Genomic DNA, 72,089 nt, shown 5'->3' with positions numbered 1-72,089 from the left:
TTTGGTGATAGGAAATCTAGCTAAAGGATGCATTGGAATAGCTAACCAAGGTGTGCGATGTGTGCAAGATGTTGACCAAGGATGAACTAACATGAAAGCCGAATAGATACAATGGTACTAAGCTAAAGAGGATGTACAAGCTGACGGACCAAGATATGTTACAAATGTACAAGTTTGTTCATGTTTTGTTTTTTGTGAGATGGAAATGTTTGTGAAGGATGGGATGTCTATAATAGTTGATAGGTGGATAGGTAGATGGTTTGCGAAAAGCTTAAGGAAAATGGGATTCTTTGTGTGCATGTGATAGGATACAAGCTAGGATACAAGATTATTTACAAGCTGGAATATGGTACAAGCTTTGGACAAGATTCGAATATAGACAAGGTATGGTACAAGATTTATAAGGTATAATACAAGATTTGGTACAAGATTTACAAGCTGAGGTTCAAGATTTACAAGCTGTACAGTAGGTATTTACAAGCTCCATCAGATTTTGGATATTTGGTTGGAACACCAAGGGAACAAGCAGGTATTTTATGGGATGGTGAATGGATGGATGAGGGATATGATAGTGATAGATAATGGATGATTCTTAGTACACAAGGTGCCTGAATTACCAGGTTTTCACCAAAGTACCTATCCAAGGCGCCTGAATTGCCAAGTTTTCACCATTGGACACTTATTTCTCTTTACTATTTTTTTGTATTTTTCAAAAGCTGGGTATACCAAGGATCTTCAAGCATAGAACTTCTTGAGATGAATGATGTTAGTAGGATCATTCAAGAGTTCTCTTTCCGGTGTAGATAGTTGATAGGCTCCAGAGCCAAAGGAAGTAGTGACAACATAAGGACCAAGCCACGTAGGTTAAAACTTGCCTTTCTTTTCTCGATCTGCTTGGACTTTCATGTTTTCTTTGAGGACCATGTCACCTGGCTGAAAGTGTCATGGAAGCACCTTCTTGTTGAAATTCCTTTTGAGATGAGTTTGATAGACTGTGAGATGATCATAGGCTTGTTGTCGCTTCTCATCTAAGAGATCTAGCTGGGTGAGTCGAGCTACTCTATATTCTTCATCTGATATTTGCCCTCACAAAGATATCCGTAGTGAGGGAAGTTCAACTTCTATAGGTAATACCACTTCGACACCATAGACTAGGGAGTATGGAGTTGTGCATGTGGATGTATGGAAGGAATTTCGATAGGCCCATAGAGTCGGATTTATTTGTAGGTACCAATCGCGGCCGGAATCATTGACAACTTTCTTTAGGATTTTGAGGAGGGTTTTGTTAGTTGCCTCTGCCTGGCCGTTACCTTGTGGGAAATATGGGCTAGAAAAGCGGTGATGGATGCAGAGGGAAGTGCATAATTCTTCCATGTTGAGATTTTCAAAGTTACCTCTGTGGTCAGTGAAGATGGTGGATGGGATGTCGAAGCGGCAAACAATGTGTTACAAGATGAACTTGGAGACCTGAACTCCTGTAGCTGAGACTAGGGGGACTGCTTCCACCCACTTAGTGAAATAGTTTGTAGTTGTTATTATCCATTTATGTCCATCAGATGAGAGGGGTGTGATAGTTCCAACTAGATCAAGGCCCCAACAAGCGAAAGGCCAAGGTGGTGCAATAGGCTGTAGATCTTGTGATGGAGCGTGCACAAGATTTTCATGTTGTTGACATGGGAGACACTTTCTGACAAAGTCACAGGAGTCTTCTTCAATGGTAGGCCAATAGTAGCCTGCTCTAAGGATTTTTCGTGCTAGGACAATACCACTTGTGTGGGCACCGCAAAGTCGAGAGTGTACTTCTTTTAACGCCATTGCGGCCTCGTTTTCATCTAAACATCGAGAGAGAGTATCGTGATAACCCCGACGATATAGGGTATTGGCTATGATAACATAGCGAGATGATTTTCGGATGAGGTTCTGGCGTTGGGTACGTGTGAGGTGAGGGGATATGATACCATCGTTAAGGTAAGCGTGAATTTCATGGTACCAAGGGGATTGGGGACCAACAAAGATACAAACACGATTTGAATCCTCATTCGCATAGGCAGGTGTGAGGAGCTGCTCGACTAAAAACTCATACTGCATAGCTTCTTGGGGAATTTCCAAGAGCGAGCCGATAGTGGCCATGGCATCTGTTGCCTTATTCTACATTCGTGGCACTTGTGTAAACTGAAGCTTTGTAAAATGCTGGGTCAGTTAATCAACTAGCTCTTTGTAGGGTAATAGCTTTTCATCTTTGGTTTGATATTCATTTAGGACTTGCTTGATGATGAGTTGAGAATCACCAAAGACTTGTAACTCAGTGATATTCCATTCTGCAGCTATCTTTAATCTTGCTACAAGAGCTTCATATTCTGCTATATTGTTGGTGCTAGGGAATTGTAGCTTGAAGGCTTTTGGAATGTAATCTCCTTGAGGTGTAGCCAACAATATTCTTGCCCCTGATCCATGAGAGGTGTATGAGCCATCAAAATAAAGTTTCCATGGGGGTTGTTCTTCAATTAGACAGATATGCTCATCTGGAAATTCTGTGATCAAAGGACATGCATCTATTAGAGGTGCATCAGCTAGGTGATCTGTTATAGCTTGCCCTTTGATTGCCTTTCTGTCCACATACTGGATGTCAAACTCACTTAATAGCATAACCCATTTTGCTAGCCGTCCTGTGAGTGCTGTTCTAGAGAGCATATACTTGAGAGGATCAATTTTGGAGACTAGTTGGATGGTATGACTTAGCATGTAGTGGCAAAGCTTTTGAGTTGAGAAAACAACTGCCAAACAAGCTTTTTCCATAGGAGTATAATTGAGTTCATAACCAACTAGGGTTCTACTGATATAGTAGATGGCTCTTTCTCTGTCGTAGTCATCAAGCTGTGCTAGAAGTGCCCCTCGAGCAGTAGGTGTTGCTGATATGTATAAGATCAAGGGACGACCAGGAACTAGTGGAACCAAGATAGGGGGATTGGTGAGATACTGCTTGAGCTGATCGAAGTTGCGCTGACATAAAGGATCCCACTTGAAGTTCTCATCCTTCCTTAGTAAATGTGAAAATGGTGTACACTTATCTGCAAGCTAGGAGATGAAGCGCCGAATGGATTGGAGCTTTCCTTGAAGAGAGAGAAGCTGTCGCAGTGTCTGGGGAGGAGGCATGTCTAAGATAGCCTTGACCTTCTTGGGCTCGATCTCTATACCTCGTTTAGAGACTATGAAGCCTAGAAGCTTGCCAAATGTGACCCCAAAGACACACTTCTTGGGATTCAGCATGAGATGATATTGGGCTAACCTATCAAAGACTTTCTCCAGGTCAGCGAGATGATCCATGAAGGTGTGATATTTGACTAGGATATCGTCCACATAATCTTCCAAAATGCTATGGATAAGATCATGGAAAATGGTTGTCATTGCTCTTTGATAGGTAGCCCCAGCATTCTTTAGGCCAAAAGGCATCATGGTGTAGCAAAAGGTTCCCCAGGGGGTAGTGAATGTTGTCTTATGCTGATCCTCTTCTGCAATCTTGATTTGATTATACCCATAAAATCCATCCATAAGGGACAGAATTTCATGTCCAACTGTAAGATCTACAATCATATCTATGTTGGGCAAGGGAAAATCATCCTTTGGACAAGCTTTGTTAAGATCTTTGAAATCAGTGCAGATTCTAATGTCACCAGAAGGCTTAGTGACAGGGACCATGTTGGATATCCACTCTGAGTAGTCGATAGGTCGGATAACCTTAGAAGCTAACATTCTTTCTAATTCAGCTTTGACCAGTAATGCCACCTTGGGGTGCATTTTTCTAAGCTTTTGTCTGACGGGCTTGATCTTTGGGTCAACTGCAAGATGGTGAACTACAAGCTTTGGATCCAATCCCGGCATGTCCTGATATGACCATGCAAATCGGCCAATATTCTCTCTTAACACCTCAAAGAGGAGGCCGGCTTGGTCTTGTGATAGGAATGCAGCAATGTGAACAAGTCTAGGGATCTCTAAAGAACTGATGTTGACTTCTCTAGTATCCTCTATTAGAATAGATGACACCTCTGGACGATTATCTTGAGGAGGCAATACTAAATCCTCATGTTCTTCTTGTGGCTCTGGATTTTCTTGCTGAGGGGCTTTCTTCGTTGCATGAGCTAGTCCTGGTTTCACCTTAGTTCCAGTTTTGGGTGCATCGGAACTAGGTTGGGGATTTTCTCCAAAATACCCCTTGGGATCTAGCTTATAGATATAGGCAGAATCTGGCTTTGTCTTCTTGTGAGGTGTTTCAGCTCCCATGAATCTTAGAAGCGCTTCCCCTGATGTGAATTCATCAATGTGTATGACGCTTGGTTGGTCCCAATCTATGAGTTGTGGATGAGCGAGTGGTAGGTCAATGAGATGGATGGATAGTTCTCGAAGAACAGAGTCTCCTAGGAAGATTTGGTCTGGGATATCATCGTAGGCTCTCTTTTCAACTTCCTCAGGAATGTCTTCGATTTCAACAAGGTTGCGATGGATGTTCGAAAAAGCATGACCGTTCTCGTTGGTGCCCCCAGTTGTGGGTATGCCAAAGCCAAGACCTGACTTTGTTTCCCACTTATGCGCTTTGATGGGACATTGCATGCCCCTTTCTTCTGGTCCTAGTCCACCACCTTGATAGTTCCATTTTTTAGTGATGAGCTTATGTTCTTGGGGATACTTCTGGCTGAAGTGATCAAGGCGTGCTTGATTTCTTGGAGGTGCATCCTTATGTAACCAATTGTTGATATCTGGAGTGAGCTCTTCATGAAGAGGGGTTTTTGAGGACACAAAGGTGGTTGGGCCAAACTGTTTGTATCGAGGAGGTGGAATCTCCCTAGATTTGTGATATGTCGGCCGTCCATGGGTATGTGGATCAAGTGGGATTGCTCTGACAACAAATGCATTTGATAGACTATATTCTCCACAGCCTTTGTTGTTGATCTTTACGGTAGACAGGGTGGAGGCAAGGATGGTTTCTGCGTCATTACAAGTGTGGGATGAGCTGGCAATGGTTGTGCCGATGTCTATTCCAAGGCAATGGTTTGTATATGAAGCTTCAACCGCATTGTAGTAAGCAAAGGGTTTTGGATCGGCATGGATGGTCACCTCAGTGCCCTGATGCAAAAATTTGATGCACTGATGGTAGGTGGATGGAACGGCCTTCATAGCATGAATCCATGGGCGACTGAGGAGGATGTTAAATGGTAGGTTTAGATCAAAAACATGGCAAACTGTCTCTTGGATGACCAGCCCAACCTTGATTGGTAGCAAAATAGTTCCTTCTGTGGTTCTTTCCAAGTTGTCATAAGCTTTGATGGTGATAACTTCACTGATCATATCTACCTCGGTATACCTAGCTTGTTTTATGAATTTTAGGGTGCAAATATTCAAGGCTGATCCATTATCTATCATTACTCTTTTCACAAAAAAATTGGATACCATGATGGCTATGCGAAGCGGAAGGGTGTGATCTAGCTCAACTGCAGGTATGTCGGTGGGTTTGAATGATAGGGCACATGAGGAGGATAGGTGTCCAAGAAGATTATGAAAATCAGTAGCATTGATATCAGAAGGGACACGAGATTCTATGAGAGCACTATCAAGGATGTATTTGTACACAGGACTAGTACGGAGAAGGTCTAAAATGGAGATTTGGGCTGGCATGTTCCCAAGGTGTTCCAAGATATTGTACCGGCTTTTTGATGGACCTAATGGGGCTGATGAAACTGGTGGGCCTACAATGTTAAATCGCGCTCTTCGAGTGGTAACTGCACACTCATTGTCTGGTCCTCGGATATTGATAACATTGATAGAAGGCTCTTTCTTAGATATAAAACCTATAAGGCTACCATAGTCTATATAGGATGAAGTGTGGTCATTGTTCTTCCCATGCTATTGGTTTGGCTAGCGATTGTTGGTGTTGTTTTGGATAGGTGCTTTTCCAAGATTTTGGTTGTTGTGTGGAGGAAAAGCATTTTGATAAATCTGTAAGCCTGCATTGGGAGAGGTTTAGGCACCAACAGTGATTTCTTTTCGATCAATGAGGTCCTGCACATAATCTTTCAGTTTCATGCATCTGAGGGTGGTGTGACCATTTACCCTATGGAACTTGCAATACTCATTGTCCTTGTACCATGCAGCTTTGGATTGGCTTGGATCAATTTGCTGGGTAGGAGGAAATTTGATGAGGTTTTCCTTAGCCAATTTCTCAAAAATGACATCCAATGGCTCACCAAGGGGCGTATAGTTTCTAGGTGTAGGTTGGAATCTGGGTTTTTGCCTTGCAGCTACATTGATGGCATTAGCTTGATTGTTAGACCATTGAAAGTTGGGTCTTGTGTTGTGGTTTTGATAGCTTTGGTTATTCCCGTTGATGGTAATTGATAGCTTGTTGGTTGTTTGGTTGATATGGTGGGTTAGATTGGTTTTGAGAAGGACCAACAATATTCACATGTCTGGTGTCAGTAACCCCATCTGTTGCAACATGCTTGTTTTTGTTCCAATACCTAGACTTGTCATTGGAATGTGATTGATTTTGGTTGGCCTCTTTGTGAATCTTGACCACACCATCTTTAATGAGTCCTTGCTCAAGCATCATTCCTTTCTCTTTGATATCCTTATAGGTCTGCAGACAGTTCATAGTCATGTGGTGAGCCAAACTGGGATGGGCATTATCAATAAACATTTTCACCACATGGCATTCTGGCAAGGTGCAGGATATGCGGGTGGTAAGGGTTTGCCATCTTTGTAGGTATTCGGCAAGGCTTTCTCCACCTTTTTGCTTGGTGTGGACAAGATCAACTATTGATAGCTCTGTTTCAACAAGATGGGCATATTGGGATACAAATGCCTCAGATAATTCAGAAAAGTTTTTAATTGTGCCATAGGGGATTCTATAAAACCATTCAAGAGTTGGTCCAACCAAGATTTTGGGAAAAAGGCACAAGAGGAAGACATCATTGTATGCCACGTCCTAGCAGTGCATGTAAAATTCTTTGATATGTGTGACAGGGTCTCCTTTTCCTCTGAATTTGTCAAATTTGGGTACCTCAAAGTGTTTGGGAAATGGTGTCATGGTAATGGCTCTGTCAAAAGGGTAAGGACACACATTCTCAAACTTGAATGTCTTCGGATCATTCCCTTCTTGGATGCCTTTCAGAGCTATCTTCATTTGCTCCCATTCTGAATTGATAGGTGATGGCTAGGGTGCCCCCAATGTAGGAGTGCCTTGCGGTAGGTATGCGCTAGATGGGGCCACTGAATATGGATGGTTGTGAGAGATTTGCTGATAGGGATTGTACATTGTTTGGGCAGCTACATGGTGGATGACGAGTTGCTCAGAGGGAGGTGGCGCATATTGCTACATGTACTGCGAGGCTTGCTGTTGATATGGGATTTGAGGTTGGGATTGAGGAACATAAGCTGGTTGTGGGATAAATGGATTGCTTTGTGGGGGTAAGGTATAAGATGGTTGTGAGGCTTGGGGAAAGGATCGGGGGGCTTGTGGGGTTTGACCAATATATGTGGGTTGTGCCCCCATTTGGGATGGTATCTGCAAATAATTGGTGGTTGGCTGGGGTGGTGGATTACCTCCCAGGAGTGGCATTGAAAAGTAGTTGGTAATAGGGGGTAATGGATTAGTTAGTGGTGGAGGTGGTGGGAATTGAAAGCTTGGGAATGGAATTGATGGGGTTTGATAGCTTTGGGGCTGGATTTGGAAGCTTGGTAGAATGGTGGCAGGAGCTGGGGTCACTTGCGAGCTTGGCAAAAAATTGGCAGTAGCTTGTGGGATTTGATAGCTTTGTGGAGTGAGGGTAGTAGCTTGTGGATTTGTGGCTAATGGTATTGAGCTCCCAAGACCTAATGGAAATGATGGGATTGTGCTTTGGGCTGTGGTGAACAAGCTGAGGGTGATGAAAGGTTGATTACTTGGCCCCATGGGTGGCATCCCTGTTGTATGTTGGCCAAAGATGCTAGCACTGATTTGGGAGATGGGTGGATTGGGAAGGCTAGGTTGGGGAGCAGCAGCAACAATAGTGAAGGGGGTGAATGGTAAGGTGTTTTGGGTAAAGGGGGTTTGGAGCGGAGAGGTATGAACCAAGGATGGAGTGGTGGTGGCTGGGTTGGCTTGCGGCATGGAGATTTCAACTTGGGTGGATGATGGTATGTTTGGGTCTGTTGGATCATATGGATTGTTTGGAGGCTCTTCTTTTGGCATATATTGAGGATAATTTGGATCATAAGAGCCTATGGGTGGTGGCAGCTACCCAAACAATGGGTGAGATGGATCTAATAATGGAGGGGGTCTTCCAAAGTCAAAGGTTCCTACATTGTCCCTTCGAAAATTAGCCATGATTGTCTCTTTGTTCTTGTCTATAATGGCGTTTACCAATACTGCATTTCCTGGTTGGTTCATGAAAGCTTCAATGTCAGTAGGTGATGGCATAGCTTTCTCTGGGCTGAAGGATGGCTGAGTGCTCAAGGGGGGTGATGTTGTTCGATCCAAATGATAGGGCTCCATTGTTTCTTTCTTCTTGGCTAAGCGAGTGACGGGTGGCATGAAGATGCAGAATGTTCCTAGGGATGAGATGCAACAAATGCTGGTGGATGCAAAAGGGGGGAAGGCTTTTCTATGCAAATGATTTCCTGGGTTGAGGCAAAGCTATATGACAAAACCTAAGGAGGATTGGGTTGGGGATTCTAACTTCAAAGATATGTTGCCAAAGCACAAAAGGTCTGCTTTCTTATGTGCAAGCTTGGTGGTGATTGTGTCAACTTAAGGGTAGACTGATGATCCTTTAGAAAGAACACGAGATTGACCACTTGTGGATCCCAACCTTTAGCTCAAGGTGATGAGGGATAACAAGTGACAAAGCTAGATTACCCTAGACAAAGCTCTGTCAAAGGGATAACCTTGGTGAGATTGGTGGATTTGGAAGATTTTAGGAATGGCAAACTTTTGGCAAGGTGACAACAAATTTCGAAGGCTTGGATGTGCAGATTTTGGATTGCTGGCTAGATGGTTTGGTTCTAAATGAGATGGATGAGCTAATAATGCTTACAGGGATAACCTAAGATGGCTGGCTTTTCTACAAAGATGACTCTAAAGTGAAGCTTATCCAAGAAGATGTGGAGAAACAAGGGTGTCTAATCATAGAAATCATGCCTAGTTGGTAAGGCATAAGCAGGATTAACTCCCGGATGTTGGCTAAATTTGATGATGCGCTCTAACCAGGCCTCTTGAAGTACTTTTTCGGTAGCTTTGTCCTCTGCTTTGTAGAGTTTGGCGATTTGTGGGCTTGGTGTTATTTCTTTTCTCTTGGCTGAAAGTTCTTGGTATGCTAGAGATGGCTTGAGTTTGACCTTGTGAAACTTCTGTTTGGGTTTGGGTTGTTCTGACATAAATTCCTGAATTTTCTTGGCTTTGAGAGATCTCAGTTGTTTTGCTTCAACTTGTTGAACTTCTAAAATAGGCAGTGACTACGCTAAGTGTGCCCTAAGCTGGATTGACCAAGTTTGGCAAACATTTATTCAATAAATAAAATAAAATCAAGCAATAGATAGGAACACCCAGATAGAAGTTTGTGGTTCTCAGAATGTGATACTTGCGCCGAGGAGTGTGTATGTTCTACAAATGTTTCGGTTAGTCACTTCAAACACATTAACATCCTAGATGGTTGTCTGCAAGGCTGATAGTTGGTTTAACTAGGGAGTCCTCGATATACGCAAGGTACATGAGGCCCAAATTTGTAGATGAGACCAAAAAGATGTCACACAGCCGAGAGGAGCGGTTCCCACTTCTCCTCTTTCACTTCTCAAGGGTATAAAGTTCCTTGAGGCTTAGCCCGAATGAAAAAATCTTGATCCCAAGAGAGGTGTCTTTCGATTCACCTCCTGATTCTTATACTCCGTCAGAATGCTGGAGTTGAGGTCGTCCAAGGGGTGATGAAATCTCAAGCAGGCCTCCTAAAAAGAAACAAGGTTTTGGATCCTAATCTTATGCACCCAAGATGGCCTCGAAAGACGACAAGGGGAGAGAAGACTTGGATGACCTTGGGCTAAAAAACACGCTTGTTCTTTTACCAACTGACTCTTATGTGTGCTAATCTAGACTTTGCAAGCACTCATGTTTAAGAGACAATGTTCAATTCCAACTTGAAGTGCCAACAAAAGTAAATCGATCGAAGAATGCAAACAATAAGAAGAGTTAGGGTCAACAAAAGCAAACTCGCACACCCGGAGGCCCTCCATGTCAAGTATCGATTAATTTTCTTTAAGGCATTCAAGATTGAGTGTGAGTTTGTTTTAAGCCAAAAACAAAAGTGTGTGAGATTCGATTTCAAGCGTGCGCCCGAAGGCTCTCCACGTCAGTTGTTGTTCAATTTTAGTGCCCAAACTTGAAGTGTGATCGATTTAATCTAGAGTTTTGGTCATTTAAGAATTTTGATAAAGTTAAAGCAAACGTTCAAAGACCAAGTGAGTTAGTTAGATTGTGGAACATTTAACACCTTTTTCAAGTAAACCCATCCCCATAAATGGCGCTGAGATTGCAACCAATGGTTGAATTGATGGGTGATTAGAAAAGAGGTGAGTCCAAGGAACTACTCAAATTGATTTTTGCAAATTTGTATTTAACTTAACAAAGTTTCTTAAATGTCCAAAAATCAAACTTTACCTAAATTGCATGTGGAAAAGAGATTTGTTTTGTTCAATTTTAGAAGCTCCAAATGAAGTGTTTGATATTGCAATGGTTAATTGATCCTTGGCATTCAAGATTGGATTTGTTGTTTTAAGCATGCATTCCAAGGAAAATTGATTTTAATCCATGGCATTCAAGAGTGTGTTTTGAGCAACATTCATTCAATGGAAAATGTGTTTAACCATTCAAGTTCATTTTAGCAACATGCATTCAAAGACAAATGGTTAAACATTCAAGTTCATTTTTTAGCAACATGAGAACCTGCAAGAAACATGGTTAGTGGTTCCATATGTGCTACAACCTACAATGAGACAAAAAAAAACAATTTAGTTAATTACCCAAAATCTTCAAAAATGAGAGCTTAACTATGGGAAAAAAAAATTTAACTCTTTTTGCTGTTTTTCCTATGCGAGTCAAATTTTGATTTATACTCTTTTTTTTTTTTTTTTAAACTACAAAGTGCAAAAATAAAGATTTTAAAATAGAAGTGCAACAGAGACAGGCGAAGACGACAGTTCATCAGGCGCAAACGCCAAACTGCAGAGACACTAATTTGCCGAGATGACAAAGGAAGAGCTGGAGATGACAGATTAAGTTGGCGGTAGCGAAGATGACAGTTCAGGTTGCAGAGATGACAGAGTAGCCGATGGAGGCGTTGATCTGCAGAGACAACAGTCCAGGATGCGTAGACGATAGTCGAAGACGCCAAACTGTGCAAACGACAATTTGGTTGCTGAGACGACAGTTTGCAGGCACAGACGCCAAACTGCGGAGATGACACTGCACAAAAAAAAAAACTGAAAAATGCAGATTTTTTCTAGAATTTTTTTTTAAAAATTTATTTTTTTCGGATTTTTGAGGGTATTTCTTCTTCCCAAGTGCGTTCTTTAACCTACAAAAATAAGCAAAACACCCTACAACCCACTCAAACAACAAAAAACATTAGATTGTTAGAAAAAACAACATATAGATCGAAATAGATGATTAAATGACCCATAGTGGGGTCCCACCGGGGGTGCCAAAATGTAGAACAAGATTTTAGTGTGCAAGGAACATTAGCAATAAGAGAAACATTCACAAACCAAAACTAAATTTACATATATGTTTAGACAAAGAAAAGCAAAACAAAAAGTGCAAACCTCAGAAGAGAAAACACTCCATGCTTTCTTGATTCTGTAGATGTGTCCTTTTGATGTGGATGTATGCTCAAGATGCTCAAAAGCTGCTTCAATGGAGGTGGGTAATGGCAAATTGGTAGCTTTGTGAGCTCTCAATTTGGCATTATAAGGGTAAGATTGATGGCTTTGGTTCTCAAAATAGCATGGTAACTTTAGCTCAAAGATTGTTGATGAAATGGCTTGGGATGGGATTCAATTTATAGGCCAAGGGGTAGAGTGTTGGGTGATGCGACGCGCTACCCTGCCCACAGGTGGTTAATTATGTGGTGTTCCATGTTCACTAACAGTCATGGCTTTTGGTGCAACGGCAAATGGGCCCAACAATTGGTATCAGAGCCTGGTTTTGGCCTGGTCATGGGTTCAAATCTTCCCGGTGCCTTCCCAACCTGCGTAAGCACCTGGTATGCGCGTCGAGGGGGAGATTGTTGGGTGATGCGACGCGCTCCCCTGCCCACAGGTGGTTAATTATGTGGTGTTCCATGTTCACTAACAGTCATGGCTTTTGGTGCAACGGCAAATGGGCCCTACATAGAGGGATGGAGGGCTTAGATGCAAGGATGGGGAGATGGTTAAGGAGGGCTAAGATGCACTCAAAGGGGAGCACATGGATTGTGCTTGTTTAGCACCAATGGGAAGGTGACACTTGTCACAAGGAGGATGAGTGTGAGAGGGTAGGGTAAAGGGTTGGTTAAAGGCATGATGAGTGGGGTTGAGTATGTAAGAGAGATGTAAGAGGAATGAGTGTGGAAGAGGGAAGAGTGTGGAAGATGGATGTAAGAGTCATGAGTGGGCTTGTAAGAGTCTTTTATGGTTTGTAAGAGCACTCATGACTTGGTGGTTGAGATTTTTGAGGGGAGACTTTGGTTTGGTTTAGGAAAGTCTTAAACTTGTTTAGGGAATGTGACAACATTAGGGGGTGGATTAGGCTTGGGCTTAGGATTAGATTAGGGATGTTAGAGATGTGCAAGTGGATGGCATTAATGAGAGTGGGTGAGTTAGTGGCTAAGCTAGTTTAGTATGGGTGGATGGGGTGGATTAGGCTAAATGGAGGATTAGGGATAGGTTAGGGGTTTTTGGATTTGAGGATTTTATTTATCAAATAGATTTATTTAATAAATGGGGATTTTTAGAATTAGATAGAAGAATAGGATTTAATTGATAAATGATAGGTTATTTGATTTATCAATTAGGACTATAGATGATTAATTAAATTAATCAACTAGGGGATGACAAAGGATTGATTAAATAGAAATTTAATTAATGATGCCTTTTTAGATAACTAAATAGGATTACTAAAATAGTGTAATCAAATTTAGGTGTCTACACATATATACATATACATATACATACATATATACATATATACATATATGTTTGTGTGTGTGCATGCGCGCGCTTGGGGGAGCTTTGCCCCTAGTTTTTACAAATTTTCACTAGAAAATTGTCAATCTTAGTCAAGAATTTACGTTTTCCCTTCAGTAAATATATTCTTCTTATGGACTCTTTTTTGTGTTTTTTTTCCCTCATTTGTCAGCTTTGAACTATATCTTCATAGTTTCCTTTAAATTCTATTGTTTTCCTTCAATATCCTCAGTTTTTTTGATAACTTCAGATTTTTTGCTTGTCCTTATCACATTCTCTCTTTTTTAATGGTGATTTATGACTTATCTTCAACCTTAATAACACAACACCAGAGAGTCAAAATTTTGCTTGCATTTATAATGGCTTTTATCAAAATATTTGAGGAGACACATATAGAATAATATCCACACCATTATTCTGCATTTTTGAGTTTGCAAAATAATGGTCTTTGGATAATATAGATTCTCTGTATCTAAATTTTGCCAAGATATGAAATGGGAAAAACTGATCCAAGAATCGATTACTAAGTTGATAAAGACTATTTGTATGTGATTCGATTTGGAAATCAATTTAAGACTTGAATGCAATATTTTTTAAGTTTTATATATATCTACTTTTTATGGGAACAGAAGTATATAGGAAAAGTTACTATCGAGTTTTTTTCAAGATATGGTTTTTGAGATGAATATTGATCGGTTTCAACATATTATGTCATCTAAGTTTCCATAGATGATATTGGCTTTGAATTCCCTATTTGGTTATTTAAAAACATATTCAAATCAATTTAATATGATACTTCAAAAGAATTGGCACCAAATGTATGTCTAACCCATGATTATAATTTGTTGATTGTCAACAATCTTGAAGAAGAATTAATTATGTTGCTTAATGGGAGAAATTGGTATTAGATGAATGAATTGGATAAGTTATTCTCCTATTGGAATATTATAGAGTACTAGTTGGATTGCTTTTTGTTGCATCGACCATTTTGTGGGTTTAAATAACAGAGATAGTCAAAGATGACCAATTTATTTGGTGAGACAAATCAAACCTACAATTATTAAACCACAACATTATATCTCACATTGACTTGTTAGTTGGTTTGATATTACTATCCTGATAGCAATATCAAAATTTGACTTGATGTGGAAATCATCTCCTACTTATCATTTGTTAGTTGTTATTTTGAAAGATAAGAATCTTTCCAATAATGAAATCTAACAGATACCACTTGCTCATTTTAAAGGAAAAAGTGATTATTGAACTCTATTTTCTCATCATGTATGACTATCATAGTGAGCTATTGCTTGATCATGGCAATGTTAGTGAGCCTTTGTCTTAGTGTTTAATCATTGTCCTAAGTATATTCGCCACATTCTCATTACATGTGTTCGTCCATATTTGATCGATTGTTCTTTCTTTAATAGATATATTTGTTTGTGATATTTATTTCTTCCTTTCAACACATTTTATTCATCTCCCTAATTGTAGTAGCACCCTTTCGACATACATTGTCACTACTTTTTTGATCCCTATAGCATCATGTCTTTGCATTGGTTGTCCTTTTGAGTAATTTATATCTTTGTGTATTTTCATTAATGTTACTATCATTTAAATCCTTTTTTTTTTATCATAGCAACAACACATGACTACTCTTTTGGTAGAGTCTTTTGCTGTCTTGAAATAAACTGTAAGATAGACATTCATATTCCATGCTATTTCCTCATTAATACTATATTTATGTTCATTATTTTTCAATATTTTTTTCCTATAAAATAAATCACTCCTATCGACTTCATCATTGCACATACAAAAATGTGCAACTTCTAATTTTTTTTTTAAATATCACTATATCCTATCATATCTCCCAATTTTAATATTTCAGATCTTATTAAGAACTCAAAAAAATTACTTCATAATAGAAATTACACAAACGTGCTTTTAGCCAGAGAGACACTTTCCTCTCCATCCTAATTCCGCATGCCGACTGATGACTAAGTAGGTAACAACAGCGCTGTAAATCTGCCTCAACTAATATCTCCACGCGCTCTTTATTTCTCTTTGCAAACTGGCGATTGTATTGCCCCATCTTTTTCATTTGCCAAAACCAAGCTTTTGTTTTCTTACTTCTTTAAATACCACTCTCCATTAAATCATTTCATCATACCATCTAACTCAATTTCATCAAGTTTGCCCTCTGTTTTGCTGAAGAGATGTCTCAACCTCAGCCGCTCACCATCGATTTCTTGGGAATCGCAAGTTATCAGAATGAAATCCCCAAATTGGATTCCGCCATGGATTGCCCCCAACAATCTCTGCACAGTCGATGTAAGTTATCTTGATTCAATCTACCACATTTTCCTGACATGATTTATAATAAAATTGTTCGTTTAATCCCGATATTGTTTGGCTTTAATATATGCAGCAACACAGTCATGCCTGGGCAAAATAAAACCCCATATGTTGCGCCAACTGATCTCTCGCGGATGTTTCAGCGATTCAGAAAATATTCACAGAGAAGATCAGATTGGGGTTTGCGAAGGAATTAAGACCTTGGATCTGTTTCCGCAGCATCCGCTAGGGTTTCAATCCAATGGTGAAAAGCAAGAATCCCAATCAACTTTGTTGGACTCACAAACTGAAACTTGTGAAGCTGTTAGAACAAATCCCAGGCAAATTGTTTCAAATTCGGAAGTATTGACAGAAGGGCTTAAGTATTCATTTTTGGAATGATTCCTGGAATGGTCAAATTCCACTTTCTAAGAGTGGAATATCATTGAATGTTATACAAGTTGCTGAGCTTCACTGGGGATCCCAATTTTATCATTATGTGGAATATGTCTGTGAATTTTCAAAGAAAATAGTTTGGAAGGATCCCACTAAACTAACTCTATCACCGCAAGAAATCATTCGATTTCAAAATATTTTGAATTCAAGGCAAATCTTTTTTTTAAGCCCAGGATCGAATTTTTTGGGCTCCAGCTAATGATGGAAATTATTTAGTGAAAGAGGGATACAAAATTTTAAATCAGAATGGTCTGAATTAACCTACTTTTAGAGCTTTTTCATTTTGTTGGAATTCGGTTGTTCTTCCTAAAGCAGGTTGTTTCTCATGGCTAGCACTTAAACACAGGATTTTAACTAGTGACTGATTGAATAGACTACATATTGTTGCTCCTTTTAAATGTGTTCTTTGTGAGGAACAAGAAGAAACTGTGGATCACCCGTTTGTTACATGTTCATTTGCTTATCAATGTTGGTGCTTCATTTTGAGTAAACTTAATTACCTTACTCCTTTGCCAAACAATCTTTGGGACCTCTTTCAAGCCTGGCCACTTCTTTATCAAAAAGCATTGTTTGCAAATCTCTGGAAATGCATACCAGCCCTGGTAGTTTGAGCTATTTGGTGGGAATGTAATAAGCGTATTTTCACAAAGGAATCCCTATCACTAGACATTGTTTTGACTAGTATTGAAAAATCAATCTCGAAAGTGACTACTCCAGTCTTATAGTGATTAAATTCAACCCGATAGTGACCCATTGAGATTCCCAAATTGTCCAACAAAGGAAACAATTATTCATACCAAATGGGTGGAAAATTAGCCACTCACCCCCATATCTCTTACCTAGAGAGAACTTTTGGAGATCCCCTTCATATGGTTTTTGGAAGTTGAACTTTGATGAAACTTCTAGAGGAAATCCAAGTCTATCGGGTTTTGGAACTTGTATTAGAAATCCATCTGGTCAAGTTGTGGCTATCACAGTTTCTCCTTTGCCCATTGATACTAATAACATAGCGGAGGCTCATGCCCTTTTAGCCAGGCTTATTTTAGCTAAACAAGGTTGTTTCCATAGGTTACATATAGAAGGGGATTCTTCAGTTATTATTGATGCTTGTATCCATAGGCACATCATTTCTTGGAAGCTAAAATATGTTCTCAACCAAATTTGGAGACTTCTTGATGAATGTTTGGATATTTCCATTTCGCATACTTATCGAGAAGGGAATAAAGTGGCAGTTTTTTTATCAATTTTGGGTTGTGATGGGGTTACTACCTCTACTTTCCATCATTTACCTTTTATTGAGAAATACAAGGTTTTACAAATTTTTATTCAAGATGATTTGGAAGCCTCTATCCGCTCGGCAGCTGAAATTTATACTTCAGGTGCCGAGTAGATGTCGAGTCCAACAAGAAGGAAATTGATGCTGAGTAATGCAATTTAATATCAGATGCAGAGAAAGTCTTTAGGTGTCGAGCTGAGCAAGTTATTTTCTTGTGCCGATTAAGCTATGATCTAGTGTTGAGCAAAGTAGAATTTTATCAGGTGCCGAGTTGGTCAGTTCTCATGATTGTTGAGTTCAACATAAAAGTTATTGAAGTGGAGTATCTCCGATAAGTATCAGATGCCTACGTCCAAGTGTCGTGTGAAGTAGAATTGTATTAGGCGCCAATTTGTCCAGAATTCATAGTTGATCCTGTCCAGTTTGAATGTGATATAAGCCGATTGAAAATTAACAAGTGCCAAGATTATTTGATATTCTTTAGGTGCTGAGTGAAAAATAACAGGTGTCGAGTTAAGGTGTTGATTCTGTTCTAGGTTGAATGAGTTCTATGCCGAGTGAAAAATATTAGGTGCCGAGAATATTTGTTATCCTTCAGGTGTCGAGTTAAGGTGTCGTGAAAGTCTTTAGGTGCCGAACTAAACTAGTTATATTCTAGTGCTGAGTAAGCTATGTTTTGGCACCTAGAAAAGCAGAATTATATCAGGTGTCGAGTTGGTCAGTACACATAGTTAGTTGTTGGGTTCAACAAGATGATGCTGAGAATATTTGATATCCTGCAAGTGCCGAGTTACGGTGCTGAATTTAGCAGTATTGTTTCAGGCTCCGTGCAGATTACTTGGTTGTCGAGTTCAATAAGATGGTAATTGTAGAGGAGTAATGATGATTCAGGTGCCAAGTGAAGCAGAATGGTATCAGATGCCGAGTTTTGTTTTCGTGTTTAGAAGGATTATTTAATGTGTCGAGCAGAGTAGTTTTTTAGTAGTGGAGTAATGATGATTCAGGTGCCGAGTGTAGCAGAATGGTCTCAGATGCCGAGTTTAGAAGGATTGTCTAATGTGCCAAGCAGAGTAGTTTTTAGTTGCCGAGTCAAGGTCTTTAGTGATTAGGTGCCGAGTTGCCTGGAAATAGAGTATGACTCAAAGCTCATTAATGTTGTATGATGTTATCAGAAGAATTTATGATAACATGACATGCATAGTATATTTTGAGTGTTTCATATCTGATTATTCTCTGACGGCATTTAATTTTTGTTTCTGTGTTTTGATTTCCTCATGTGGCTAAATTCGAGTCATTAAAATGCATCGTCATTAGTACTTTTTCCAAGATCTTCTAAGGATGTTTTTTGTGCGAGCATAGATGGCTTATATCAAGTTGCACGGTGTAATTTATTGCTTGAGGTATCACATCTTCAATTGCTCATATATGCAAGAGTTCAATTCTGTGTTCTGTGCTCATGTTTGTTACAAGATGAGTTGTGGGTGGAATATCACTCTGCCTTGTGAAATGTGTCAAAAACAACATTCTGTCATCTTACCAAAGAATTTTCATATATACTTGCCATCAGCTTTGGAGGAAACTATGTTACCGAGCACTATTTCAGATGAGGTGTTGGTTCAAATGTTTCTAATTTATTCACTCACAGTTCGAAGAGCTATTCGACATATCATTGGTGAAGAGTTTTTATCTCCTTCGACACTTCTATTTTTCTACCCATCTTAGCTCATTTCAATTTTCCTTTCCAATGCTATGGATCTCCTGTAGTCTCCTGAAATGCTTCAAGCCTTGGCCCATAAGGTAATCCGGCCTCATTTTCTGGTTGATAACAAATTGATTTTGGTTTTGCAAAAGTATGACTTATGGAATGGAGCGGCATTAGCTAGTGGTTTGTTCTCACATTATCAATTCCTACATAATCATGAATTCTTTGTTTTTTTTGAGGCGCTTAAGCATGCTATAGATACTGGCAATTTCAGTTATTTAAAACATGCTCTGCCACCTGAATCAAAATTAATGGGTGTTCATTTGGTGGAAGGAATAAAGCTAGTGGATCAGGCTATGATTGACTTGCAGAAGGAATCTAATGCGTCCAATTCCAAGGATATGAATGTAGCTTTTGTGCAGTCGATTGAACATAATTTTTGGGATTTAATTGATCAGGTTAACTTGGATTTGGACTGGATTCATGGTTCTTCAGAGTTATGTTCTGGCTGGGGACCTATTCCTAGTGGGCCTGGGTCAATTGAAGGTGGTTTTGTCTCTGATTGGGAAGATTTTTAAGTTAAGTGCTAATTGCTAGGATAAGTTTTCCCTGAAGTTAGTGATTGGAATAGTCCAAAAAAAATCAATGTCAAGGCACTATCTAGTTCGCCGTTGGGTGGTAGTTGATACACCACTTGTAATTATTTTCTTAAACTATTAAAACCTATGTATATATTAGGGATGATGCTGGGTTTTCTTCACTGATTCTTTCCTAGTTGACTTCGTTGAATCAGTTTTAATAAAATAGTATAGTGGCTTGCCACTTTTGCCTAAAAAATAAATAAGTTTGTTATTCATTTTTTATAAACAAATATTTATCTATAATTCTATTTGTTCATACAGTAAACAGTCATTGTTTCAATTTTTTTTTAAACTTTTAGTTGATTACACAATGAAATATTTCTTTTGAACTTTATTGTGCACACGTATAGCATAGTGACATATATTATTGTTGATCGACAGATTTGTATTGAAAGCTGACATATTTGCTGAGATATTTTCTATGTTAAGCATCGATTAGTATTAACATTTAATGTAGTTTTCAATCCACATTGAATGTGCATTAGCCATTGGGATTTTGAATTACAAAAAGTCTAGAATCTGGAACATTCATATAATGTACACAATATTCTTTCTTCTTAGCATATCTCCTAAGTGAAGTTGCAGAGCAATGTGTGAAGCTTTGAGTATTATGTTACCTCCATTTTTGTAACAAATATCAAGGTAAGAAATTGTCTCATTTCAATTTATGCCCTTTTTTCCCTCATCTTCTTCTTAATATATTTTCTAATTTGTGCAAGCATTGTTCATTATTTTGTACATAGTATTTTTTAAAAAAAATTATTAGCTAGTTTAGATTTTCTCTATAGTTTTCCCTCTAAAATATTTGGGATTACAAAACCAGACTGTGATTTGGTTACCAAGTGTTGTGAGGGAAGCCAAAAAAATAAAAGCATTATTATCGTCACCAGCAATTATGAGAGAATTGTATAGATGTCGTAATATTCATGACCCTCAATACTGACATCTTCATCCTCCTTATTGGCATGTTTTACATTTGAAATTATCTTGCAGATAAGTTATATGTCTTTTCCCTTTGTTCTTTTGGGCTTGCCCTCCTTCTAGTTGGATTCTCTCAAGAGTTACGCAAAAAACATTGTTTAAACTTCACTAGGAGTTTTACTAAGAAGCACAAAATTAATATACATTCATAGTCAGTAAAATGCATGTTTGTGAAGGAGCTAAATCATTTTGGTAAGATGGCTCGCTCATTGAGTTTTCAGAAAATGAACAATTATCTAGAGGTATTGAAGTAAGTAATAAGAACAAAGTGCAATCAAAAGATTTAACAAGAGCCTTTTCCTTTCATAACTATATGTCCTAAGCCAAAATTTAGATGGAATAAGATAACCACTTTCCTTTCAATCATGTTCTTTAATCTAAGGAAATTAGAACCATCTTGGAGGACTATCATCATAGTTCATCTTCTTAGCTAGCTCACACCTTACCACTTCACAAAAAAATCCTTCTTTTTGACACTCAAATAGTTTTTCTTTTAAAATATAATTGTTTATGTAGATGTGAAATGCTTTAAGAGTTATGAGCACACTATTTTGTATTACAAATGACCACAACATTCATGATTGGGGTGTGCTTTGAAACAAGAAAAAACAACATGGGAATACATGACCATCGTCATTGTTATGTTTTTTGATCTACAATCATCAAATGACAAAAAAACGAAGAGTCAACATACTAGGAAAAACAGTGAATAACATATCTTTCAACATGTTTTACTTTCATTTTATATAGTTGTTAGGCTGATTTTGATTTTATACATGTCATCTGTTGAATTGAATGCTTGCAAAATTCACAAGCATTAACAATCATACACTTGTTAACACTGACTTGTAAATTTCCAATTTCAATTCTACCAAGTTGTAACTAATTTATATGAGGAAAGCCACAATCTTGTAGCTCTCCATTTTTGGGCAAGCAACCCCAATTTCTGCTTTTTTCTCTCATGAATTCAACCATTAATCTCATTCTAGTGCACAACATCAAAAAATAAAACTGATATTGTCTGATTAAACACTCCACCTATTGCACACACAAATTGTTTTGGCAAAAATAAGAGTAGCAACACATGATTTAAACAAATATCATACATACAAATTGAAATTGAATGAATTATTAATGTCTACAAGTAATCACACAAAATAATGAAACTAAATTAAAAAGCTATTATATCAAATCTAGAAACAAAAATTAAAAACTATAAAAACTAACATCACCGAAGATTATATCTATTGCATATCTATATCAAATCATTATTATTAGAATTTTATATTGTGACATTCATTCATGCTATTTTTTTTCCTTTTTAGTAGTCCTTGCCTCCATCTTCTAGCAATTCCACAAAAAATTGGTTGTCCAAGACCTGCCAAATGTCCATGAGGCATTGCTTCCCTGCGTCTATTGTACTTGTAGCTGCAAACAAAGGGAGTATCTCCAACTTGATATTATGACTGAGATCACCTTCAACACAATGCTCTTCTAGAGGTATTTTCAACTTGTTTTTTCTCCACTAAATTTAAGAGTTTGTTTGGTTTCTATCTTTTCAGTTTATCAAGTTATATCATTTTTACAAGCATATGTAATTTTGACCAAAAATTTTTAGGTTAGGACAATGAAAAGTCATGGTGGAATTGTTTTCATTGTAGAATATTTTCTCGACATTTTTTATGAGCATTATAATATTAGACATTTCTAATGAACATTATTATATATATTATTATTACTTTTTCTTATATTACTATTGGTAGGAATTAGACACTCTGCATCCTTGTTATCATGGAATTAATTATACAATAAAGTTTGATATAGCAATGTAAATATATTAATAAAGCCTCAGCATGCAAATTCATTAGCTCATAATTTTTAATAAATATCTTGCAAATGAGTTAGTTAATAAATCATACTCATATAGTTACTTGTATATTCAATTTTTAGTAAAGGTTTATTTAACTTAGACCTTCCATAAAGATTAAGGTAAAAGTAGGGCTGACAATGACAATGGTAAAAATGGATAGAGTTTGTTATTATTAAATTTTATTAGACCATAATATTTCTATAGTTGTTACTTCAATCCTTCATAAAACAAACAAAGTGATTTTTGATTAATTAGATTCTTGAGTTAGAGACAAGCTTTTTTTAACATTTGAAAAGAAAATATTGGTTTCACTTTAAAGTTATCTAACACCCTACCGAATTGATTTGACTTAGAAAATGAATTTTATCTAATTGAGAGATTATATTTTGACAATATTGATTCAAAGATATTTTAAATATTTTGACAAATTCTTCAAAAAAAGAGATTTGATATCCCATTGAAAATTATGCAAATGATACAATTTTACTCCAAACTACACCAGAAAAAGTATCTATATATATATATATATATATATATATATATATATATATATATATATATATTGCCAAGCTGATTTCAATTTTATACAGGTATTTTCTGAATTGAATGCTTGCAAAATTCACAAGCATTTAACAATCATACACTTGATAACACTGACTTGTAAATTTCTAATTTCAATTTCACCAAGTTTTACTTAATTTATACGAGGAAAGCTCCAATCTTGCAGTTCTTTGTTTTTGGGCAAACAACCTCAATTTTTGAATTTTTCTCTCATAGATTCAACCATTAATCTCATTCTAATGCACAACATCAAAACAAAAAAATGGTATTGTCTGATTAAACACTCTACCTATCACACACACAAATTGTTTTGGCAAAAATAAGAGTAGTAGCACATGATTTTCAAACAAATATCATACATACAAACTAAAATTGAATGAATTATTAATGTCTACAAGTAATCACACAAAATAATGAAACTAAATTAAAAATTTATTACATCAAATCTAGAAACAAAAATAAAAACTATAAAAACTAGCATTGCCAAAGATTATATCTATTGCACATCTATACGAAATAATATTTGAAAAATCTAAACTATCAAAGTTGATATCAAATAATTATTATTAGAAGTTTTTGTTATGGTATTCATTCATGCTATTTTCCTTTCTTTTTCCTTTTAGTACTCATTGCCTCTAGCTTCTCACAGTTCCACCAAAAATTGGTTGTCCAAGACCCGCCAAATGTCCCTAAGATGTTGCTTCCCTGTGTCTATTGTACTTGTAGCTACAAATGGAGGGAGTATCTCCAACTTGACATTATGACTAAGATCACCCTCGACACAATGCTCTTTTATATGTGTTTTCAGCTTGTTTTTTCTCCACTAAATTTAAGAGTTTGTTTAGTTTCTATCTTTTTGGTTAATCAAGTTATACCATTTTTTCAAGCATATGTAATTTTGACCAAAAGTTTTAGGTTAGGAGAATAAAAAGTCATGGTGAAATTTTTTCCACTAAAGAATATTTTTCTGACATTTTTTATGAGCATTATTATATTAGACATTTCTAATGAACGTTAGTATATATATTATTATTTTTTCTTATATTACTATTGGCGCTATGCATCCTTGTTGTCTTGGAATTAATGATCCAATAAAGTTTGATATAGCAATGTAAATATATTAAAGAAGCCTTAACATGCAAATTCATTAGCTTTTATTTTTCAATAAATAACTCGAAAATGAGTTAGTTAATAAATCGTACTCATATGGTTACTTGTATTTTCAATTTTTAGTGAAGGTCTTTTCAACTTAGACCTTCCATAAAACTTAAAGTAAAAGTAGGGTCGACAATGATAGTGGTAAAAATGGATAGAGTTTTTTATTATTCAAGTTTATTAAACCATAATCTTTTTATAAGTGTTACTTCAATCTTGTATAAAATGAAAAAAGTAAATTTTCATTGATTAGATTGTTGAGTTAGAGACAAGATTTTTTTAGCATTTGAAAAGAAAATATCATTTATCACTTTAAAGTGATTTGACGTCCTATTGATTTTGATTTGATTTAGAAAATGAATTTTATCTAATTGAAAAATATTGTGTTTTGACAATATCTGATTCAAAGATATTATAAATATTTTGACAAATTCTTCAATATAAAAGATTTGATATCCCATTGAAAATTATGTAAATGATACAATTTTACTCTAAACTACCCCAGAAAAAGTAAAAAACTTATTTATGACCAATAACGTACACTATATATATATATATATATATATATATATATATATATATATATATATATATATATATTATATTTGTGTGTGTGTGCGCGTGTGTGGGGGAGCTTTGCCCCTAGTTTTTACAAATTTTCACTAGAAAATTGTCAATCTTAGTCAAGAATTTACGTTTTCCCTTCAGTAAATATATTCTTCTTATGGACTCTTTTCTGTGTTTTTTTTTCCCTCATTTGTTAGCTTTGAACTATATCTTCATAGTTTCCTTTAAATTCTATTGTTTCCCTTCAATATCCTCAGTTTTTTTGATAACTTCAGATTTTTTGCTTGTTCTTATCACATTCTCTCTTTTTTAATGGTGATCTATGACTTATCTTCAACCTTAATAACTCAACACCAGAGAGTCAAAATTTTGCTTGCATTTATAATGACTTTTATCAAAATATTTGAGGAGACACATATAGAATAATATCCACATCATTATTCTACATTTTTGAGTTTGCAAAATAATGGTCTTTGGATAATATAGATTCTCTGTATCTAAATTTTGCCAAGATATGAAATGGGAAAAACCGATCCAAGAATCGATTACTAAGTTGATAAAGACTATTTGTATGTGATTCGATTTGGAAATCAATTTAAGACTTGAATGCAATATTTTTTAAGTTTTACATATATCTACTTTTTATGGGAACAGAAGTATATAGGAAAAGTTACTATCGAGTTTTTTTCAAGATATGGTTTTTGAGATGAATATTGATCGGTTTCAACATATTATGTCATCTAAGTTTCCATAGATGATATCAACTTTGAATTCCCTATTTGGTTATTTAAAAACATGTTCAAATTAATTTAGTATGATACTTCAAAAGAATTGGCACCAAATGTATGTCTAACCCATGATTATAATTTGTTGATTATCAACAATCTTGAAGAAGAATTAATTATGAAGATGCGCATTCTGGATTCGATTGTGTGCCATTTTTTTGCATCAACGTTTCGAATCACACTCTGTGATTCATCATTAGGATATGAATAGCTGGAGGAGAAAAAATGATGAGTTGCAGACCATAGTAGAATATAAGAGGGAGAGCCTAGGTGGGAGGAGGAGATGGAGAGCCTAGGAATGATGACACTAATGTTTGTTGGCCCCATGGCCTTGACAAGCTAGAAGAATTCCACGCCCATATTAATAACCTGGTCCATTGCATCTCTTTTACTAAAGAGATTGAAGTTGACAATCAACTTCCTTTCCTCGACATTCTTCTCATCAAGCGGTCGGATGGGTCACTAGCTCATAAGGTTTATCGCAAATCGACTCATACAGATCGTTATCTTCATGCTTTCTCCCATCACCACCCCAGCCAAAAAGTGGGTATCCTCAAAAATCTGGCCATGCGAGCTTATCGCATATGTGATGAGGATCACCTTAATGATGAGTTGGCACACCTTCGCCAAGTCTTCATTTGGAATGGGTACAGTAACAAGAAAATCTCCAAATCTTTCAACCTAGCCAAGTCTCGCTTTCTCTCCTTATCTAAACCTCCCCTCAGTCCTTTTGTCCCTAGTGCGTCCCTTCCTTTCATCGGGGGCATTTCCCACAAAATCTCTACGATTCTTCTAAAAAGAGGCATTCGTTGCTCTTTCAAGCCTTGTCAAATTTCGAGAAATCATTACCCCCCTCTCAAGGACCGGAGAGACATCTTTCTAGACTCGGGGGTCTATAAGATCGCTTGCTCTTGCGGTGCCCCCTACATAGGGGAAACTGGTCGCTCATTTATTACTAGAATCAAAGAGCATAGCGCTGACATTAACCATGAGCGAACCCTTAAATCTACCCTCGCGGAGCACTCCCTCACAACTAAACATCATATTTGTCTTGAGAACACTCAGGTGCTCTCTCGAGAAGATGATTTTTTCAAAAGAAAGCTCAGGGAGGCAATAGAAATACACAATCACCCTTCCAAGCTTAATCGTGATGACGGTTGGCGCATCAGTGCTTCTTGGCATCCTCTTCTTGCTAAACTTCAATAGCCTTCCCCCCCTTCTCCCGACCGTGGTGCCTCTTCCTTTTTGTGTTTTCCATTTTCCTCTTTGGCTTTGGGGTTTTTGCTCTTTCGCTTGTTTCCTTTTTCGCTTTTGTTTGGGTTTAGTGGTGAACCCTCCCCCTCCTTCTTTCCCTCTTTGTTTTATTTTCTTATCTGCAACCTACGTCTCATTTACTGTCATTTCTTCGTTCCCCTCCCACACACTTGCACTTATCTTCTGTTTCACTTCCCTCTTTTATTCTTTCGTTCTTTTGTTATTCCTCCCTTCTTCTTCTTTTTTTTTTTTTTTTTTTTTAATTTTGTATTTATTTATTATTATTATTATTATTATTATTATTATTATTATTTTTAAATTTTATTTTATTTTATTTTATTTTTTTATTTAAGTCTTTTTGATATTGCCTTCCCTTTTATTATTTTTTCTCCTTCTTTTTTCATTTCCTCTTTAGATTATTTATTTTAAACACATTACTTATACATTTAATATAGCAAAATTTTACATTAAAAATTGTTATGACCTTGTCTCTTTGTTCTCCGTGTCCATCTCCTCCTCCCACCTAGGCTCTCCCTCTTATATTCTACTGTGGTCTGCAACTCATCATTTTTTCTCCTCCAGCTATTCATATCCTGATGATGAATCACAGAGTGTGATTCGAAACGTTGATGCAAAAAAATGGCACACAATCGAATCCAGAATGCGCATCTTCATACTTTATCTGATTGTGGAAATCTATTCTTGTCTAAGAATTAATTATGTTGCTTAATGGGAGAAATTGGTATTAGATGAATGAATTGGATAAGTTATTCTCCTATTGGAATATTATAGAGTACTAGTTGGATTGCTTTTTGTTGCATCGACCATTTTGTGGGTTTAAATAGTAGAGATAGTCAAAGATGACCAATTTATTTCGTGAGACAAATCAAACCTACAATTATTAAACCACATCATTATATCTCACACTGACTTGTTAGTTGGTTTGATATTACTATCCTAATAGCAATATCAAAATTTGACTTGATGTGGAAATCATCTCCTACTTATCATTTGTTAGTTGTTATTTTGAAAGATAAGGATCTTTCCAATAATGAAATCTAAAAGATACCACTTGCTCATTTTAAAGGAAAAAGTGATTATTGAACTCTATTTTCTCATCATGTATGACTATCATAGTGAGCTATTGCTTGATCGTGGCAATGTTAGTGAGCCTTTGTCTTAGTGTTTAATCATTGTCCTAAGTGTATTTGCCACATTCTCATTACATGTGTTTGTCCATATTTGATCGGTTGTTCTTTCTTTAATAGATATATTTGTTTGTGATATTTATTTGTTCCTTTCAACACATTTTATTCATCTCCCTAATTGTAGTAGCACCCTTTCAACATAAATTGTCACTACTTTTTTGATCCCTATAGCATCATGTCTTTGCATTGGTTGTCCTTTTGAGTAATTTGTATCTTTGTATATTTTCATTAATGTTACTATCATTTAAATCCTTTTTTTTATCATAGCAAGAACACATGACTACTCTTTTGGTAGAGCCTTTTGCTGTCTTGAAATAAATTGTAAGATCGACATTCATATTCCACGCTATTGCCTCATTAATACTATATTTATGCTCATTATTTTTCAATAATTTTTCCCTATAAAATAAATCACTCCTGTCTACTTCATCACATCACGTACAAAAATGTGCAACTTCTAATTATTTTTAAAAAATAACACTATATCCTATCATATCTCTCAATTTTAATATTTCAGATCTTATTGAGAATTCAAAATTTACTTCATAATATAAATTACGCAAACGTGTTTTTAGCCACAAAGACACGTTCCCCATGCGGACTGATGACGAAGTAGGTAACAACAGCGCTGTAAATCTGCCTCTACTAGTATCTCCACGCGCTCTTTATTTCTCTCTGCAAACTGGCTATTGTATTGCCCCATCTTTTTCATTAGCCAAAACCAAGCTTTTGTTTTCTTACTTCTTTAAATACCACTCTCCATTGAATCATGTCATCATACCATCTAACTCAATCTCATCAACTTTGCCCTCTGTTTTGCTGAAGAGATGTCTCAACCTCAGCCGCTCACCATCGATTTCTTGGGAATCGCAAGTTATCAGAATGAAATCCCCAAATTGGATTCCGCCATGGATTACCCCCAACAATCTCTGCACAGTCGATGTAAGTTATCTTGATTCGATCTACCACATTTTCCTGACATGATTTATAATAAAACTGTTCGTTTAATCCCGATATTGTTTGGCTTTAATATATGCAGCAATACAGTCATGCCTGGGCAAAATAAAACCCCATATGTTGCGCCAACTGATCTCTCGCGGATGTTTCAGCGATTCAGAAAATATTCACAGAGAAGATCAGATTGGGGTTTGCGAAGGAATTAAGACCTTGGATCTGTTTCCGCAGCATCCGCTAGGGTTTCAATCCAATGGTGAAAAGCAAGAATCCCAATCAACTTTGTTGGACTCACAAACTGAAACTTGTGAAGCTGTTAGAACAAATCCCAGGCAAATTGTTTCAAATTCGGAAGTATTGGCAGAAGGGGGAAAGCAAAGCCACGCTGTTGAGACATCAAATTTCAGTAAGTTTTCCGCCCAAATTTGTGATATTTGACAAAGGGGGAAAAACAATCTTAGAGTAATTTAACGACGGATTGATTTTGCTATGCAGATCTTCCGATGGCGAAAAGGTTGTCCCTTCAACGATTTCTGCAGAAACGAAAAGAAAGGCACTGTCGAATTTCTTGATTGGTTTCTGATGTGAATTACTAAAACCAGAGCATTTTAATGGTGAATTTTGACAAATTTGTGTTGTGTCTGTGTGTGCAGACTTAGCAGGGCCACCCCTTATGTGACGTCATCGAAGCAAGGAAGATGAGATCGCCTACTTTGCAAATGTGAAAAGCAAACAGAGCTTCATTCCAAAGATTGATATTGATAAGAGCAGCATTACCTTCCCTCTGACAATGGCGTTAATGATCCATGGTTCTGGCTAACAAACTCTGTATATAAGAAGACCAGATATGCAGTTGGACCGTTGCAACTGCTGCCTCTGCTTCATCATCCTTCCTCTCTTGTTCAATGTGGCAGCATGTATTTGACGATTTGGAATGAGAGATTTTAGTGTTGCCCTGATACCAAAGCTTGGCTTTGAAATCTATTTGTTATTTTTTTCTCAGTTTAAACTCTTAGCTTCAGAAGAAAATATAAAAAATACCCGTAGTTTAAAGTCCCTGGTAAAGCTGAATGATCTCCTTTCTTCGCCAAACCTGTCTTCCACAACCCCATGAATGGCTTCTCTGGCAAAGCAGAGTTGTAATATAAGCAAGAAACATATGTGTAAGGATATTGCACCTTTTTGATATTGAAAGACCCTGGCCAATTTTGTTGGAGCTATTTATGTAATATTGTATATTGTTGTTTATAATGGGAAGATACTAAAAATTGTTTCTTTGATTATTGTTGCGCACAAATCGTAAGTCTTTCATTTCATCCATACCATTAATAAAAGTTAGCTCATGTTTATAGAGTGTAATATATGAACAATATTTAATGCAAACACAATCTAAGACTTATATTAAACTCAAGTCAAATAAAATATTAAAAGAAACATCAAAAGATTAAAAGATTACTTTTTAGAAATCTTAATATTAATTTTAAAATTACATTGATTCATCAATTTTATACTATAGTATAACGAAGGCTCGTGTTATATATTTTATATTAATTAAAGAAAAAATATGGTTAAACTTTTATTTAGAATTGAATATGTAAGAGCTCTAGTTTAATTTAATAATATAAACTTGAATTTTAAAAAAAAAACACAAGTTCTATGTAAAGTGTAAAAACTTCAACCCCTTCCAATTACTCCCTAATTGGGAAAAGTCTAGAAACTTCCACATCAAAAATGTTATTGGCAGGTGCAATGAAGAAACATTTGAACCATATGGGGACACATAAAAGAAATAGGACTTTTGTCGAATGAAGTTGTGGCAAATGTATAGAAAAAGACATAGAAAATGAGAATAAATTAGATCAATATTTTATGTTATTCCAATGAATCAATTTCTCTTGTAAAAATAGAATATACTTACCTTTCACATGAATCAATATGGTTATTAGACATGTAACTTACCTCCTTTAAAACTACATTTGACAATCCCATGTTAAAGAGTTTATTCACATACAAGCTAGTAATAAGCATCGTCGTTGCAATGTATTTTTACTTCAAATGTCTTTACAATTAAAAAATAACTCTTAAGTACAAGAATATAAGAATATAAGAATGTATAAGAATAAAAGAATACTTTATAGCATCATACTTCAAAAATTCTTCAATTCCCTAAAAAGAATTATACTCCTTTTTAGACAATAGGTAGGGGCTCAAGCTGTATCAAAGCTTTTGTTTTGAAAAATATTTTGGTGCATGTGTATTAAGTTTTATAAAACTAGTAGTTGCATTTATGAGGTGTAATGGTGAGAAGTTTGAAGATTTGGAGTTACTTTGTTTGCATTTGATTATTTTGTATATAGTTGTTGTAAGAATACATTCGAGAGAGAGAATATAAGCATATATGTGCAAATTACATTTTGTGTTTGCAGAGTTATGTGACACATCTCAAGCACCTTATAAAACCAAGGTTGAAAATTGTGTGGTGACCCATAAAACATGCACGAAAACAAGTGCATATGTATTGATTCAAGTTACAATTTACATTGGTAAAGTCATGTTTGATTTTTGTGTTTCTGACATGGACTATGCCAACCCTTGCATGTTATAATAATTAACAGTTATATTTTATTATTTAACAATTATCAGTGTATAATAATATATAGAATTTTTCAAAATTTTATTTAATATTTTATACTTTATATATAATTATTATCATCAATATAATACATCCCCTTCCTCTTGGGAATCTTCACTCCTCACTAGCATATCTAAAGATGCGTGGACATGCCTCAAAAGAAGGCCTATTAGTAAACTACTCACAGGAGGATGGACAAGTTTTTTCATAATCAGTGTTGAAGTGAGACAAATCATTACTTTAATATTTGTGTAGTTGCAATGTAATTGTATTAGTTACTTTCAACTACTTTCAAATGTCATTTGCACAAAATGTATATATATGTCCTCTCATTTTATACTGGATTATCAAGCACTTGAACATTTTCATATGGTATTAGTGCAGTAGTAACATGGCTAGGCATTCTTAATAGAAAATGGATTTAGAATTGACATTCATTCTTAATATGCATGTGGAGGAGAAGCTTGTCAGAAGTGAAATTTTTTTTTAATATTAAGTTGAGATTCTCTATGTTTTTATTTACTTTTAGACTATTCATGTTAATATTATTTTAATTGTTATATACATATTTTATTAAAAAAAGCATCACAAACTCAAACAATTGAAAAAAAATTCCAAGTTCAAGATTTAGTAGATTGATTGTGATATTGAGCTAACAAAACTTGAAGGAGGAGTCAGACTCAAATGATGGAGGGGAGAGTTAAAAGGATAATAAAGAGGGAAAAGTAATTGTGAAGTAGGTCTTCTCTTTCAATGCTAGCAATTCCTCCCACATCTTAGTGATCTTTAAAATTGAGTCTTTAAATATTGCCCAAAATATGGTCGTGAGGGGAGGATAGCTTCTCCAACTATAGATAGGGACAAATTTCCTATTAATATGAAGTTGTTTGGGAGGAGATTAAAATAGTTTAAAATGATGTGGATGATATGGATAAAAAGTTCCACGATGTCTCCTATTATGTCTTGAACACAATGCACAAATTGATCACCTCCCTATGCCTATTGCTCAAAAATATGCAAGAGGAAGGAGGTTTAGGGTTATGGTCCCTTTTTCTTTTCTTTTTTGCATTATAATTGATAGTAGCCTTCATAAACTTATTTCTATTTGTGTTTATATCACCAATACAATCATGTTCCTCTGACTGAAGATCTAAAATGTGTGAGCTATTTTGCAAGCCGAGAGTCTAGGATAATCTTCAGGTGTGCTCAAAGGTTTTTAATGGTGATTGGCATGTTTACTTCTACATTTCTTCGAATGAATATGGTTGCTAGTTTTTAGGTCAAGTGTCACAACATAAGGTTGTAGATAAATTATCTAAACCCCGGGTGCCTTCCAAATCTCTAGTCATAGAACCTCATCAAGTGCAATGCAAAATCGTGCATTAGTAATTCTTCGAGCCTTGGTTGTTTGTATTGTGCAAATCCATTTAAGAAAAACATGGGAAACACCAAATTGAGCAAGCCTTTGGTATTATATTCAATGATTGGAGAGGAGTCTATTTCAAGCCGATTGATTATATTCTCTATGTTATCTTGAAGCTGCAATGTCATCTTCATTATTTCAAACTCATGTGATCTTTTCGACAATTTAGACATAAATGAAGTTGTAAAAGTATCATATTTTCGTCATGGTCCTCATCAATTTCGTTCTTGTTAGGTGGAATGTCCATTTCTTCTTTTGTTTCCAAGTCCTTTTGAATAAAAGTGAATTTAAGGGGGAAATTTGGGAAATACACGGGATAATTATTGGGATAATTTCTAGAAGAAGAAATTACACAAAGTTTTACATAAATGAATTGGAAAAGCTAGGACTACAAAATATCGGTGAAGCTACAAAAATAAATTGCATACTAACTACTCTCTTATATTTTTTGTTGGAGTTGATGAAAGATCAACCCCACAGAACAACTCCTAAGAATCACCTACATGCAAACACCTATTACAGAAGAGAGAAGCCAAAAACTATGGAAGCAAAAATTGTCAAATCCATAGACGAGACATTCTTGATGAGCAAAAAAGAAGATTGCTATCATCAACAATGAATTAATCGTAGTTCTCAATTGTCAATTAATGTTTACAATGAGAGATCATCCTTATAAAGGAGATTAAAGGTTGCATAATAATAATTAATAAAAGAATTTATTATTATATGCCTAGAGTTTAGGTTAAGTGAACTAGAGTTAATTAGGAAATATCTAATTACTCTAACACCCCCCCTTAAGATAAACTTAAGAAGTAGCTAAAAACTTAGAAACTACTACAGAAAGTAGATTTGGGTTCTGACAACAAAGCCTGATGAGGTACCCAAGCACAACGAATCTCTGAAAAAATGAGAATAGAGAAAACCACATGGGAAAAACCCTACTCCAAAAAGAGATGGAAAACATGTAGAAACAAACCAGTGAAGGACTGAAGAAGCCTCCAAATTAGGGAATGTCCCAGAAGATAGGAACAAAAGATGATCATGTAGAACATCACTGAAGCATGTAGAAGTTGCAAAGCTCTGTCAAAAGTAACTATTGATCTGAAGAACCTCCACTGAAATAGAACCTGACTAGGTTGAGAAGATTGTAATCTACATTGAATCAAGAGGTACATAAAGGCAAATAACTAAACTTGAAAATACAGATGACGTGAAACACCAAAGCTTGAAGAGTTGATCAATCAAGCCAAGGAAGCATGAGAAAGAACAGAAGAACCCCCCAATGTAGACAAGGGTGAGGTGATATGCAACTGGAAAAATGGGCCAAAAGAATTGCAAGTCAAGGAACCACGATCAAGATGCACAAAAGAGTACATACGTGTGTACTAAGGTGATCAATCTTAGACATGACATGAGGCTAATGTCACAGAAGGGACACTCACTAGACAAAGGAAGATGGCAAACAAAGACAAAACATCAACCCCCCATGGCACTTTATCAAAGTAGTGCATGTACAATAAGGCACAAAATATAATGAATCCCAAGAATACAATAATCTGCATGAGTGTCCTCAGATGACACTGCTCGAATCATAAGGCAAAACAATTGAAATGAAAATACAAATGCAATATGGCACTTTATCCCAATGCATTTGCAAGAATGCATACAAATGGTGTCTAAATAGACCATAAGACTAATAAAAAAGATAGTAGAAGTCATGAAAAACCATCTGAAGCAATGAAATCAATCCTCGAATCTAAAACAACCAAGATATCTACCAGAATGCAAAAATGTAGAAGACTAAATAGAATGTGTCTAGAGCATAATCTGAAAAAACAACTAGCATCACTAGAAAGATCTCGGAAAGAGCTTTCCAATGATATAAAGAACTCTCAAATTGGACATAAGATGCTCAAGATATGCCTCCTAGAGTGCAAAAACAAACTCTAGACTTTGACAATAGAAAATGCCATATGTAACGCCCCACCAAGGGATCCAAAAGAATTAACCTAAAGTTTTACTAAGTTTGCCAAACAATTTTTTTTTAAACAAGAAAGATAAACCATTCATATCAAACACATAGTAGCGAAAGTAATAACATACAATCAACTATAAGCATACATAATAGGTTACATTCCTTAAGGATCCCAAGACGTTGAGTCACATTTAATCTAATTAATACTAAGTCTAACCACTACCACATCCACATGAAAGAATAAATAGAAAGTCCAATGTCCATATTACACATTTCTTCCGAATGCCTCTTGGCAATTAAATTCGGAATGCTCAATCATCCACTGTACATGACACAGGGTATGAAAGGCTTAAAAGAATATACATGTGTGAAAATGAAGTACATCATCCTATTCTAATCCATGATAAGAACATCAAATCTCCATGAGCAACTGAAAAGCATCCATAGATAATCATGACCACAACAGTTCTCTATTGGCAACTGGAGGTATCACTGATAATCACAATATCCATTGGTTCTCAACAAGCAACCAAAAAGGCATCTCAAAAATAATAATACTGATCGAAGATTCCAAAATGGTCAAGTCAAAATATGTCACAACATGACAACATCAAGAAATAAATCAACACTTCAGTCCCATCATGACGACTGGAAAGTAATCCAAGTATGATTGGTCGATGACTCAAAAATGGTTAAGTCAAGCGTCTCAAATACATACACCTTAGCTTCACACAAGAAGACTGGAAATCAATAACAATCAGTAAATACAAACATCTCATAGAGCATGTCATCACATTACCATGGTTTGGTTTTAAAAGAATCGAGACTAAATAACATCGACATGCCATCACAGTGTATAACTCCCAAGCCTCTGGTAGACATCCTAACTGGTCAACACTCTAGGACCACCCAAATCCCAAACATGAATAGCATAAAGAACAAGATACAAACACATATTTTAATTTGCTTTTGCAATCACACGGTTAAGCCAAATATGAGGTTATAGTTTTCGTTTCAAGTACATTTCAAGTGTATAAGATTCTTCATTTAATCTATAACTCAACCCATTTATTTTTTTGAATAAAACATAGAATTATCCCTCCATTATTTTAAAACAATTTTCTAAAATAATCATAAGATAATTATTTACTTATTTAAATCATTGAACTAGTTCCCATTAATTTTTAGATAAAATCATTCACATTATTCAAAACATTAGAATAATACTTATCAACTTTCAAATAATTAGTTTACAATTTCCTTTAAACACTTCAAGGACAATCATTTATTTAAAATAATCCTCATTGATTTTAAGTAAAATCAAACTCATTAATAATTCAATTATTTAATTCCACTTATTAATATCTCTTTTCTTTTAATTTGCCCTCATTTAAAAATCCATTTACTAAAATTGACTAATAATTAATTAGACTCCTTCTACTATTAACTAATCTTAATTAAATTAAATCAATTTATATTAGTTAATAAATCATATAAAACTAATGCATAATAATAATATTCTTTTTTAATTTGAACCCAAACCTAAATCAATTTTCAAATCTTGATTCTACTAAGGGAAGATTGCAATAATATTTTTAATTCCCCTAACTGGATGAAACAATATGCATGCCTGAATTCCAAATTACAAAATTGAAGATTCATTCATAGAGAATTATTTAGACACACATAACAGACACGATGAAGACATGAAGGGAAAGAGCATAATAAAAATATGTGAAATAATCACGAGTGCCTACTTGGACACTAATGCTAATTTGCTATGTCTTAGAAAATTGTAGAGAAGCTCCTCCTCTTGGAACCTTCTCCTTTTCAAAAATTCCTTCCTTCTCCAACATTCGCAATTCCTCCAAGAATCGAACCCCCAAGTGACTAGAAGTGCTTGTAGAAGCATATGAGCTTCTCGATGCATGTAAGCTTGTCCAAACACACTTGGAGAGCCTCTATATAAAGGCCTCTAAGATACATCTAGAATGTGTCTAGAAAGAACTAGGAGATAAGCATGACAACTAAGCACGTAACTTCCATGATAAGAAGATAAACATGATGAGGTCTCTAGAATGTTGTAGACACCATGTGCTCAAATAATATGCTAACTCCTAAGTGTAGACAACACGTGCATAATTAGAGTGCAAACTCCTATGTCATCAACATGACAACTCACAAGAGTTCGCATACTCCTGTGTGAATAAATATTAAAATAATACACCTTAATTTATTAAATTTCTTTATTTGATATTCATTTGACTCCTTTTTAAATTAATTTATTAATTTTAAATCTCATGCACTCACTTTATTAAATCCACTTGTTTTATCTTAATATTTTTAATCACATGAATGCATCATTTGATCTAGAATCTTTTAATAATTTTAATATCTTTTCTACTTTTAAATTTATTTTTGAAACTTAATTGATAAAATAAAAATAAGCTCTAAATATATTATTATTAAATTAATAAATATTATCACGTTCCAAATTTAAACTTATAACTTTCATCTCCAAATTTAATTCTTTTATTTAATTAATTTTCCAATTAATTAAATTAAATATATATTAAAATATCATATTAATTTTCCATTAAATTAAACCATTAATTAAATCTTTTAATTAGGCTTAATTAATAGAAAATACACTAAAGACTCATAAAGTAAAATACAAAAACCCATCATAGCAAAACTCATACAAAATCAAACCAAAAGGGTTAATATCACAAATTACGTCATCCGACGTATTCGAAGGGTACCCGACTCAAATACTTGTCCTAATTTTCAATTAGGACAAATGGCTTAAAGAGTTGGAATTTGGACTTGAGAATTTTATCTCCCCTCTCTTACCATTGAGATAATGCGATAGGGTACGCTCATCCTAGCAATTTAGGGAAGTCGATACCCGGTACCTGCAACTTGCATAAAACCCACACATGTACAAGCACAATATATATACTAAGCTAAATATGTAATGGCAAGAAGTGGTGCATCGTGTAGATCCCGACTAGCAGGTGACTACGACTCCGAACCACATCAGAAATGCTATACAGAAAGAAAACAAACACGCACACCATACACATGCAAGTATGGGGTAAGTATCCATACACACACAAAATAAACCATCTATCTAATCATCATCAATAACTGAAATCACTTGAATAATCATCATGCATACATGAACTATAAAGTACCAAGTAATCTCATCATATAATAAACTAAATCTAAAACAATATCTGATAATCTCAAAATAATGTTACTAATAATCATCAACATAAAACTAGTCCTAAAAGAGTTTGACAATGATAACAAAAATTTGACCTAGGGGTAGGCACTACACCATCAAAACTTAAAACTACCTATACCACTATGATGGGCTCAGAACCAACTTTCTGGTGATATCTCGTTTGCAAAAAATGGAGTCTGTATGCTCGAGATATGAGCAAAAAAGTGAAGGTCAGTCCAAATAGAGGCCGAGGAGGTGACAGGAAGTGGTGATGCAATGTTGATGTGGCACTAATGTCAGCAAGTGATGAGCCCAAATTTGATGGTCAAACAACTGTCAAGGCAAAAAAAAGTCAAAAAATGACCTCTATCGAAAAAAGATCCAATTGCCAAAAATGCAATGCTAGACAAAGGACCAGTGCCAGGTTAAAAACCAATGGTCAAGAGAACATTTGGGAAAAAGATTTGAAGATGCCAAAAAACATCTCAAGAAACAAAATTCGACAAACTGCCATTCATGAAAAGTGAAACTGCCCAAGAGTTAAACTACTAGTAGGAGTAAATACCACCAAACCACCTTCGAAGCTAGCAAAAATGCTAGTAATGAAAAAACCAAGGATCAAAGGGGATAGACCAAACCACCAAACAAAAAGTGTGGCAAAAAAAGAAGTCACTTGGTGTTTGATTGTCTCTTCAAAAAAGATGGAGAGAATGGGACCAACACCACATAGTGCCCCCTCCAAATGCACAAGATTAAAAAACCTAAGTAGCTGCAAATCATGGGTTGATACATCCTTTTTGGCATTGACTTCTCATGGAGACAAGAATAGCTGAAGGCAATGATGAAGGGTTTCAAGCAGGAAAAATGCAATCTTCTTCAATAATATGTGCTAATGGTGACGGAAAGGTCCAAAAATCACCATCACAACCAATCAATTCTGCTATAGAGAAGGACAAAACCACCAAAAAATTGCTTTGAAGGAGGTTAGACAAGAGACTCCATGCCTTAATATTCTCTCATCTTCCAATCAAATCCTAAGCCAAAAGGATACATTAAGAGAGGTGAGCCCATTCAAAATAAAAAAATTCATAGCAAGGGCATGAAAAAACCATAGCTGGCACATGAACCAAGGAGTTGAATGAGCATGTGACTTGCTCATGTGGCCTCTGGTGTAGAGGGTATGGTGGGAAGACCAAGGAATGGCCCATAACCATTATGCAGTTACCATCAGTTAATGGGAAGAGGGAAGACAACCAGCGGGGTTGACTGGTTGAACAAGGGCCATCAATGTGGGGGCCAGTTGTAGCCAATGACCTTCATTAAATTGAATGCCACCAAAGAAGGCCAAAAAACATGCCACTAACCCAAATACAACAATAAAAACCTAAATCCATAGATAATAATTGCTCAGAAAGCTCTCCAAATCAAACTATCCAGAGCCTGATTTACTGGTTTGAATAACAAACAAAATATTTTCAAAAGTCTCCACATTGCAAGGAACCATCAAATCCGCCCTCTAGTTGAAGCCATAATCTTCCTCTTCTTTCTCCAACAGCTTCAAAAATAAAGGATGCGATAAACCCCCCATCGAAAGCACAAATGCGACATTGCCAAAATTGGATAGTGTGAAGCTGCTTGGAGATGTGAGATAAGGCTAGGGTCCCATGGGCACCTGCTTCCTTAAAAATAGAGAGGGTGCTACTGAGATTTTTTACGGATATTTAAAAAGGGAAGCGGTCCTATGGGTTTATAAAAGAATCTACTTGAAAAAAAAACATAGCTACTAAACTTAAGAAAGCTTTTGTCTCATGAATTTTTTTTGAAAAAAAAATTATTCATAAATTTGTTTGGTGGGAATTCATTTTGGTGGGAAAATGAAGTGTAGATTGTTGACAAATGGCATAATTCCTCCCTAAGCTGGTGGGGCTAAATTCAACCCCACCCCTTCTTCACCTTCTCAAAATGAGAGGGTCAAAAATTTGGGGATCCTATTTTATAGGAAAAGATTCCAATTAACCCTTTAGCCCCCCCTAAAAAAGTATCTTGGAGCCACCCACTCCATAAAAATAGAGCCCAAGCCCCTCCCATGGGACCCCTGCCTAATCCCAAAACCTATGGAGTGATGTCTATCCCAAAATGCAACATCCCAACTTTTAAAAAATCATTGATCCATGCCCAAAACCGCTAATGACTGCAGGAAGAATGCCAGTTGGAGCAAGGACTACGGTGATGAGACAATTGACATGCCACAAAAAATGTCCATTGTCCAATCAAAAGGTTAGAGCATTTCACCAAAAAGGATATGAGTTTCACCAATAAAATGATGCAGTGTTAGAATATGGTGCAATCAGAGTCCTGACTCAGGGCATAATCAAAGAGGGAGCTACATAAACATATGCAGGGGCCAAAGTGGACAAGGAGACACACTTATGCCATATTTGGTGGGTGTATGCACTCATGCCATAACCGGTGGGTGTATGCCAATGGATTGAAGGGAAAAAAAAGGCATGTCAAAGGATCTGCAAACCCAATTAAATGCTTCCTCCAATAAAAAAAATTGGTGTGGGGCCACATTCATCCGCCCAAAACACAAAGAAGGCCTCAATAAAAGAGCACAGATACAAGGGTCAAACAAAAAAGCCAATCACTTTTTCCAATCGTAGGCTTCAAAATCTCACATGTGCAATGTCCATGGAGAAGGCTTGCACAATTTTTGTTTAAAAAACTAAACAAAAAAAATCACCCCCTTTAATTTTCAAGCATTATTTTTGATAAATAAAATCAATAAATCATTGTCTTGATTTGCATGCCCAGGTGCAAAAAAAAAATTGCCTTAGATTTTAATAGCATCCAAACTAGACATATTTTATATGGAAATGGGGATTTTCAAGGGCTTTGAGCTCAACAATGATGTCCATTTTTGCTCAAAGTGCCTCAAAAATCAGTGACCCCTAGATCCAATAAAAAAATATTTCTAAAAACTGAAACCCTTTGAATGAGAAAACTCATAACTGATTTTCAATGTCAAATCTCTTACAAACATAATAGGGGCATGAAGATCTAGAGCTTTGATACCATGTTGAAGTTGATGAAAGATCAACCCCATAGCTCCCAAGAATCACCTGCATGCAAATAGCTATTACAGAAGAAAGAAGCAAAAAACTATGGAGGCAGAAATTGATAGATCCATATATGAGACATTCTTGATGAGCAAAAAAGAAGATTGCTATAATCAACAATGAATTAATCTTGGTTCTCAATTTTCAATTAATGTTTACAATTAGAGATCATCCTTATAAAGGAGATTGAAACCCTAAAAAGGTCTAACCTAGGTTGCATAATAATAATTAATAAAAGAATTAATTATTATATGCCTAAAGTTTAGCTTAAGTGAACTAGAGTTAATTAGGAAATATTTAATTACTCTAACAATTTTTTAGCACTACGAAGACCCCTCCCAAGAATCTCTTGCATGCAAACACCTGTTACAGAAGAGAGAAGCAAAATACTATGGAGGCAGAAATTGACAAATCCATAGACGAGACATTCTTGATAAGCAAAAAAGAATATTGCTATAATCAACAATGAATTAATCTCAGTTCTCAATTCTCAATTAATGTTTACAATGAGAGATTGTCCTTATAAAGGAGATCAAAACTCTAAAAAGGTCTAACCTAGGTTGCATAATAATAATTAATAAAAGAATTAATTATTATATGCCTAAAGTTTAGCTTAAGTGAACTAGAGTTAATTAGGAAATATCTAATTACTCTAACATTTTTTAGTGCTACAAAGACCCAAACCTCTTACTCAAAATTACCGGCCATCTGGGAAAGCTTGGTTCAGGGGAAGATGCAAGTAAGTAGATTCCTTCGCTAGTCATGAATTGGACGATTGCATAATTTCCAAGTTATTTTCAAATTACCAAAGTATTTGTTAAGCTTTTTAGAAGCCTTGTAAACTACGTGTGTTTGGATTTTGGATAATGTGGTTATCGGTCTTCTTCTATAATCTATTGCAAATTTAAGGAAGTTGTGCTATGACTTTTGTGGAAGCAGGCATTCAAGAATCTTGTAGAGATGCTTGCAACATCTACGTCAACCACTTATTAGTCCAAGTTGAATTTGTACAATTCCTTCTAATAACCAATTATATGCAATTTATTGAATGTATTTTTGAAGGCATTCGTTACAGTCATTTACATATCAAATTTTCATGAATCCTATCATTCGTAGGAGTGAAACTTTAGGATCTGTTACAATAAATGAACCTACTTTTGTTCATAAAATAATAAGACAAATTGCATGATGTAAGATTATCAGAATTAATTATTAGTATGTATTTTCAAATTGAATGAGGACAACATCTTACCATATAAGTATACCAAAAGTATTATAGAGGTATTTGCAAATATATGTAACGCCCCGCCAAGGGATCCAAAAGAATTAACCTAAAGTTTCACTAAGTTTGCTAAACATTTTTTTTTTTTAAAGTAAGAATGTATAACATACACATCAAACACATAGTAGCGGAAGCAATAACATGTAATCATCGACAAACATACATTGCAAGTTACATTTCTTAAAGATCCCAAGACGTTGAGTCACGTTTAAATTTAATTAAATCTAAGTCTAACAACTATCAAATACATATGAAAGAATAATCAGAAAGTCGCATGTCCATAATATACATTTGTTCCGAATGCCTCTCGGCAAATTAATTCGGAATGCTCAATCATCCACTGTACAAGTCACAGGGTATGAAAGGCTTAAAAGAATATACATATGTAAAAATAGAAATACATCAACCTCCATGAATCCATGATACAAAGTACAGTAAAGATATATACAAAACTATTCACCATACTTGATACGTCCATACATCCATAATGATAAAACATCTAACATAAAATCTAACCATCCATCATAATAATCCAAGGACATAGTGAAGGTAAATGCCAATCACGAAAACTCCAGCCACGGTGACCACGGAACGGATCTCAATGGTAAGAGTAAAAGCACTACCACCCAACCGCGTGGAACCTAAATGGTCCACTCCCACCACGCTGAGGAGATAGTCTGAAGTCCCAAATAGGATAACGAAACCTATAATCATAAATACTCTCTAAGTCCAAGAAATCCTATAAGTATGCTAACTCAAGGGTTCTTAAAAAGATCGACATCTAAATCCCAGAGGTACCACAAGACACGTAGGAAACCTAATATGCAAGCGGGAAAGTGTCATCGCAAAAGTCATGTAGAAGTTACCCGAGCAATCCCTTAGGAATCCCGGGTCCCTACTGATCTTGCGGCCACTAGTATCCTCTCGTACTGACGAGGCGTACTATGGAATGCAAGGTCGTAACCAAGCGTTCTCTCTACCCCATCCTAGTCTGTACTAGCACTCAAAACATGGGAGAGAACATACAATTATCTTGTTAGGTTCATTTTCTCTCATTTAGTGTAAATGTTTTCACTTATTAAAAATGACTTACAATGGGTTTCTCAAGGCAGCCTCTTAGGGCTCCGACCCCCATTGCAAGCCACTTCCCGACTCTACACATAGATAACCTACCCTAGGCTCATGAAATCATAAATCAAAGAATCATTAAAAAAAAACCACCTCAGTCCTATACAAGCAACTGAAAAACATCATAAAAGATAAGCCACAAAATTACATCAGTTCTTCATGAGCAACAGATAATATCAATAAGTAATCATATGATCACGACAGTTCTCTATCAGCAACTGAAGGCATCAATGATAAGTCACAAAATCCAATGGTTCTCCAATGAGCAACCAGAAAGTATCCCAATAGTAAATTACAATACTGATCGAAGACTCCAAAATGGTCAAGTCAACACATGACATCATCAAGAACATAACAAACACTTCAGTCCTTTCAAGCGACCGAAAAGCTATCCAAGTATAACTGATCGAGACTCAAAAATGGTTATCAAATATAACTGATCGAGACTCGAAAATGGTTAAGTCAAGTATCTCAAATACGTACATCTCAGCTTCACTCAAGGAAACTGGAAAGCAATAACAAACAGTAAACACAATCATGTCATAGAGCACTTCATCACATTACCATGGTTGGGTTAAGAAAGATCGAGACCAAATCATCATGACATCACATTCACAACCCCGAGCCTCTGGTAACAACCTAAACTGGTCAACGCTAAACCAACCCCATAACATTCAAAGCACAAAGACAACATCAAAGTCTCAGAGATTGGATTTGAAAGTATATTATTGAGTTAAGGTAAGGTTTATGTTTCAGTTTAATGTCGAATTCAAGTAACTAGGTTTTCACAACTACCCTTTACGATTAACCCATTTCTATAATAACTTTCATTAAATCAATAATCCAAATCTATAATTTAGTCAAATAATATTCATTATTAATTAACTTAATTAAACTAATTTTAATTAAATTAATCAATAATTGTTTGTTCTACTTACTTATCTTAATTTATTCATTAATTGTTAATTTATTAATTTTAAACCAAAATTATTAATAAATTAATATTTACAAACTATGTTTAATGCATTTAATATTTATTTATTAAATATTAATAAAGATAAAATTATTATTAATTTAAAATATATTATAATTTTATTAATTAAAAATTTTAAATAATAATAAAATTTGTTTTAAATAATTAAAATTATATATTAAAAAAAAAAAAAGGAAATTAACAAAGTTTTTTAAGCCAACGTTTAAAGCCCATCGGCTTTGCCGCAGGCCTGCCGTCACAGTACCTGCGATGCAGGTACTGTCGGCCCGCCAACAGTGGGGGTGGGTACGGGGTGATTCCCTCCCCCCTACTAAATACTTTAATATATATTATTTTTTTCTTTTTTTCTTTTTTTTAAATAAAAACAACGAATCTGCTTTTAATCAAACTCTTTTTTTTTTTTGAAATTTAATTTTGTTTGAATATAAATATATATATATATATATATATATATATATATATATATATATAAATTTATAACTATATATATATTAAAATAATTTCTTTTAATATATATATAAATATATGCATTGAAAAATTGTTTCCTTCTCTACATTGATATAGAAAATATAGTCAATCATCCGAACGTTTAATTTAAAATTTCAGTCTAAGATTCAACCCTTCCCATTTAAATTTTGTATACAGAAGTTTATAGACAAGTATCTGATAAATTCCAATATTGTAATGTTTAAACATTCATCATAGAGAATTCAGATTTACAAACCCCAGACACGAAGAAGACAGGAAAGGATAATTGCGTATTTAATCGATAATAAAAAACACAAGACCCTACCTGATCCTGATGCTATTATGAAATCCCCAGGAACTGTAAGAGAATTCGCTCCTCTCAATAACCTTCTTCCCAAAATCTTTCTTTGGTATTCGCCTTCTGAAAATCGCTTCCAAAAGTTGTCTCCCCAAAAATTTTCGTCCAACTTCGTATATCCCAAAAATGAACCCCCAAAGTTGTGATAAGCAATTTCTCCTCAAATCGGGGCACTAATTGTGCGTTTACCCGAGAAGACTCTTTGCACAACTCAGTTAACTCCAAATTAACCTTTATTATCTTTTCTTTTATTTTGCATTCAACTTTCATGCACATTAAGTTGAATTATTAAATAACTTTATTTAATATTCCACTTGACTTCTATTTTAAATTAATTTATTACTTTAATCTTATGTGCACTTTTAAGAAATTAAAATAACATTATTAATTTCTATAATTTAATCTTTTAATTTAATTCTCATATTTAAATTCATGCTTAGATCATGCGATCTAGAATTCTTAATAATTTAATATCTTTCAACTTTTAATTTATTTTAGAACTTAATTGATAACATATTTAATTAATTTAAATAACAATAATATTTAGCATTTATTTAAAAATGAACTCCAAATATATTATTATTAAATTAAATAAATATTATCCTGTTCTAAATTTATCTTTGAACTTTAACCTTTAAATTTAATTCTTTTATTTAATTAATTTTTCAATTAATTAAATATTAAAGATATCATATTAATTCTCCATTAAATTAAATCTTTAATTAATCTTTTTAATTAGACTTAATTAATAGAAAACACATCAAGGACTCATATAACAACATACGAAAACTCTACATAGAAAAGCATATACTAAATCAAAACAAAAAGGTTATAATCCCGAAATTACATCATTTGATGCATTCAGAGGGTACTTAACTCAGATACTTGTCCTAATTATCAATTAGGACAATTGGCTAAATGGTTTAGGAATTGGACTTAAGAGTTTATCTCCCCTCTCTTACCATTGAGACGGTGCGATAGGGTATGCTCATCCTGACAATTCAGGAAAGTCGATACCCGGTACCTACAACCTGCATAAAAATCCACGCATGTACAAACACAATATTCTAAGCTAAACAGACAATGGCAGGAAGTGGTGCATCATGTAGATCCCGACTAGCAGGTGACTACGACTCCCTTCCTTAACCACATCAGAAACACCATACATAAATAAAACAACACGCACACCATACACATGTAGTATGGGGTAAGTATCCATAAGAAGCACATGGAATAATAAACCATCTAACTAATCATCATCGATAACTGAAACCATTGAATAATCATCATACATGCATGAAATATAGAGTACCAAGTAATCTCATCATATAATAAAGTGAGTGTAAAACAACCTCTGATAATCTATAAAATAATAATACTAATCATCAAACATAAATTGGCCTAAAAGAGTTTGGCAATGATATCAGAAATGTAGCTCGAAAATGTAGACTAGGGGCAGGCACTACAATATAGTCTATCTACTTATGTAAGAGCACATGGACAAATCAAAATATATTAGATGAAGTTAAGAAAAGTGGTTTGCTTTGGGATTTCATCTATTTGTGTCAAAAATGAACTTTGAGGGTTTTTTTTTGTTTCTTTCACAACTATGTTTGTTCTTATTTATAATTGCTTTGAGAAATTTGTGTATGGGTTTTCGCTCTTGTATTTTTGTATAATTATACACCTTTGTATGCATTGTTCTTGTAAAAGATCTATGAAATTTTTAAAAGAATACAGATTTGAGACATTCATTGGGTGCTTTAGTTTTGTTAAAGTAACAAACTTTAGCAATTTCACTTGGTGTTGTGATTATCCCAACCACATGTCTTTGTACTTGTGTCTTCTATATTACCTTGGCATCCTTAGTTCTCAACCCCTAATAAATGACTTTGTGTCTAATTTCCTTTGTTTTTCATTTAATCACTAAGTTTGTCTTCTCAAAGTATCTTTTTCATCTTCAAATTCATAATTAAGCACACTTGAGCTAGAGTAGTATTGCGATGGGTGATGGATGGGTAACCTCCCAGGAAGTCTTGGTGCTTCACCTCTATAAGAATTAGCTAGATGCAATAAGTGCTAATCATTCCATTCATTCTCATGAGAGATGGGTTCTTATGAACCACTACTCATGAAACACAGGTCAATGAATTTGATTCAAAACCTACACAATTAAATCTTGATAGCTCAATATCACAATTTAACTTGTGTAAATATCTTCTACTTATTAATTGATTAGCTTAAGGGGATTTATAATGAATGATCCATAAGGCACAATACTTGTTGAAGGTTTTATAAATGGATTTGGAAGAAAAGGGGGCTTAACCATTGATAAAACTTTGTAGTTAAGAACACTTGAGCTAAAGTATTACTAGGATGGGTGACCTTTCAAGAAGTTTCGGTGCTTCATTTGTGTTGCCAAATCTCAGTTCTTCCCTTGTCAAGTTTGAGTGATTGGTATTCAATGAGTTTTTTTCTAAAGTGGATGTCTAAGTATCCTTTAGGTTACTTAATTCTCATCATTCTCGAGTATCTCACTTTCTATGTTTTTTGGATCTCATTTGCATTGCCTTTACCTATTTTTCCATGCGGGTTTTTTGTTTTCCTAATGTGTTCAAGGTCTAGGTGATTTAGTTGTGGTTGGGATGTGTTTGGGATTCTTCTCGATGAGAAGTAAGTTTTTCATGCTTCAATATCTGCTATCTTGCCCTAGCATTCCAGTTCTTACTGATCCTGAGCAATCGAGTTGGTTTTCCCATTTGGTGAGCTTCATCAAGTGCGTTCTTGAAGAGTGAAGCCGTGATAATGATTAGCAAGCTCTGTACATGATTATATCATAATGGAGGGACCCATGAAGCTGCAAATCAAAGCTAGGAAGAATTCCATTCAAGTTGCAGAGGTAAATTTTACTTTTATGCGAAAAAGTGGGTCTAAGGGTTTCTAGTTGCTTACTAATGGAAGCGAAGGTATTTTGTCCAGCCTCTGAAGATAATATGTCTTATGTCTAAATCCAAGTCTTTATGTACAAACGATGTGAGCATGATGTTAAATGAACTATTTTGAGCTCATAATCAATGGTGCATGCTCAAGATCTAACCTTATAGCCATCAAATCAAGATTAAAGGGTTAAGTGTTGTTGAGTTTTCTTCATTCCAGAAAATGTTTCTTAGAGAGGGGTTTTCCATCACCAGGTAATGAAAAAGGCCACTTCTCCAAAGGCTTTGAAAATAGAAAGTCAAGTCACTTTACAGTGTGAAAATTCTTCGAAAATGCTCAAAAGATACTTTCGAAAAAGTCACTAGTGAAGATGTGACCCCAACATAAAGGAAAGCAAGTGTTAAACACTTAGGGAGGAAAGTGAAAGAATGAAGTGTGTAATTTATTGAAGGATCATTCCCCACGCTGCGATTCCAAATCAAAGGAAATTGGGCTTACAAAAAAGTTGAGTTTCTCTCTCTCTCCCACATATGTTAAGTCATCAAATATATTTGTATTCTAAATTCTAAAGGGAAACAAGGCACTTTCTGTGAAACTAAAGCACTTATTTTGGTAAATGACTAAGTTTAGAAATAAGACTTTACTTTAAGTAAAGTGAAAAGGCTTCTGGGGCTATGAGCTTTTATATGCAAGAAAACATAAAGTTTAAATAGCCATTGGTTATGAAATTTAATGCAAATATTGTTGTTATAATCATTGGCTAAATTTATTTTTGTTCATATGGCGCCAATGATTGGATTCCTATACCTATTTCTTCATAATTGCCTAAAATTTGTTTCCCCAAGTATTTTAAAATGACTATTTATCAAGAACTACATCTTGTGCAATCATAGCAAATGGCAATCAGAGTTGCAGGTTATGATAAGTTAATAGGCCTGGAAAGTGAATCGAAGGATTTAATAGATACATCATTCAAAATTTTATGATTTGGGTGATCTACATAGAAGACTGAACTCTCAACTAATTCACTCGGTCACTCAAAATCTAAAAGAAAGGGGATTGATAGAAGCAGATGGTTTTTCGATGGCAATACAAGCACTAGAGCTTGTAAGGGAATGTATCGAGAGATACGACCTAGAAACAAAGAAAAGTTTGTTTCCTAATCAATCCATCCTCCTCTCAATCAACAAAGCTTTAATGCAGTCTATGTATAGCATACCCGTAAAGGAGGAGATATTGACTTCGACTCTTCCACATCTATGTTCAATGAAAACAAGGGTTTACTTTAGTGGCAAATATTCACCAAATCGTGAATCTCACTCATCAGGGACCCTGAAATTGGCAAAAAAAATTATACTTTTGGGGTGGCAACGCCGCTCGCAATTTATGAAAATTAGGTCCCATGCTTAGACCAATAGCTAAGAATGATACATAATCATTTTTATTTTGAGATACATAATCATTTTTATTTTGATGATGACATCGCCAATGGAACCTAATCTTTCCACATGGTAACTTGAATATTATCACCCACAATTTTTGAGGCATGTCTTGATGGTCACATTCGCCAATCTATGGTAAAAATTTAAGTTGGGTTATATGTAAAGTAGATAGATTTGACAAGTGTCTCTATTCTAGAGACTTTCTAAGGAGCTTTTATCCTTCTAATCTTTGGCTCGAAATAAATTATAATGTGGACAAGTGTCATTATTTCATAAACTTTCTCTGAAACTTGTTGTACTTTAACTTTTTAGCCTGAAATAGGATTTATACCGTTGATTTATGATCATCTAATGGTCATTAAAAAAGGCTATTGTATCTTGGATGATACTAAATTTATGGTTTCTAGATATTTTTACTTTTGGTCGCAATTTTTGTAAATAATTAAAGATTCGCCATGATTTTACAAAATTTTCATATAACAGAAAACAAATTGCCAATAAATTTTATTTTATTTTTCCTATTTTGAAAAAAAAAATCGCTAAAACAAATTAATTTTTTGCCTCTAAATTAATTTTTGATTTGCCATGATTTTATACATTTTTCCAAAGGGGGTTTCTTAAAGTTATCCATGATGAAAAGAAGACCTTGAGAAGGGAGGATATGTAGAGGACATAGTTTTAGATGACTCGCTCAAAGAAGAGAAAGATGCCTAAGAACCTTTTCGACACTAATTTGAAAAGGGAAATCGTAGATATCCTTGCCTTATTGCTAAGGCCAAAAGGAAAAGAGGAGATTCTGGAGTTTATTGAGCACCATTTCTTCTTGGTGCAAGAAATTTGTGTTGAATGTATGTAGACCGACTAGGCCTAGATCATTTGTGATGAGCTTGTCTCATGGATGAATTGGGCCAGAGGATTTAAAAATTTCTACATGTCATCTGACCTAATCTATGCCTTGGCTACACATCACCTATGGTTCAACCTTCCTAGCATTCAAAATTATGATGAATGTACAAAGGTGTATGAGTTCTACCCACAGCTATAGTTGCAAAGGAGTTTTGAGGAAATGATGCCTTCAAAATGAGGCTATGTTGAGAATTGCAAGGATGCCCTGAAAGGAGATTTTTGCTAGAGGCAATTTTGGCTATCAGCCAGTTTGGATGCTCATTCATCCAATTTTTTAGCTTCTCTTACCTACGGATAGGTGCATTTGATGGTTTTAGCAAAAGATTGCCTAGGTACCCAAAGAACAAGGTAGTTTTGGTCAAATTATGTTGATAATTTCTTGTAGTGAACACCTTGTGTTCAAATGTGAAGAAAATAGGTAGGATTTCCTTCCCCATGGTGGTTGGACCCTATTCCTGTGATTCTAAATCCGATGCTTGGAATTTAGTGAAGAGTTTTGAAGGTAAGATCAAATTGATTGATTATGAGGTACTAAGGCCTCAATATGATCTAGTGAACTTCGTGACGGACCATTTGAAGTTGGGATATTCTTACACACATGTTCTGATATCGAAGATTACTGGACCAAATGTCTCAATGAATACTAGACCTAGAGAAGTTTTGGTCCCAATTAACTATTGATGAAATTAAGTTATATAATGATTCTATTGATTTTTTTGACCTTGCAGATGTTGGTGCCTACATACATCCCTCATCTTATGAGAAGATCAAAGGCACTCCCATTGCGTCTACCCCACCTACAAGCCCTATCATAGACACCATGGAGATCCTCATGCACCAAATTATCAAAAGGACAGATAAGTGGATAGAATAGACCTGAGTGAGGAAGAAAAGAATGGGGAGCACTAGTTCTACTAGTGGGATATCTTCTAGAGCTGCCCAATCAACTGCAACAACCACCACCACAGCTGCTACTTCAACTTCTGTCAGACCAGCTCAATCTATTGGACAAGGTGGAGACCAGCCTCTAGACAAAAATGTACCAATCACTCCTACCTGTGGAGGTGGCTCTCTTCCAGATACCAAAAAATTTGGGGAGAAGGAAGGGGATAAGGACAAAGAACAAGAGAAGTTAGTTGCCAAGCCTACCTCCCCTGTTCAAGTCATCAACCTGGATGGTGACACGAACCCTATGGATGGACAAGACACATCCTAGAAAGGGAATACATTGGCCCTCTTAGTGAAAAAGGTTGTTGCCTTCCCTGTTGCTTCCCAAAGCAAGAAAACTCCCTCAGTACCTAAAAAGTTGTTTGATCCTACTGCCCTACAGTCTGCTATCAATGTCCTCTCTACTGAGTCATGGCTCGAGTAGACCATTGATAGAAAGAAGAGAAGATATGAAGAAGTCACTCAATCAAAATATTTGATTGTACAAGCCACCTCTTCTCAGCCATCCTCCAAGAAGACAAAGAAGCAAAAATCAATTGCAACATTGGCCACTAATCCATCTACTGGTCACATATGGGTAGAGATTGTTGAGCCACAAAAGGAGGGAAAATTCTATGAGCTTTCCATGGATGGATTTCAAATTAGAATGGTGGATCTTGGTATCCGTGTTCATGACTCCATGGTGAATATATGGAAGTCCACCAACGAGAAGATTGAGGATAGACTAGAAGAGTTCAAAGCAGAGAAGGAGGTCCTCAAGGCCTCAAATAGATAGTTGATGGAATATATGAGATCTACACTTGGGAGCACCTCAACTAGCTAATTTGACCTAAATGTAGAGGAGAACAAAAATCTACTTCTAAAGTTGCAACAAGAAAGACAATTCGGGCAAATTGGTCAAACATGGGTAGATCAAATGAAGGCTCAAGGGCCCCCACTGATTGAAAATTTGGGGTCATCTATTGGACACTGACAAGTTAAGGGAAGCTACTTCAAGCCATCAAATCACCATGTAGAAGGCAACAGATAGCTTGACAGAGCAAATGGCCCTGTTGCAAGAGGTTATCGATATGAAGATCAATGTTACCATCTCTCACGAGATCCTCAAAATGGGTAAAGAGCGTTTGTTTCATTGGAAACAATCTCTAGAATTCACAGTGGAAAGCTCTATGAGGTCTGTGAATGAGCTAAAGGACATGCATGAGCTAGTGCAAAAGGTCATTGAAAAATTATTTGAATATTTGAAAGTGCTACATATAGAATCCTATGTATCTGCTAATGGAAAACTAATGGATGTTGAGAGGATGAAGTCAAATTTTTTGGCATTTGTTGGTCCACTAAATTTCTAGATGTCAAAGATTCAAGAGCTCTCATCGGCAGACTTGATCATAAGGAGGGCATTGGAGAAGTTCCAGTCCAAGGTTGCCAGAGTGGATAAGCTAACATAAATGCATGACTACTGGATGATTCGAGCTAACAATATCATCATCCCAAGTGTCAAGGAGTTGGACAAAGTAACTGATGCAATGAAAGCTTATAGGGCTAAGAAAATTACTCCTAAGAAGGCATGATGCTTTGACATTCTTCTAGACATCTGTCATCCCGTCTCTCTCCTTTTTTGTAGCCATTTATGGTATTCTATCAATCTTTGTAATGGACAATGATTCAATCATGTCCTATTTTTAGTTTGTTCTGTTCAAAGATGCTCTGCGATACAATCATCTATTGTAACTGGTCCTTTTGAGAAGGCCTATATATGTAACTTTTTGAGAAGTTAATAAGTCAGAAAAATTACTTTTGGGCGAACCCCTGTAGCTAGGACTATTGTGTGTGACTCTGAGTCTATTTTTAATTTTTCTATTCATTTAGTTGCAGTATAGTATTTAGAATGAATGTGTTGTTGTTGAAAATGGAATGACTGCGATTGAACTTGGTTTTATTTCCTTCATTCAGTAAATTGTGTGCCTTACTTTCTTCAACATAAGAATTTTTCTACTCTTTCTACTATACGTGGTAGTTCATTGTGTAGCTTAGTTCATTAAATAAGACGGCCAAGAATTGATTAATGGAGTAGCTAAAAGATAGACAATCCGAGTATTGTCAAAATATCAGTTAACTTAATAATCCAAGAATTGCCCATTCTATCTTTCTTCCTACTCTCTTGTTGTCGTAGATAGTCTTACATGTTTCCATATCTTGCTTTTAAATCAAAATAGATTGCATTTCAAGAGTTAGTCCTCATTTTCACTTGCCTAGGTTGTTTAAAGTGCTGAACAATTTGGTCTTTGCCTCTTTTGCTCTCTGGCTAAGAGCATACTCGCAAAACCCAAAAAACAAAATTCATTGCAAATCTTGCATTCAAAAGGGAGTTGTACCTTTCAATTCAGGGGTCTTTGATAGATTATTACCTTGAACCATTCTATTGTTAACTTCTTTGTTCTCCACAAGCTATTGAGAAATTTAAGAGTCAAGGTATAAAGCAAAAAGATAAGGGAGACAAACTACAATTTTTATGAGAAACGTCTAGATTTAATGAGTGTTAAGTATTCCAATCATTCTCATGAGATATGGATTCAAAATTAGACTCTTTGTGGAAAATATCTCCTACTCACGAATTGATGAGCTTAAGGAGCTTCCTAATGAATGGTTAATAAGGTACGATGCTTGATGAAGATTTTTAAATGGGGTTGTAAGAAATGTGAGATTGATTACAAAGGAAACTTTGTAGTTAAGTGCACTTGAGTTGGAGTAGTGCTGAGATGGGTGACCTTTTGGGAAGTTTCAATGCTTCTGCTCTTTAAGCATTACCTAGATGCAATTAGTGCTAAGTATTCCAATAGTTCTCATGAGAGATGGGTTCTTATGAATCACTATTCATAAAACATAGGTCAACGAGTCTAACTCAAAAAACACTGAGTTGAATCCTAATATCAATATGACACTTCAAAGTTTGATGTGGAAAATATATCCTTCTAATCGGTTGATGAGATTAAGAAGATTTATAATGAATGGTTCATAAGACACAACACTTGTTGAAGGTTTTGCAAATAGGGTTGTAGGAAAAGTGGGCATAAGCATGGAGGAAACATTGTAGTTAAGTGCACTTGAACTAGAGTAGCTCTTGTACAAGTGACCTCTCAGAAAGGCTTGTTGCTTCACCTTTGTGAGCATCAACTAGATGCAATGAGTGTTAAGTGTTCCATTCATTCTTGTGAGAGATGGGTTTTTTTGTGAACTGCTACCCATGAAACATAGGTCAATGCTCTAGCAATATCAAAATTTGACTTGCTATAAAATATTGGTCCTACTTACCAATTATATATATATTAAATAATTTGATCAACTCCTCTTTTTGTATTAGGAAAATTTTGACAAAAAATAAATTGGTTTAGTTTTTCTTGGTGGGGATTCATTTTCCAATCATTTTCTTATCATATATATGTTTTTTTTAAGAACGATCAAAATGTGACCTTATATCATGTCACTATTACATAGAATGAAATAACTTTCTTAATAATAGTGGAAGGTGCAAGAGGTTAGGAAACGTGCACAAAAGTTTGTTAAAGTTTCCCCAACTTCTTCTTTTTAATGCCTTTATTAGGGCACATTTAGCCTCAAGAATATAAATTGGGAATTAGATTTCAGAATGAGAATAGGAATTGAGATTTGGAATGAGAATTGAGAATTGCATTCGAGACTCATTTGGTTTGAAAAAATTAAAATTGAATTGCAATCAAAATTGAAACTCTCAACCCTCTACCCGATGTCAAAGTTTCAGTGCGCGAGTTCAAATTGGCTTGGCTTCAATTATTTGTTGTTAGAATTGGCCATCAAAATTTTGAGAGAAAATAAGTGTGCTTTTTCTATCGATGAAGCCTCTACAAATACAAGAGATGGCATTGGTTGTTGTCGACTTTTACTAGGCAAGAAAAATTGAGAAAACAATTGTGCAGAAGACACTAGAAATTAATCAAGTTTAGGTAAACAAGGATCAAAACTTTGGACAAACTCAATAAACAAACCTATGAGTTACGCATTGAAAGACATTGGTTTGAATTTTTAAAAGTTGGCAACTGATTAAGCAGCAAATTGTATTCGTCCTAATGCATTTTGACTGAAATGACAATTTCATGATTCTGCTGCAACTCTGCAAGCCGAAATCATATAACATGTTTCACTCGATATTACAGAGCCACAAAGGCTTCAAACACCTCAAACAATTTCATGCTCTCCTTTCATTAGCAGCCTAGGCTAGAATTCTATCAATATTGCCAAATTGGTTTCCTCTTCAAATTCTTTATACAATCCCCGTCTACTCTTTGGCCATTTAAAAAAAGCCTGCGTTCTCGATTTGAGTTGAACCAACATCTCTATGTTGCCCCCATTCATTGGAAAAATGAAAATTTGACAAAAAAAAAAAAAAAAAAATGAAAATTCGACAAAAAAAAAAAAAAAAAAAATTGAAGTTTGAGACATCTGGAAAAACTTCAATTAGTAAACCCGAAAATTTTATCAAATAAGAAAAAATTGAAATGGAAATTGTGAATGGCTATTCCAATAACGAGTATTTTTGAGGATGTATACATGCTCATTTTGGGACTAAAATAGGAATACAAATTTCAATTCTCAATTTTGATTTAGTGCATCAAACTAAAAGTTCAAAACAAGTTCCAATTCCATCTAATTTGGTGCACCAATAAAAAACAAATTCCAATTCTCAATTTTTATTCTACTTAAAATCCTACAAACAAACCAACCCTTTACAAACCCTTTATAATGTCTATCACTTTGATCTGAATTATCATTGCAAACCCTTTTTAATGTCTATCACTTTGATCTTACTTATCATTATTGTATTGCTGAATCTTCTCTTTGCTGATATGTGTGGTTTCTATTTCTGAGTTGGATTATATTTGTGCTGACTTTCGTTCTATTCTTGAAATCAAATTGGCTTTCACTTCCATTTTCCGCGCTTTATTTGCTTGAAATATCTTCCCTCTGATCTCCTGACCTTTGCTTTATTTTGCTTCAATCAATTGAATAACCGTGATAACATAAATTTTGAAAATCACCTGTTGTACAAGTTTTTGAAGGTTTAAGTTTTCCTTTTGAAGGGGATTGCTTGTTGAATTCCTAAAAGTAAGTTCAATAGATATTGCAGTTTTGAAGTTCTTCTGCCTTCCGAGAATTCATCACATGACTCTGCTCAAGCCATTCTCTAATGCATCGCCTGCCAAAAGAATGTCTACAAGTAGACATGCTTGAAAAATGTCAACGGTTTGACAAAATACCTGTTCCAAACAGTTCACACGCCTTGTCAAATCGTCGACATTTTGCCAAAACGAATATGTCAAAAAGGGAAATGCAATTGGCTCCATCCTACTTGTCTTTACCAAACAAGGGCTGCGTGCAGCTCAAGTCCCTGCCTCAGGTGGGTTTAGCGAAAGGTGTGTCTGATATAAAGACTTTCTCAGCGGGGCATGTTTTGCTCCTACAGCTTGGATCTTTGGTATGCCTTAAGGCTTATGCAAATAATGGAATGGCTAGTTTTTCAGCACTCCCTATTTCTTCTTCTACACTCTTGGAGACAATGACTTTGTAAATATCATGCAGTACTATAAACATTTCATTCATACTTTAAATCTAAGCCAATTGCACATGATCCAGTAGCCATTTCCGAGTCCATCTAGACAAGGCCAAGTAGAAGTAGAGTGACAAACCTATTGGAGTACAAGTACAAATGCTTTTCCTATTTCAAGGTGCAAAATATGTGATAGTAATTTATGAAGAATTTTCAGTAGGGCACTGGACTGCAGTCTACCGCAAAATTTTCTTAGGCTTAGGCCAAATGGAACAGGATCAACTCTTCCAGCTAGCCACTGGATGATAGGTAGGGAGGCTGGAACTACGGCAATGTAGATTAAGAGTGACAGAATTACGACACTTTTCCTCAGCACTCGTTGCTACTATGGCAATGGGAAAATGTTGATTGGCTCTTACTTCTAATAGTAGGGTAGAAGGATTGGTCGAGGGATGGAATTTGCTCCTACACCAGTAAAAAGGATTGTAGTTAGATTTCATAAACCAATGCCGATGAAAGCCAAACACATTAAATGCTAATGAAAGCGAAAAAAATTAAATGCTAATGTAAGAGAAACAAATTATGCAAATTCAGCTATACTAAGTTGTATCATGTTGATTTAGATAAAGTTTGCTTTCTAAAATGATAATTGATATTCAAAAATATTGAATCAAACTGCAGTTTACAAAGTGGATAGCTAGCTGAAATTGGAGATGGAATAGAAGTACAAAAAATGTTTATAACACTAGATTGACAGCCATAGAAAAGTATCATATCAAAGAATTTAGAAAATTATTGCAATTTGTTGTAGAGAATGATATTGATCCCTACAAACCAATGAGTTGTTTAGATTATTTTACGCACATTCCCTAATTATGGTGGACAACTTCTAAACATTCTTTATCCACAGCTCAAGTAGAATGCAATTCTATAATTGCATTCATTTATTACTTACAAACAGGCAATGTAATATGTTTTATAGAGTTAATAATATTATATTTGTTTTTCAATCTTTTGTAACACCAGTTGTGATTCTCTGTTTATGGTTTTGGCATATATAGATTTTTGTTTATCAATTCAAACTGTAAAACTTGACGAGTTGAGTTTTGAGTTAGCCTAAAAATCCCTTGCATAGAGTTTAAAAACCAGCCAATGTTTTTTTTCATATATATGTAACGAACTCATGCTAATCTTCTGGAATGACATGCATAATATTTTAGTCTAAGTTCATTCTCGAGAACCCATGATAGGGTTAAGAAATGGTTTTTAATAATGGACATATTTGTTAAAAAATATTATTTGTCCATTTTATTTAAATAAATTATTTTACAGACTAGACAACTGAGTAAGCTTGTGATTCGGGTAGTACCATAATTTTGAACAGGTTTAACCCATTAGCATTCTAATGGCATATCAAAATTTTCACTATTTTAAGTAATCAATTAGAAGGGTGATAGAAGTGTATTAAGAAAAACTGCGTACCTATTTTTTTTCCAATGAACATGTGATCCATCATTTCCTCCTTGATTTTTATTAAGCAAGAAACATAGATGCTATTTTGGACAACCTCCAACTTTTGTAGACTCTACAAAGTCCACGATTAAATCATGTTTTACCCTTTTTTGTTTTTATCATTACAATAATCTTAAAAGTCAGAATATGGGCTGTGAAAACCTAATGTACGCAATTGGAAGCACACAAAAAAAACAAAGTTTTAAATTTATAGAAACAAGACATATTTTGAACAATCATTCTCAAACACAATTGTTTAATAATGATGGAATAGTCATTCTCAAAGATGAAACTATCTGGCACGGAATATAGAGGCTCGGTCATAACCATTTCCTAGTGAAAAATACGCTGAGAAGGGGTTTTGAGCAGACCGTGCAATCGGCCTTGGATGCATAGGATCCGCAAATATCATAAATCTAGCGGTTATGGATATGGAGGGTAAATTAGTATGGGTGCACTTACAAGCTGTGTGTCTCTATCCATGAAAAGGTCTTATGGTTCATGACGAATGGGTATTGCACTAAAACATTGGGACTCTACTTCAGATGGATTTGGAAGTGAAGGGATGCTGCCTCTGCTACAAGTCATTGAACGAGCTATCTTCCTCTGCATTCAGGATGCTACAAAAGGGCTTCGATGCCTCCGCTCTAGCAAGCTCTTTTTTTGTGTTTTCTGCCTAGGTTGCATTATACCAAGATGGATATCAAGATTCTGCAATTGCCCTCTTTGAAAAACGTTTAAGACTCAATCATTCAGTACCCAACCCAAATAGCAATGGACTGCATCATTGAACTTTATATGCAGGATTTAAGCTAAAACTAACAAATTTCAAGCATTAAAAACCTATGTTATGATTTAACCCATTTCAGTAGTGATTTAGTTTATTCTTCCATCTAATCTAATCTGTATACCAGCAAACTTAATGCATTTTAGAATCAGTTGAAGAATTTTTCAGTATACATTTTTAATGTATGTTACCTGCCCAGATACAAGCTAAGGAATGAACTTTCCACTACACAATTATAAAAAGGATAAAGGAGGGCTCCCATGCATGCAGAGGAACAACTGCAACGAAGCACAAACAGAGGCGAGGAGTGCAACTCCACCTATGCTTTACAATTCACGTCTATACCAACAGGTGGCCTTATTACCAGATTATTCCCTATAATTCTATGGGAAGAAGGAAAACTTGGAGTTTGAAGGAAAAGCCCTAACAGGGTCTAGACTATTACAAGCATGGAAATAGACTGCAAAATAAAGAAAAGAAAATAAAATGGAGTACAGTTAAAAGAGAGACATAGAAGGTTGTATCTGATTATCTACAGCATAAAGACAAGGAATTTGGTGCAGTGCTAAAGTCAAGTCATTGGTAGTAATAAAGGAACCCATCAATAACACTTCGACCTGTTTTAAGAAACAAGCAGAAGCCACAGAAGTAAGTTGACCCAGGTGGATGCAATAATGTTAGCGAGGCATGCAAGAGGGCACGTACTGTATGCGTGAAAAGAACAGGTGGAATGCAAACCATTTAAATCTTGAATTTTATGCGGACAAAAAACAAAAGACTACTAAGAAATTTGGCCCAGACCAATGGAAATACTTGAAAATATAGAGGAAAAATAATAGTAAATAGAAATGGAAACAGAAACCGAATTTTATGGGATTGTTTTTAGGTTTTCCCAACTTCCAAAGCACAAATTAATGAAAGAGTGTTGTGAAAACATTAGTCCCCGCCTATAGGCGGCAGGGACTAATAAATGAACTTTCATTAAAACATACAGGATAGAGAGGTTTTGCCATATGCTGTAGATAGAAATGCCCTGGTAGACGAGGCTGCCGAATGTCTCAAAAAGATTTTAAAGTCTCTTGGACGTCACTGCAATGATAGTAACAAATGTCAAAAATGAATTTGTCGAAAAATCTTTGCACGAAGATGGAGAGGTTTGGAACAGGGCAGGGAAATCCAAAGCATAGTGGAAAGCATTTTTTTGTTAAACGTTGAATCCACATTGGTTGAATTATGGTGCGAATGAGGGAACACATTTTTATTATTTATTCATCGTGTAATCAAACCTTATATCTATAGTTGAAGTTTTAGAATTCAATTTATAAATCAAACAGTGAATATTCCAACTTTTAAAAATCATAGCGAAATGAATTATTTAATTTGAGCTATTATGGAATAATGACTATGCTAATAGGTTAATTATTGTTTCTTACATCTGGGATTGATGAATATAGATATTCAGAATTTTTCAGTTAATGCTATAAATTCCAATTCATGTAGACTGTCATGAAAGTCTTTTAGAAAATTACATATAAATGCAATCAACATTTTCCAAAAAAATGTAGAAGTTCAACAACAAACCCTTTGAACCATCTTTCACTTCTTATAATTCAAACTCATCAACATTCAGTTAGTTTGATCAAATATGTAGAAACTCTTCACACTAAGAAAAAATTAAGCTTAAAAAAATAAGTAAGCTTTGACAATTTAATATTTTTTTAACATAAGAATCAAGCCTTAGTGTGTGATGGTCAAACCATTCAAAACATCTAGTTGGATTCTTCTAAACTCAAGTGAAATTCTTATGCACTTTATTGATTATCTGTCAGAAGCATGATATGATATTGTATTTTCTTTATTATAGTACAGCATTTGAATTGGTTCATTTGAATTTAAATTCAAGTAGCAAAGCCTTTTATTTGTGGCGCATAGGCCTGACTTTGACTAAGCAAATATAGTACTCTGAGCTGAAATTATTTGTACAATCTTGTATGGTTGACTAACATCAAACACTTTCATCAACTTCAAATTGCTGAACATAATATGAGAAGCAACATTTCTCAAAGCCAATTTGCTATGAATCTCACGATTCAGAAGTTTGTGGGTAATGTTGTAAACTTTTGAATAACAATTCCCTTTCTCTGCCATGGTCATATACATAAATTGATACTAATTCAATAATCAATGCTCTTTCTAATCCAACCTTCGATACACAATCCTTGTTGTCTACAGAGTTGTATATAATCAATGTTCTATTTGTGGAGAATGTTAGAAATTTGTTTCAAATAGAAATTTATTACCAATGTTGTTTCAATTCTTACTATTACATCACTTTGAAAACAAAATGGAATGGAAGAACTCATTTGCCAACCTATGTTTCAAAGTTAAAATTTGGAAATTGAACTTCAATGATAATGATTTTCTTGTGGATTTTTTTAATTTGTTAAGAAGACTCTTAAAAGTTTTGTTTAGTAAAGTAGCTATTACAAATGTTAAAGGACGTTGATTATGATTGGTTTGGGTTTAGAAAATGTTTTAGTCTATATCTCTGAAAAGTAAAGATGTTTTTTATTATATTTATTTATTTAACTTTTATCTTCTCCTCTCAATTCTTATATATATATATATATATATATATATATATATATATATATATATATATATATATATATATATATATATAAATTTTATTTTCCATCTCTCTTCTTATTAGTTTTGTTTGAGGAGGATAGACACGTATATCTTTATTTGAGTGGTCAATTAACCAATCAAATAAAGTAGTAAAGTCCTCTACCATGAAAATCTTATAATTATTTATTAATATTATTTATAATAATTTGAAAATATGATTTTTGAATTCTCATTAGTTAGAAAAAGCAAAAAAAATCATTATTTCTTTAAAAAATACAATTTCTGACAATCAAGAAGTAGCATTTCTCAAAGCCAATTTGCTACAAATCTCATGATTAAGAAGTTTGTGGGTAATGTTGTAAACTTCTGAATAACTCTTCCCTTTCTCTACCATGGTCATATAAAAAAATTGATAGTAATTTGATAATCAATGCTCTTTCTAATCCAACCTTTGATACACAAACCTTGCTATCTACAGAGTTGTATATAATCAATGTTTTGTCTCTAGAGAATGTTAGAAATTTGTTTCAAATAGAAATTTATTACAAATGTTGTTTCAATTCTTACTATTACATCACTTTGAAAACAAAATGGAATGGGAGAACCCATTTACCGACCTATGTTTCAAAGTTAAAATTTAGAAATTGAACTTCAATGATAATAATTTTCTTGTGGATTTTTTTAATTAGTTAAGAAGACTCTTAAAAGTTCTGTTTACTATTAGTTCTGATTGAAACAAGCAAGTTTTTGAACCAGAGGTTGGCTCCTACCCAAGTTTTTGAATCTGCCTGTGTTGCTTTGGGTCCTGCCATTCCCGCCTATAATGTTTCTACCTGCATTGGTGTGCGGGTGGTTGGTGGTGAGGTGGTGGCCTCTACTGCAACCAAGCTCGGTGTGGGGGTGGTTGGTGGTGGGGCGGCGGCCTTTGCTACAATCATGCTCCCTGCAATGACCATTAGGGTTTTTGGCCCCCTTCTTGTTGCTGATGGCTCTGGTGCGGCTGTTCCTACTATTGCCTCTCTTACCCATGTTGTTGGTCACTCTGTTATCTCCTATGTAGATGTGGCAACTTTTGAAGCTGGTATTGCTCCAACTTTGAGGATGGGGCCCCATCTGGCAGTGGTTAACCGGGAGGCTGTGCCTATTCCTGTTAATAAGCCACTCTTGCTTCACCTTGATTCTAACATTGCTGATGAGGTTAACACATCTGCTCATGATTTCTCTACTACTATTGCTATCTGTTGATTTAGGGGTTTTTGGCCCTCTCTTGCAAAGCTGTATGCTTGGATATCCAAAGTTTCAGAACCAATCATTTCAGATTTAGTTCAGATCTACCCTGTTGCTAGGGGTTTTTTATTGTGAAATTTTCTAATGTTGAGGATAGGGATGTTGTCCTATGTCATGGATTCTCTTGGGAGGAACAGTTCCCCCTGATGGCCAAACCTTGGTATTCGACTTTTGACCCGACTAAGGAATCCTTCGATAAGATTCCTCATTGGGTTTGATTGTTGAATCTTCCCCTTCATCTATGGCAGGACTCAGTCTTGGAGGCTATGGGGGAAGGCCTTGGGAATTTCTTAATGGTTGATTCGGTTTCATCAAATGTCTTCAAGACAATGTATGCTTGTATCCTTATGGAGATGGATATCTCTAAAGGGCTCCCTACTATGGTTAAGTTGCCTTCTCCAGGTGGTTCTTGAATCCAACTTCTCGATTATGAAGGTATCCCCTTCAGATTTAGGAAGTGTCATAATACTGGTCATCTTGCTGCTTGGTGCTCTTCTGCTAAGGTCAGATCAAAGAAATCATCGTCTTGGTGGTTGAAGGCTTCAGATGATCATTATATAGTTCAAAAAGCTACATTAGTTGAGGAGGGAATGAATAGTCCTTTGCATAATGATCTCACTTTGGATGAGGATTTTGTTGATATCTCGGATGCTGTACTTGGTGTCCCCTCTACACTTTTGTCTCAAAGTGTAGTTGATGTTTCATCTCCTACTGACTCTATAGTTCCTGACTCTTTGCCTACTTTGAGTCAGAATTTTGTTACTGTCCCTTCTATTCTTGTCCAGAACACTACTTCTGGATCCTTGGCTGGGGGGTTTCTAGGGGTTTGCAAGGATGGCAGAATGTGGCAGGGAAGGTGGAGGATGGTTGGACTACAGTTAAAAGGAAAAAATGAAAGTCCTCCAATCTTGCGTTTCATATGGCCTTACAATCTCAAAAGAAAGGACCGAAATGTAAATCTTGATGGTCTATTTGTGCCTTGGGTTGTTTTCCCTCTTGTTGGGATCATTAGTGTGTCCCTCTAGTTTGTTGGGTGGTTTTTCATAGTTGTCTATGATTTTCATTACTATATTTTTTTTGTCCCATTGTACAAGGTTTCGGGTCCATTCAAAGCTTGTTTTTACTTATTCAAAACAATAAAAACATTCGAAATACTTCCAAAATACAATACTTTTATGGAACTTTCTAGCGGACTTTTTTGCCTTCTATCTAGAAAGCTCAACCAAAAAGCTCTAGTAGATTGGACTCCAAATCCCTACTAATCTCTTGCAATATAGAGCAATGCTCTTTTGCAATGCTTAGGGGGTAATGATATCATGGCAATTTTCTACTAGGTTGCTCATTTTATTGTCAAAGATATTGATTTTTTATTTTACTTCACTTTTCTTCCACTAGTCTTGCACCGCCATTTTTTCAACCATTTTGTCTATTTCAATCATTAGGAAGAAAAGGGGTAAAAATTTATTAAGACATAAAGGATTACAACAAGGAGCTTTTTCCTGAGCAACAAATTTGTCAAATTCTTGTAACAGATCAAGGGGGAGCTGCCCCCTGTCCATAATATTCCATCCCATAGCATGAACAGAAGCTCATTCAGCCAAACAGTCAGTAGCTTTGTTCCATTCATGGGGAATGTAAGTAAACCTAATGAACTCGAGAGAGGTACAAAAGAGAAGAGTCTATTTTAGTCATAAGTCTCTTAAAGTTTTAGAATTTTTTTCTTGTTTGAATACATTATATAGAAGATTTGGGGTTTCTCAAAGTATTTTACTTCTTGGATTGGTGGTGTCTTGTAAGAATATTAACCTTGGAGGCTTGGTGTTTGATTTTATATTTTTCTCTCTAAGAAAGCTCTTGGCGCTAGGAAATGCAAAATCAAAATGACCTTTTTTCTATTTTATTTGATTTACGAGAAAAATATTAAACCCTAAAGAATCCTCTATTTTTCACTTTTTTTTTTTCCCTCTAAAATCAAGGTTTGCAATATATTGTGATTGAAACCTTAGTCATGCCACCAATAGATTGTAGCCAAGTTCCCATCCATGGTGGTTATAAAATTCCTTGAGGTAATTCGAGAGTCAGTATTTTATAGAGTTTTAAGATTCAGGTAATATTTTTCTTTTTGCATGGTTTAAAATTTTTGTTGTTTCTTGCTTTCCTAATTTTCTGTAAATCCCTAGTAAATTTTGTAATCAAGCACTTTGTGTGCCTCTTAAGACATCAAATCTTAAATTTTTAATCCATCATTTGGTAAAATTTTAAAGCTAATAGATTTGCTCCCTTTGAATGAAGAAGTTTTAATAAAATTTGTGTCTTATTTATTGTTTTGCATAGATTCTCTACATATTTTTAAATAATATTTAGTAAAATTTTCTTAACTTCTAGTAAATCTCGTCATTTCTAACTTTGTGTTTTGACACATAAAAATGTAAGTCTCCAAATTTTTGGGTTCCATAGCTTCTAGAGTTATTTACGACTCATTGCTTTCTTAAAAATTAATAATTTTTTCTTTTGAGTTTTCTCCCATATAAAGTGCAATTGGAATAATAGAAACAAGAACTGTACAATACTACAGAATGAACTAAAAGAACCTCATAAGTTAGAGGGTGATCAACTCCCACCTTTACAAAGTCTAAAGAGGACTCTTCAAGGTAGTGTGGTTGTTCATGTTAGGTGTGTGAACTCTAATCAACTTTATAATTGTTACTATGGTAAGAGAATATTCTAATAGACATGATCAGTCCTTCAGTTGTAACAATAAAAATCTTGGTTTTTCATATTCGATAAACTACAAACTATTGATATATTGATGGACATGGTGATTGTATTACATTGTGAGAAATTAGTTAAAATCTGGTAGTTGATTGAGTGGAAAATTGTATCTATCTTGATGCATTTTCATTGGAGTGACAATTTCAGGATTCTCCTGCCACTCTGCAAGCCATAATCATATAGCATGTTTCACTCTTTATTGCAGAATAGCAAAGGCTTCAAACACCTCAAACAATTTCATGGTCTCCTATTCATTAGCAGCCTAGCCCAAAATTCTATCATCATAGCCAAACTAGTTTCCTCTTCAAATACTTTGCGCAATGCCTATCTGCTCTTTGTCCATAAAAAAATAAGTGTGTATTCTTGAATTGAGATAGACTAACATCTTTGCATTGCCTCTGTCCATTGGAAAAAGAAAATTTTGAAAACAAAATAAAGTTTGAGACATCTGGAGAATCTTCAATTAATGGACCTAAAAAATTATCAAAAGTAAAAATCAAAATGGGAATAGGAATAGCTATTCCAATAACAAGTATTTTTGAGAATGGACACATGCTCATGGGCTAAAATAAGAATACAAATTATAATTCTCAATTTTGATTTGGCGTACCACTTAAAAATTAAAAGCAAGTTCCAATTCCCAATTCTAATTTGGTACACCAAACAAAAAATTGAAAACAAATTCCATTTCTCAATTCTTAATAGTTAAATTCCCATAGGTCCATTTGGTTTGTGGAAGATGATGGGAATTGACTTTTTCATAATTTAGATTTGAAAATATTTGCATTTGTTTCAAAATTGGCAAAATGGAATTAGAATACCAAACTTCTATTTTTTTCTCAAAACTAGGTTATCGGACTTCCCACTAGCAACTAGGAATTGAAAATCAAAACCTGGTTATGTTTTTATAGAGTGTAAAAGAATTAGATTGTACTTTTTTTGAAGTTTTCTTTCAACTCCAAGCTTACGCATAAAAATGTATCTTTCCACTCATCTTCTGAGTGAAACAAATCATACAAGTAAAATCCCAATAATGGGAATGAAGGTTTGTAAAACCTTGATTTGATTCATTCATTTTCTTGAAAAAAATCATGATTTTCAACATTCATATTCTTCTCCCAACTCTGATAGCAATTGTTGAATTTCGAGCTCAAAACAAAGTGCAGAAGAAAATAGAATAAAAATAAAATTAGAATTAAAAAAACACAAACATAAACATAACGAACAAAAAAGTATAGTGGTTCACTTGTAAACAGGCTACGTCCACTCTCAACTTGGGATTCTCTTTTTATTGATTTTTCACAATGTAATAAAATCACCATGTCTGTCAATATATAAATAGTTTGCAGTTTGTGGAATATGGAAGACTAAGAGTTTTACTATCACATCTGAAGGACTAATAATGTTAGTCAAAACATTATCCTACCACAGTAATATTCACAAAGTCGATTGGACTTCATATACCTAACAATTGAGGATAGTAACATGAGTTTGTTAGAATTTGTGAAAACAAATATATAAACCAGAATCTATTGAAAGGGTTAGATCAAACAACAGGAAATGAAATTGACATAATAATTATATGAGAGCAATTTATGATGTAAATGCTCAAAGGCATAATAGCATCAATATTTTCTAATGTGTTAAATGATACATTTGATATACATTTGAGATATAAAATACAAAGAGCTAGCTTATTTATATAGGCATGAGCTGGGAGGAAACTTGGACAAGATTGAGACAAGTGTCTCAACTTGGAGGAAGTAGAGTTTTGATAGAATCAACCACCTACCATCCACCTACAATCTAGAAGAGTGGTGTCCAAATTGGAAATAACCACATGTGACATTTTAGGAGTAGTTGCAGTAAAAGGGATGACTCAACAATATCCTCCTAATAATAATGTCCAAAATATATAATTCCTCCTAATTTTTGAGTTCACCTAAGTAAACATAATAAAAGAGTGAAATGGAAAAGAACCATTTACTCTAACAGATTTTTATAAGTATGCTAAACATAATCATGTACTATAAGATGGCTTTTTGTTCTATATGCAGATAAATGCTCTAAAATGAGGTTTGTCCATCCAGGTACCTTATTTCTCTCTATTCTTGCAATTGATGGTTGGTTTTTTCCTAGATATATAAAGATTAGTTTGTCTATTCTTTACTAATCCTCATGTCAGTGGTTAGCAGTTTTTTTTTTTAGTGGTTGTCTTGCTTTCCTTGTTTCCTAAGTTCTTCTTCTAGTTTCTTTAGTTTCCATTTAGGTTTCCCCTTTATTGGTAGTTTCTGCACCTTTTCTTAGTTCTGTAGGCTCTCATTTTCTCTCTCTTCTCAACCTTTTAGCTACTCAGCTTAGGATTCTCCTCTTTCATCTTCCTTTTTCCTTTCTTCTTTTTCCAACCTAGTATTTTTTATTTTGGGCATCTTTCTGTTCTTGTCACTATTGTGTGTTTATTATATGTTTGTTTCAGCCTATCAGATGCCTTTTACAAATTTAGGGTTTCTCTCCTCTCCTTTTGGTTTTTGTCCTATTTATTGTTTTCTCTTCTTGTGTTTCTATGATGTGTTTTTGGATTTCCCTACTTTGGGATCTTGGTTTGTCTTTCTGGTTCTCTTTGGCTTCTTTGATCCTTTTTCGGAGTCCAATATTTCATGGGACATAGTATGTTTGAGAAAAGCTATCCCAAACATAACTACATGGCCTAAAAATTTCTTCTTTGTCCTCGTTGCTTTTTTGGTATCCATTTGACAGGTATGAGTATATTTCTATGCTTTTTCTTTCCTCTCTATTTTTTTTTCTATTCCTTCAGTTTTGTCCTAGTTTGTTAAATTTTCCCTTCAAAAGTGTCGGTGTACCTAATATCATTTGTATTTAATACATCTTTAGCTTCCTAAGAAATCTTTATACTTAAGATTTGGTAGTTTATTCTTTCTATCTGTTGACGCTAAATGTCCCTTGTATAAACAATTAGGTTTGATTTATTTTAACTATCTATTTTAAATTGTAGTCTAGAGCAAATATATTGTATTTTCAGATGTAGGCTTTGACTCTTCATTTTTTGTAATAGCAATCATTTAGGTCGGTTCATTTTTCTATCCCTTCCCTTTCCTTCAATTCTTGTCTTAGGCTATATATATGTTTTTTGAATCTAGATACTTCAATGCATGTAAGCATTTACGAAAAATTATGAATACCATAATCAAGCTACATGGGCCACTTAATCAAATTATTGTAGTCATTTACAAAAAATTATGGATACCATAATCAACCCATTTTCTAGTTACAAGGTTGGTTAATCATATTTTGCGTGAAGAGTTTATCTTTAATATAGATAGATATAGGGTTCCTACTGATATAACCTCTATGTTCATAGCTATGGTTCATTCAGTAGAAGTTGAGAAGTTTGGTATAGATCTACTTTGGAGAAGACTCTTTAACAGGATGTATTTAGGAGATCTGGAAAAGGTTTCGATCAACATACATGAAGATCATTTGATTCTTAGGCCATGTAATTGTGATATCAATATTATGGATAGAAATAATGTGCCACTCTTTCCCATAGTTTTCACAAAAGACTAAAGGAGGTTCAATAAATTAATTTATCTATTGTTAGAAGAAACATGGACTTTCTAATGCATTTTCTACATGTTAGATTTCCTCATGGATACGATTGGATAGATAAGTTCATGCAGGAAGACCATATAGGCTTGTTGGAAGATATTGAGAATATCAACCATGAATATATCAAGCCTAATCATCCTTTTGATGAATTATTTGAATTAGAATCCCTTTCTCACTAATCTTTCTCTATCTTCTCCTTGGCAATTGTAAAAGAGTTTGAATAAAAAAAATTATTGTATATGTCCATGTAAAATCTAATGACTTAAGAAATCTAAATTGAGAGTCAAAAGATGAATCAAATAAGCTATAACTTTATATACATACATACATACATACATACATACATACATACATACATACATACATACATATATATATATAGAGAGAGAGAGAGAGCAATGATGGGGATGGAATTTTGTTTGCATTCTGTTATTATTGCAGTAGAAGACTTAGAGAATATTTTAGGTGTGAGAATGTATGATCTCACTTATCCAAACATCTTATTGAGCTAGTGGGTGTATAAGTTTGGGTATAAATATGAGTACAAGCTAAGAATGTATGTCAATTTTGGTTGTCTCATAATTGAAGTTCAATGTCTCATGATTTTTTGAATATTTATTTAGAATATAATCACAAAAAAGTGTGTTTAGTGCTCTTTTTTATATCCTACATTTTACCATGAACATGAAGGGTGTTGGAAATGGTTGTATAATTTAGCTTTACAAATGTCATTTGTAGTTTCTTGAAATTTTCTAAATCCTTTTTAAAAGTATTCATTTTGTGCATATCGAGTAATCATGACACTCCATGATACCACATTTCTTTGATGCATTTTGCTAAAGAATTTGTATGCCTAAGTGTCTATGGTCCCAAATTTTACATGCATGTCTCCCATTGCAGATACAAGTCCAACATCTAATAAAATTTCTTTATCCTTTATGCTTTGATGGATGTTGGCACCCTCTTCCAAAACTCCCATTTTTTGGCACATACAGAGAAGATCCTGGCTAAGGCTGTGGAATTTGGCTTTACATCTGCTAATTGCATGTGTATAATAGTTTATAAAGCCTTTTCAACAAATGCATTTTGTGTGTATCCTACAATCATTATAGTCCATTAGACCACATTTCTTTGAAACATTATATTAAACAATTAATGTGCCTTGCCTATCCATCTAGATTTTGCATACATGTCTAGATCAAAGAATTTTAAAGCATAATGTTTGAAAGAAAATCCCTATCATTTTGTTTTTCTAGATGTCCATATCATGTTCCAAAGATCCAGTTCTAACACAAGTTGATGTAGAGGCAACAAGGATACACCAAGCGCTTACCTATTACAAGGCCACATTTACATTTGTTTTGTAACAATATCCACTTCAAGGAGATTCAAGAGAAAACTACCTTTGTATTTAGGACTCTCAAAGGCACTAAAACACCATAACATTGACTTATTAACTTAGTTTTTACTGTATCACCCAAATAGAAGTAGTATTCATGAACCAACCTAATTACCAACTTGAAAAAAACTTACATATCTTGAGATTGCCTAGACCGTCCACTATGCTCTTTATGACCGATCATAATGTTGCATAAACCAACCTCACCAACAAACCAAAATGCATCTCAACATCCATATTATCAAACTCACTATTAAACTTCCTATTGTTGTTTAATCTTTGTAGGACTGTCAACTAGTAATGGTATTAATTTGTTCTTAGGGTGAAAGACTTCGACCTTTCATCGGTATGCTTTGAAACCACAAGAATAATCCTTTATATGTAAAACAAGAGGTCTATGATTTGAATGTAAATTTTTTCTAGCAAAGGATACAATTCTAATCTTAATATAGTATCATTTTTTTAAGGTTTTTTGATCTATTTTATTCTTAAGATATTTCTTGGATTACCCTCTTAAGCTTTGTAAAGCTTAAAGTGTAGAAGAGGTCCACATTCATCATGTCCATTGGCCTTTTCAACTTTGAATTTGAAAATGTGTCTTCATGTTTGATAAAGTTGATCAACTTGTTTATGTCATGATAGGAGCATTAGGATTGGGAGTTACTACAA

At 34.8% G+C, this 72,089-nt stretch overlaps 2 protein-coding genes across 3 annotated transcripts; both read left to right on the top strand.

Annotated features, from left to right (window-relative positions):
• Positions 1 to 15,367: 15,367 nt before the first annotated feature.
• On the top strand, positions 15,368 to 16,179 carry LOC149535501 (uncharacterized). Its single transcript, XM_089805356.1, has 2 exons — positions 15,368 to 15,570; positions 15,668 to 16,179. The coding sequence occupies exons 1-2, from the start codon at positions 15,456 to 15,458 to the stop codon at positions 15,973 to 15,975; spliced, it is 423 nt and encodes a 140-aa protein (XP_089661482.1). The 5' UTR covers positions 15,368 to 15,455; the 3' UTR covers positions 15,976 to 16,179.
• A 12,447-nt stretch (positions 16,180 to 28,626) lies between these two features.
• LOC149535500 (uncharacterized) lies at positions 28,627 to 30,266 on the top strand. Of its 2 annotated transcripts, none has more exons than XM_089803839.1 (4): positions 28,627 to 28,971; positions 29,069 to 29,389; positions 29,479 to 29,497; positions 29,637 to 30,266. In XM_089803839.1, the coding sequence occupies exons 1-4, from the start codon at positions 28,857 to 28,859 to the stop codon at positions 29,683 to 29,685; spliced, it is 504 nt and encodes a 167-aa protein (XP_089659965.1). In that variant the 5' UTR covers positions 28,627 to 28,856; the 3' UTR covers positions 29,686 to 30,266. The 2 variants fall into 2 exon arrangements, with proteins under 2 accessions (XP_089659965.1, XP_089659964.1); XM_089803838.1 differs by having other exon boundaries at positions 28,629 to 28,971; positions 29,479 to 29,536.
• Positions 30,267 to 72,089: the final 41,823 nt, after the last annotated feature.

This window comes from Cupressus sempervirens, chromosome 10, assembly GCF_028749045.1.
Source record: "Cupressus sempervirens isolate cs-2001-9-10 chromosome 10, ASM2874904v1, whole genome shotgun sequence".
NCBI lineage: Eukaryota > Viridiplantae > Streptophyta > Pinopsida > Cupressales > Cupressaceae > Cupressus > Cupressus sempervirens.
This window is presented reverse-complemented; position numbering and strand designations above follow the sequence as displayed.

Coding starts and splice junctions, on each gene's coding strand:
- LOC149535500 (XM_089803838.1), top strand. CDS start 28,857: ATGTCTCAACCTCAGCCGCTCACCATCGATTTCTTGGGAATCGCAAGT. Junction 28,972..29,068: donor ACAATCTCTGCACAGTCGAT/GTAAGTTATCTT, acceptor TAATATATGCAG/CAATACAGTCATGCCTGGGC. Junction 29,390..29,478: donor TGTTGAGACATCAAATTTCA/GTAAGTTTTCCG, acceptor TTTGCTATGCAG/ATCTTCCGATGGCGAAAAGG.
- LOC149535501 (XM_089805356.1), top strand. CDS start 15,456: ATGTCTCAACCTCAGCCGCTCACCATCGATTTCTTGGGAATCGCAAGT. Junction 15,571..15,667: donor ACAATCTCTGCACAGTCGAT/GTAAGTTATCTT, acceptor TAATATATGCAG/CAACACAGTCATGCCTGGGC.